At 42.3% G+C, this 62,683-nt stretch overlaps 1 protein-coding gene and 1 long non-coding RNA gene across 27 annotated transcripts; both read right to left on the bottom strand.

Moving 5' to 3' along the window:
* Positions 1-14,930: 14,930 nt before the first annotated feature.
* Positions 14,931-54,191, bottom strand: LOC310723866 (R3H domain-containing protein 1-like). Of its 26 annotated transcripts, none has more exons than XM_083537317.1 (27): positions 53,900-54,066; positions 39,964-40,157; positions 39,085-39,298; positions 35,849-35,884; positions 35,384-35,476; positions 33,441-33,576; positions 33,252-33,330; positions 33,108-33,167; positions 32,712-32,852; positions 31,401-31,509; positions 31,043-31,135; positions 30,896-30,924; positions 30,726-30,779; positions 29,839-30,062; positions 28,951-29,211; positions 27,688-27,851; positions 26,763-26,864; positions 25,244-25,507; positions 24,838-24,973; positions 21,965-22,128; positions 21,355-21,482; positions 20,344-20,447; positions 18,974-19,146; positions 18,584-18,728; positions 18,403-18,500; positions 18,230-18,301; positions 14,931-17,505 (listed from the first exon to the last, which is right to left on the bottom strand). In XM_083537317.1, exons 3-27 carry the CDS (start codon positions 39,256-39,258, stop codon positions 17,503-17,505), a joined length of 3,042 nt encoding a protein of 1,013 aa, XP_083393443.1. In that variant the 5' UTR covers positions 39,259-39,298; positions 39,964-40,157; positions 53,900-54,066; the 3' UTR covers positions 14,931-17,502. The 26 variants fall into 26 exon arrangements, with proteins under 26 accessions (XP_083393443.1, XP_083393433.1, XP_083393442.1 ...); XM_083537307.1 differs by having other exon boundaries at positions 39,085-39,228; XM_083537316.1 differs by lacking the exon at positions 53,900-54,066 and adding an exon at positions 43,187-43,799.
* Positions 54,192-58,387: 4,196 nt separating this feature from the next.
* LOC310723921 lies at positions 58,388-61,769 on the bottom strand. Its single transcript, XR_014532868.1, has 2 exons — positions 60,628-61,769; positions 58,388-60,299 (listed from the first exon to the last, which is right to left on the bottom strand). It is a non-coding gene; the product is annotated as an uncharacterized lncRNA (long non-coding RNA).
* Between the last annotated feature and the right edge of the window lie 914 nt (positions 61,770-62,683).

Here is a 62,683-nt window from a genome sequence, read left to right as displayed (position 1 = left end):
TCCACTATGCAGAGTGAATAAACAGAAATCAATGATCTTCATGAAGCTGGCTTTGTGGTCGAGTTCAAGTGAAGGCATCTTTTTTACTTGGGTCATATTTAAGGAAGAACCACATCTAGCTGGAAAAGCCAATATATTTGTTCATTTATTGCTTATTTGGACTGTATGGTGGTTTAGAAGTACAAGTGCCACAAACAGCTTTGAATGAAGATCATGTTAAAAATGATCAGGTTTTTTTGAGGTTTCCTGAGTCTGAGTTTTATATGTAAAATTTTTATTTTAGTTCTAAAAAGCTGCTTTTAGACAACATCAGTACACAGATATAAAATAAAATGAATTATTAGGGAAGGTGGTGATCACTAGAAATGATCTAGCAGTAGAAAGGAAAAGCAGGTGAAGCACCATGAGGGCAGGAACACACTTTGTGACGCTCCTCCGATTTGTTAAATCATTCACACTATTCAATAGCTATTAAACTTTGCTTTCATTTGGGAGTTGAAAGAGTCAGAAAGCACTTATTGGCGAGCCGAGACAAAATGACCCGCCTGGCTGAAAAGAGCTGAGATTTCTCATCAAAGATGTTTATCCTGCCATAAATCCCTTCATCCCTACTGACAAGTCTTCAACCATCTCTTGTGATGGAAGAAATAAGGAAGGAAATTGTTACTCAGAAGCAAAACTACTGCACTTCTTTCAAATTTCTTTAAAACCTCATTGCTACACGAGCATTTATTCACTACTGCGCTGACTTCAAGTCCTTTCTAATGTCTCCATATATAATACTTCAGATCATCTAAAAAAACATATATACTTTGCAACTCATTCATTCATCCTTTCTCCCTTTTCTTTTCCATTTTTTTTTAGTTCTTTCGTTGACATTTAGCTCTTTTTAATGACTTTTTCTTCTCCACTCTTTAAAACCCGCACTGAACCCAGCAGCACTCTTTAAAAAACCACATCCACCAATAACCATCACATTAACGAGCTCCAATCAGCCTGAGCCTGAGATTCCCTCCAACCTTAATGACCAGCAACTCTACAGTGATCTCACGTGAAATAAAATCAGTTTTAAAATGACTTCACTTTTCCTTCTTTGCATTCATGAAAAAAAAAAAATTGTCTTTTAAATACCTGTTTTTTTTATATTTATATTTTAATATTTAAAATAAAATTTTTAATTATAATCATAAAACACAATCGATCATAGATTATGTAAATCGTCCAAGTCCCCGTGTGGGAGTCATGACTATGGACACCTGAGCATAAGATTGGTGTGTGCTTTTTGAACATCCGTTTAAAACGTTGTCCCCTTTGATGTTCTATTAAATCCCCAATTTTTCTGGAAAGATGTTTTACTAGATTTTGTGGGAATTTGCGCTCATTCAGGGACAAAAGTGTTAATAACTCAACTGATGTAGCTGAAGTGATGAGGCCTGGGGTCGTTCATTTCAATTGGGTTTGGAGCTCGAGATCTTCTACTCCAACCCATGTAAAGCAGATCCTCATGGAGCTGGATTTGTGTACAGGAGCATTGTCATGCTGGAACAGGTCTGGGTTTCCTAGTTCAAGTGAAAAACTTCATGCATCCAGTTTGGGGAAAAACCCGCTATGGTGGAAAAAGTCGGGTGTCCCAATACTTTTATCCATAAAGTTTATATTAAAATTATTATTATTATTTTTTTTTTTAAGAGCTACATCAACCTCAAAGGTTGAGAAGATACAGCTGTTACGGGAGACCAATCTTTTCAGATTTCTTCTCAATGATGAAAAGGGTGAAGTTCTCCTTAATCTTTTTTTAATTCCACAAAGTTGACAGGAAGCTAGCACCCGAGTGAGTCACCTGCAAGAGCAGCGATTGGAACCGCTTCAGAAAATGAGATGCAAACACTCTCTTGCAGATGAACGTGACACGCTTGACTCAGACGTTCTTCAAGAACCATGAGCAAGGAAGCACAAGCGTGAAAGATCCGTGTTCGCACATAACGTGTGACGAGAGAAAGTTCTTTCACACGGTGTTCTTTGGAGACTTTTGAGAAGTTCGGCGAGTTTAAAAATAAAACGGTGGAATAGGAAGTCTGAGATACGTGTTTGCTTCACTCGCGTTAAGATGTAAGGAAGCACACATGAAATATTTCCTTCACTCGAACTAGGAGACCCAAACCGGTTCCTGCATGACAATGCCCTTGTGCACAAAGCCTGCTGCATGAAGATATGCTTTACATGGGTTTGGAGTGAAAGATCTCCTGCTTTAGCGTTCTAACCTCAACCCACCTACATTAGTACCTGCCTTCACTATGGAGAACACGCCAAACTCTAGTGGAACGACTTCCCAGAAAATTGGATGTTCTTATAATAGCAAATGGGACTAGTTATGGAATGGGATGTTCAATCTTCTATCAATCTGATGGTCAGGTGTCCACAAACCTTTGTCTATCGTTGTTACAAATATTCCTTAGATGTTTCCTGAGCAATCTTAAAGATCAGACACTTACAATTCTTCTGCCCTCCTTCGAAAAATCTGTGCTGTAATTTTGGCTTTGACATTACTGAGCAGGAACAGTGAGTGCTGTGTAATATCTCAGCGTGAACCTCAGGAGAACGGTCGGGCATTTACAGGTTGAAATGTTCTAATTGAGAGCAGTAGGTAAAGAATGAGAAGTGAAACATCCATCAAAACCCACCAGCCAACCTGAGATGCCCAGTGAGATGATACAGGAGTAGAAGCAATATTTGTAATAAGCCCTGAACCTCCTGCTTTGTCATGGTATCAATTACTGCCAAGGGAAAAATGGACAAACTGCACTCTGTTTAGCTCGACATATCGGATCATTTCGCCCGGACCACAAGGAGATACTGTCCGGTGGATAGTAAAACTATCCAATTAAAAATGATAAAGGGGTGTAGAATAACAACATAATGCCATTTGGCTGACCAAAGGTCCAGCAGGACCTTTAGAGTTGTCAAACCGCTATATATTTCCCTTTCTTCTTCTCACCTTGCAACAGTAAATGACTACAGCCAGAGCAAATCTCAGATCATAACTGCTGTAAGAGTATTTTTTAATATATCTGTTGGCGACCATCGAGAACCGCTTGCTTGAGATGGTTTTCCTCGTTAGTTCGTTATCATTCATCACTCGTGCCATAAGTGGCTCTGTTGCTCACTTCCTCACCACCATGTACGAGTTGGAACGAAAAAGTTTCAAGACTAATGGTGGTAACTGGTGCTATTCTGACCACGTGCGTTATGGGGTGAAATAGGGGTAAATCTGGCACAATCAATCTTCGAGACGTTTCGAGGCTTAAGAGCGGAAGAACATGAGACGACAAGAGATCGGGGGGACATTCAATGAGCTCAGCCCCCCAAAAATGTTGAAACCCTTTGGCAACTTGTGCATGATGAAACATGTCTGCATTGGTTGTGTTTCAGTTTCAACTAAAACAATTTTTTATTTATTTTGGAAAGCTGGAAGTCATGTCTCTGGCTTGGCATTGTGACGAACCTGTGTTCTTATCAAGTGGTTCCCTGGGCCTCAATTCCAGGGTGGTGTAGTCGTGCATTACATCTGGGCTGCTGGAATATTAACGCACTAAACGCTATATTATATTCCTGCGTAGTTCTGTATCATTTCTAGTGAACTAGCACATTAAATTGGTGACCCAGTCCACACATGGTTGAACGTTCCTCTCTCACCAGACCGCCCATTCACCACTGTGCTTGTGGATTCAATGAACACCAGTGGTGGGCCGTGCATTTGGTACCAGGGCCTTCAGTCCACCTTTTAATACCACCACTATCCCATCGCAAATATAGAAACCCTCAATACTGTACAAAAACGCAATATAACAACACGTGTCTTTACAGAGAGAGAGGAATTTTTCATATGGAGGGTAAAAACCATTTCACTAAAACAAGCTCCAAACCTCCACACTACAACCACAACTGTGCACCTACAACATCTGGAGCAGTTCAGAATCAACATTTGTCTAATAACGTGACAAAAACATAAAAATGTAAATAAAATCCAATCTACTCACCAGAGATGCAGACTCATAATGTGCAGCGCCCCCCAGAGGCTGTAATCCAGTGGTACCGCTCGTATTCACTGGTCTGAAAGTGGAGAACAAACCCTTTCCCGGTGCTGAGACACGCTAGCTAGCTTCAGGGTTGGATCTGCTCTGTAAGGAGAATCTGAAATCTGATTGGTTAAAGAAACAGAGGTAAAAGGCCAGCAGTACTGATTCTGAAGGCTCTGAGCAGATTAGATTGACATTGCAGAACATAGAGGCGGAAATCTGATTGGACAAAAAAATCGAATATCCACATACACGTACTGGAAGCAGTGCAGCCGAGAGGAACGCTACGAAATGAGGAGAATAAACTGTTGGGAATAAATTAATACAATTTCATTGAACAAATATTAGAATTTAGGTTGTAAATGTAGGTCAGTGCTTCTGATAGTGTTTAGGCCAGAAGAGAAGATTTTTGGAGTCAGGTTTTCAGCAGTTCTTTTTTATCGCTTTCCATCCGATTTAGGCGATCTGGATGTGTTGTTCATTCTGGAGTGATCTTAGAGTTTCTGGACAAATTCTACCCAATCAACTGACCTTGCAGCATTTAAAGCGTGTGAACCTGCAGAGTTCTTCTTGCAATGCTCAGCACTCACTGTGTTTCTATATGAACTCGATGACAGCCCTTCAATCATCTGATCAACTGTTCATCCATCATGAAGGAAAGACACAGTAAGCTTCTTTTGTCTAACCAGAGATTCCTCTTTACTGTCGAGGACATTTGTTAGAGAGAGAGAGAGAGAGAGAGCAGAATTCATCTCCAATTACATTTCTAAAATTGTGTCTCCCTGAAATCGTCTCGTCTCTTTAGATCTAAAATTGGAACAAAAATGTCGTGAAATGTGGTGAAGACGATGTGTGTTTCCCGTCTCTCCGAAAAAAAAAACACGTTTCTTTGGCACATATGATTATGAGAAAAGTTCTTTAAGGTGCACACTGTGTGATTTTTAATACTCCTTTGCGATATTTGCTTGTCAGACTGTACGAAAACGATCCCCATGCCACATATCATAATCAATTCGAAACTTTTAGACCTTCGTCTCTCGCTAACGGTAGCTAGCAGCAAACAAAAAAGCGCTAATTTTGTTCATTAAATGCCTCAGTAATAAAGACATCAAACAAACACTCCTTTACCCTCCAGCACTTAATAATTAATGTTGTACTGACCACCTGATTTGCTTTAAGATGGTTTGAAGTTGTCACGCTAATTGCATCATCAGGTTCTTGGTTTAAAGGTCGTCGTCGTAGGAGAAGACACACTGTGTAAAAAAATTTCCGCAACGACTTCTAATCGTCTGTCGGCGAACAAACCAGCGATCAAAGTCTAGACGACATGTCTAGACAAATCATCGCCATGTAGTTCATTTCAGGGTTTAGGAACAGGATCTGTTTTAGACAAGAAGCTGCTTTTTTTTATGTGAGAAATTAAATTAACACAAGACCCATAAAATCTCCAGCTTCATCTGTGGATGTTGCATTATAAATTTGATCGAGAAGGTTTGGTTTGGCTGCAGCCTCCAGGTAATGGCTGCTTACAATACCGGTGAATCTCAGACACAAACCATCAAAAGTGTTTGGTGGATGTCAGGGGAACGTTTCCTTTTGTTTCACGGTTTTATGTTGCTCCATTAGTTACACCCTGGGGAGTGTTGTTCAGGTCAAACTGCAGAGATGTTAAGGAGAAAAGTGAACTATAGGAGTACTTGGGCATAACTTTCTTTTATTGTTATTAAAATCTCTGTTCTGTTTACAAGAAAGTACTTCATTTATCTATGCTTACACACCATCACCTTCAAAACTCCCCTTGAACTGCAATACAGCGCTCGCAGCGTTCCTGCCTCTCCTGGAACGACAAGCATGTCAAGCACCTCCTGTGATTCGCACCGGATCGACCTTCGAGCTGGATCTTCATCTCCGGGAAGAGGGTGAAGTCCGAGGAGCGATATCCGGTGAGTAGGATGGGTGTGGAAGTGAGATCATGTGTACTGGTCTCCGACGTTCATTATGCACAAGTTGCTGAATGATTTTAACATTTTCAGTGATTGAGCTCGTTCAAGGTCTTCCTGATCTTTTGTCGTCTTCCAGCGATGTTTTTCCGCTCTGGAAGTTGTTGTTGCATCGCCGTATGTCAAACGTCTGCCCAGTTTCGAGCAGACTCTCACGTTTGCGCTTTGCTGTCCGTGATGAAATCGTAGACATGGTAGCGAATGTGGTCCGAACCGCACCAGTTACACCGTTAGCCTTGAAACTTTTCGATACCACCTCGTTCATGAGAAATCGTTTAACTCCTCAAACATCATGACTCTTCACACACTGTGCCCCACCACACATTCTACACACATTCAGATCCTTTATATCCGTCTTACCTTTTGCCTCTACCTTTTAGTTCTGCTGCAGTAGCTAATCTTGCTGTCCCTACTTACAATGTGCAGCTGGGGATGGTTCCACCTCAACAGCCTAAAGATCCATGACGTTCCTGAGCAACTCAAGAACTTTGGAGATGGATTTGGACTAGAGTTAATATCAGCTACAATAAGTCAGGACCACAGGTTGCGTGAACAATTCTGCATTTCAGCACCGATCACTGAACACCTCGACAATGCTGGAACTGTAACCGGTGGCTTATTAGGGATCAACTTGTCTGTAATGCTTCTTCGAGACAACGTCCATTGTTAAAAACCCTCTACAAATAAAAATGAATTGATTTGAATCCTTCTTTCCAACTCTGTGTTAAAGAGAGGGCTTCAGTTCCATATAAAACGTAGAGCAGCTTTCTGTTCGACCTCGACCCAATAATATCACTCGTCTACCCGCAAAAGATTTCTCATACCTGGAAAATGCTAAATTGCATGCCACAATCTCCTACTATAGATCTCCAACCCTACATAACTCCTTTGGGATGAAAGAACGCTGATTGCACCCCAGGCCTCCTCACCTTCTCACCTACATCAGTACCTGATTTTTACTAAACACCCTCACGGCTGACGAAGTCCACAAATACACTGGAACATCTTCCCAGAAGAGTGGAGGGAATGTGATGAACAGCATATGAGTGGAAACGTCAGGATTTTTTATATGGACGAAAACACTATGTTTTAAATCTGAAGTTTGTTCCGAATGATAACCAGGAAAAGAAACTCAGCACTTCACGCCATTGTTATTCGAGCAATGTTGTGCTTATGACATTTAAAGCTCTGAGTGGTTTAGCCTCAGCATGTCTCCCTGATCTCCTGAAACAGTAGACAATCTGGAGCTCTTCACTCAGCTGTGACAGGGCCATTATTGCTGAGGATTAACCTCGGCTCAGCCGGTGCAAGATGTTTTTCTTCTTCGAATATCGCCTCTGAACTGGATTTAACAACGTTTTAAAAACAAAACTTAAAAAAACAAAAAAAACCCTAATCTGTTTAACCTGGTCATTTCACATCATCTCAGATTATTACTTATTAATAAAGAATGAGACTTGATTATCAGATTTATAATCGATTCTTTTAGGATTCGCAGATTCCCTCATCGTTCAATAGGTACTAATTCTAACACGTAGCATCTTCACTGCATCAGGACGAGAAATAATCAGGCAACAGCTGCTGGTCTTCTGCAGGTCTTATGATTAGACCTCTCAGCTTGTTTTTTCATCTCAAGGTGATCATTTTGAAACCAGCTTGGATTTCTTTACACTTAATGCATTTTGTGTTTCAGTAAACACGACCTGAGGCACAGTTCAGGCAACACGTTCACCCTGCGCAAGATTGTTACTGAAGAGGAACAAAGCATCTGATCTGCTCTTTATAGCAATGATAAGATTTCAAAAAAGCAGATTCGTCTCAAGTTCCCAATGAAGATCTGCCACCACTTTTCTTTTATTTTACTGAACGGGGAAACAGAAGGATCATCCCCCAAAACAAGAAGTTCTCGATGGCTTCTCAGTTTATTCATTTGTCTCTTTTTTTCTTTTCTTTTCCCTTCTTTCCTCCTATCTTCCTTTCTCTTTTTTTGCCTCAAGTTTCATGCTTGATTTCTCTTTCTAGCTCTTGTCTCCTTTCTTCCACTTTTTTTCCTGCCTTCTTTCTCTCTTGCCTTCTTCCTTTCTTTATTTTTGCCTTTAATTCATGCAATTTACCTTTCTTTCTCTCTTTTCTCTTATTTCCTTTCTTTACAGATCATTTAGACAGTTGCACCTCTCTCTCTCTCTCTCTCTCTCTCTCTCTCTCTCTCTCTCTCATCAGCTGTAAACACTAATCATCTCCAATCACAGCACATACCTCAGATTAGCACCAGCCCCAATGCCTTTGGTTCCTCCTTCAAAAACAAAAGTCTGCAAAAGGACAACATTAAATCACCAACATAATAATAATAAATAATTCTATTTCAATCCAGTAAAATGGCAGAAATAACTTTTTTTTTATATTCATACACACACTTGTGCTTGTCCCCTTTTCCAGTATCAGATGTTTTTTCCGTGAGATCGTCTCCAGAACCACGGCCTTAACAGTATTCGCTGTTATGATCTTTCCGATTTGAGTTTTATTCCATTTGTATGTAAATGTTTGTAAAAAAGTGCAGCATCCTCAGTTGTAGCGGAGCCGAGATGACAAGTATCGCCTTTAATGATGCGATATACCCCCTTACTCAGCACTTTATTAAGAACACTATGCTGGGCTCACCTTTTTTGGTGAGGCGAAAAGAAAAGTGGAGAAGCAGAAGATCCGAGCAGATCCTGAAGAGAAGAAATGACAGGAACACTGGTCACTGGAACCTCAGGGGCATGAGATGCCTTGCTTTCTCCAGCGGTCGACAGAGTTCAGTTGTCTTGGTGTTAGAGTGTGTATTTTTTGGGTTTTTGGTGTCTTAATGCCAATTTTAGCTCTTGTCTGTGTGTTTTTTTTTTTATCTGCTTCATCGGACCGAAACAGAGCATGTCTGGCCTCCTGCCTCGACTCAATGCAACAAACATTATATATATATATACAGTGAGGAAAATAAGTATTTGAACACGCTGCTTTTTTTGCAAGTTCTCCCACTTAGAAATCATGGAGGGGTCTGAAATTGTCATCGTAGGTGCATGTCCACTGTGAGAGACATAATCTAAAAAAAAAAATCCAGAAATCACAGTGTATGATTTTTAAACTATTTATTTGTATGATACAGCTGCAAATAAGTATTTGAACACCTGTCTATCAGCTAGAATTCTGACCCTCAAAGACCTGTTAGTCTGCCTTTAAAATGTCCACCTCCACTACATTTATTATCCTAAATTAGATGCACCTGTTTGAGGTCGTTAGCTGCATTAAGACACCTGTCCACCCCATACAATCAGTAAGAATCCAACTACTAACATGGCCAAGACCAAAGAGCTGTCCAAAGACACTAGAGACAAAATTGTACACCTCCACAAGGCTGGAAAGGGCTACGGGGAAATTGCCAAGCAGCTTGGTGAAAAAAGGTCCACTGTTGGAGCAATCATTAGAAAATGGAAGAAGCTAAACATGACTGTCAATCTCCCTCGGACTGGGGCTCCATGCAAGATCTCACCTCGTGGGGTCTTAATGATCCTTAGGAAAGTGAGAAATCAGCCCAGAACTACATGGGAGGAGCTGGTCAATGACCTGAAAAGAGCTGGGACCACCGTTTCCAAGGTTACTGTTGGTAATACACTAAGACGTCATGGTTTGAAATCATGCATGGCACGGAAGGTTCCCCTGTTAAAACCAGCACATGTCCAGGCACGTCTTAAGTTTGCCAATGACCATTTGGATGATCCAGAGAAGTCATGGGAGAAAGTCATGTGGTCAGATGAGACCAAAATAGAACTTTTGGGTCATAATTCCACTAAACGTGTTTGAAGGAAGAAGACTGATGAGTACCATCCCAAGAACACCATCCCTACTGTGAAGCATGGGGGTGGTAGCATCATGCTTTGGGAGTGTTTTTCTGCACATGGGACAGGGCGACTGCACTGTATTAAGGAGAGGATGACCGGGGCCATGTATTGCGAGATTTTGGGGAACAACCTCCTTCCCTCAGTTAGAGCATTGAAGATGGGTCGAGGCTGGGTCTTCCAACATGACAATGACCCGAAGCACACAGCCAGGATAACCAAGGAGTGGCTCTGTAAGAAGCATATCAAGGTTCTGGCATGGCCTAGCCAGTCTCCAGACCTAAACCCAATAGAGAATCTTTGGAGGGAGCTCAAACTCTGTGTTTCTCAGCGACAGGCCAGAAACCTGACTGATCTAGAGAAGATCTGTGTGGAGGAGTGGGCCAAAATCCCTCCTGCAGTGTGTGCAAACCTGGTGAAAAACTACAGGAAACGTTTGACCTCTGTAATTGCAAACAAACAAATATTAACATTGACTTTCTCAGGTGTTCAAATACTTATTTGCAGCTGTATCATACAAATAAAAAGTAAAAAAATCATACATTGTGATTTCTGGATTTTTTTTTTTAGATTATGTCTCTCACAGTGGACATGCACCTACGATGACAATTTCAGACCCCTCCATGATTTTTAAGTGGGAGAACTTGCAAAATAGCAGGGTGTTCAAATACTTATTTTTCTCACTGTATATATATTTGTATATACACTCTATAGGTTATACTTTATGGAGAAGTAAATTGTTCTGTTTTCCTTAATTATGTATTGTAATGTTTCAAATTATGAACATATTACAGTACATAATCCCATAATGATTAATATCCTTTAAGACTCCTGGGTAGAATACACCACGTCTACACTTACCATGTTTTCAAGTTACGATGGCGTCATCAGAAGCATCTTCATCGTAAGTGGTTGAAAACCTGTTTTTACAATCATTTACACTTATACAGGCAAAAAATTATATGAATTAATACCAATAAGCATCACAATGGTGTCCATCATGGCTAAATGCCTCTGTGCACTCCAACAGATTTTAAATCTTTACTCTCAGGCTTCTTATACGGTGTAGAAACTAGGAACTGGGAGACCCCAAACCTGCTCCAGCATGACAAGTCAAGTTTATTTCTATTGCGCTTTTCACAACAGACATTGTCTCAAAGCAGCTTTACAGAAATCAACAGTGAAGGTGAATGGTGTGTGTTTATCCCTGATGAGCACCATGGAGACTGTGGTGAAGGAAAAACTCCCTTAGATGTTATGAGGAAGAAACCTTGAGAGGAACCAGACTCAAAAGGGAACCCATCCTCATTTGGGTGACATCAAGAGTTTGATCATAAATCTTTCAACAATACAGAACACTGGAGAGTGAGAACTAACATGAGTACTGGAGTATAAGATTATAAGTGATGTTCTTTTAACAGTCTTATACAGTCTTTATGGTTATAAAACTAGGAGCTACTGAGCAACTCAACATTTGTGATCATCACAGATCCAGCATCAACTTCTCCATGCCTTTAAACACTCCAGGAGGTCCAGTGTCAAAACTCCACACATGTAGTAGGATCCAATTGGCACTGGTACGTCTCTAGATGGTTCGGGATGATTGTGAGTTCGGCATCTACTTCTTCAAAGGTCCATAATCTTCATGAGGTGGGACATAACTGGAGCTGGCCAACCTCATGATGTTTGAGATGAACGTGAACGCTGACTGCACTCCCAGGCCTCCTCACCTCGATCAGAACCTGATTTTACTATAGACATTGAATCTAAATGAGCACAAATCTCCACAAAATCTAGCGGAACATCTTCCCAGAAGAGTGAACGTTTATTACGCTCAGAAGTCCACACACATTTTAATGCTCGGAGATGTCTTCCAGACATTTTCAGTACGTTTCTTTCTTCCTGTCAACTTCGCTTTATGGTTTGTATCGGATGCTTGTCAGATTTAATGTAAAATAGTCGTCTCTTGGAATGCGCAGGGGTTCGGCTCGGAAATCTGAGACAGAAATCTTCTCACATTACATCAAGAACAAACGTGTCGACATGATTCCGTGCACCGAAGCTCGCAGTGAGAAGCCCTTTTGCTCGTGGTCATGTTGCTGCAGGTTAGGCAGAGCAGGAATTGGACCCATGCCAGAGTCTGTGTGTGACAAGCCAGCCATCCGGAGCTGAGGAAGTCTGCTGTGGGGGGGAAGTTCCCCTAAGTGAAGAAGTTCCCTTAAGTGAACTTCTCCCTCTCTTTGTTGCCTCGAGCTGCGTTTAAGTGAGCTATTTTTGGTAATGTTGCGAGTTCTTTATAAATTTCTCTACACGGAATGATGTAGCAGCGAGTCAGAGGAATGGAAATACCAGTTATTTATTATCAGATGCCTTTTCTAATAAAAAGATGTTTTTGGAATCTGAAAATTGTTTCAATGATACTTTAGATTTGTTTGGCCCAGATATCAAATCAAATCAAATTTTTAGTTTATGTGCAATTGGAAAATAAAATGTGAACGATGGCTTTAAAAAAAAAAAATTTTATACTGAAAGCAGAAACGGGAGAATTGTTTAAATCACGATATCAAAATATGATCAATACCCTGAAGTGCACAATATTTCCAATCTAGAATCCGATCCTACATTGGAAGCCGATATTACATTTGTACGGCATTTTGGCAGACGCCCTTATCCAGAGCGACATACATTTATCTCATACAGATAACTGAGCAGCTATGAGCTTTAGGGCCTCACTTAGGGGCCCCATTTGGTACGATTGGGATTTGAACTCATGACCTTCGGCTCTAAAGACCGTGACCGCTAAGCTGCTACCCACAAACTAGAGCAACATATTCAGAGATTGCAGACAATCCAGTAGAACATCCAGCGTGTGTGTTGTTCTGTAATGAGTGTGCTGATAACATTGTAAAAAGAGGACGTGTGTCAGACCCATTTCCTGTCATTCTTTTGTTGCTTTTGAAAAGCACATAATGATCCATACAAACCTTTTTTTAGAATGACGCCTGAATGGATTATGAGCTGATCAGATCTTTTCCATCCAGGTTGATTAAGAGAACCATAAAACCACATCATTCGAAGTAAATCAAAAATAATATACGATTTTCAGAACAGAAAACGAACAAATGCAACATACACACACACACACACACACCAAACAGATAAAAGTCTGGAAGAAGAATGTCTTCCTTGTACCCTGGGAGATGGTGGGACCAAAGAAGCAGTGTTTGAGATTTGAAAAGAGCCCGGTGCAGTGAAGGTTGAGATAAGAGATGTGTCCATTTATTTGGTGGGAAAAATCCCAGAAGGTCCATCAATACTTTTGCATTCACTGTGGAAATCCAGCGTGCAGGAAAAAGGACAGTTTGTGGTCATCTTACCTTCGCTGGTACATATAATAAGCATACACCATGGACTTTCCTCCAATGTGACATCAATCTAAAGGGGCTGAAAATGCAGGTCTTGGTTTCACAGTCCTGGGATGCGACTTTCTTGGTCACTAGCGCAGAGCATTAACAGCTGATCCACCACTGTTCCTGCTTCAAGACAAATTGTGAATAATGGGCCAGGACGAGAAAATAAGAAGAAAAAAAAGGGAGAGCAGTCACCTGGGGCTTTGTGAAACAAATGCATTTGTCACAGGATGACAGCGGGGAGAAGAGAAGAGGTCGCACAGTGTACTGCTCTGAGACGCGATCGATTTTTCCTAAATAATTTCTCAAGCCTTCGTGAAATACAGCAAGTCTACGCTTATATTCTGAGACGGCAGGCGATGGGGTTGCAGGAAAACACGCTGGAGTGATCAATAATAACGAAGTCACGTGTACTGGGTTTATCCAGCTAAAGCTGAAACAAATCCAATCACCTCGGGTTCGCCCTTTAGCAACTTCATAGTGATGTGAAGATCGCATTTTGAATCGCTTTCATCCGAATCGATTCTTTGAGTCATTTTGTTGCTTTAATCATAAACCTGCATAATGTCACGCGACAAAAAACCGAACGACTCGGTCTAGAAGAACAGAGAGGTAAACTATTGAAGTTAATACTTCGGAGGTCAAACTAAAAAAAAGGTCACTGCAACAAAATAGACCATATGCACAAAAATACTGGTTTAACTGAATTTCACAGCCACATGTGGTTCTTCTTTAAACCTTCACCACAACGTTGAAGGCACACAATTGTATATGAATGTTATCGGGTGTGGCAGCATTACATTTTCCCTCCACTTGAAGTACGTGTTCCAGCGTGACACAAGAGATGTGTACAAAGCCACAAAGCCAGCTCCGAGAAGAAATGCTTTACATGGGATGGAGTGGAAGATCTTTTGCTATAAAGCTCTAACCCTCAACCCTATTGGATGAGTAGGATTAAGGAAACTCAGGCCTCCTCACCTTACCTTCATCAGAAACACTGCACGATGTAGGACTATCCGGCAGGATCCAGGGTGTTTTATGGTCCAGATAATAGATCTGAGATGTATCATTAGTTGCCTACAGTCTCAAAACAAGTCCTAATGGCTACGAATGGTTGCACAGACGTATAAGAATGAACATGGGGATCAGTCCAGTGCCAACAGGGAGGTACTGCTTGGTACTGTTAGTTGCGCGAGTGTTCCAGTTGGGGGCAGTATAACTCTGCCTCAGTGTAGGAGAACAGCAGGACATGACAATGAGCTTCTAAGTGAATTTAAATTACGACAATGATTCATGAGCTTTAGAGGAACGTCGAGGCAGACCATCCTTTAGAGACGCCATTTCTATATTTATATACAGATATATTTATCAGTTAAAAAAAAAAAAAAAAAATCCCAATTAACACAACACAGTGTTTAATTATTATATACTTGAGTCAATTTAATAATGAGGGAAAATGACTATCAATGTGTTCATCAAACCATGTGCTGTAAACAGCTCATTCGGAGGAGGCTGTGCAAATTGCAATTACAAGCAGATACGTGTGAATGTGTGAACAAGACCAGAGCGTAGAGCGAAATAAAACATGAGATCGGTCTAATCTTACTTCCCTTCATTCACAGGGAAAAGAGCCTTATTAATCGGACTCATACAAGGGCCAGGGTGGTACCACGGGTCATCAGATATTATCGTCAAATAATAGTCACCCATTAGAAAGCGGAGTTCTACGTCACCCGTAGGGTTTAATTGGAAATTCATGGAGACCCTGACAGGAGCGATATGACAGCTGAGGGTGAGGAGTTGACACCGGGGCCTAATTTAATTCCGACTGCGGGAGCGCCGAGTGTCGAGTGTGGTAACGTCTCGTGAAGTGTCCGTGGGAAAATAAGTGTGTAAGCAGGGGGGTGGGGATGACAACATTTGTCTTTTCCGAGCTTTCGCCATACTCCGCTTGACTTGATGGTGCATGGTGTCACATTTGAGAAAGTAACAGGAGTGTGTGGAGAAAAAGGACCTAATTGGGTTGGGCAGAAATACTTTTCCTTTAGGGGAAATTTAAAATCCTGGAATGTTGAGGAGATCAAAATGAGTTCTGCTGCTAATGATCAATAAGTCACACACATACATACATACATACATACATACATACATAAATATATAATGTGTGTGACTTATTGGTGGTAAACACACACACACACACACACACACATATATAATGTGTGTGTGTGTGTGTGTGTGTGTGTGTGTGTGTGTGTGTGTGTGTGTGTGTGTGTGTGTGAATATGCATGTATAAAAGGAGTGACTCTGGGACAGACGCACTCCGTCTGGCTGAAATGAGACACAGCCAGGTGGGCAGGGATTGTTGGTGCGCTAAATTGCTTTGACGTTATTAAAGGAAAGGTGGGGCGAAGAACAGCAGGGAGGAAAGAAAGAGGAGGAGGAGAAAAAATGGAGATAAACTGTAGGGCAGTTCAGAGAGAGACGAGGTTGGAAGGAGGTTAATGTAGCAGACAAATGGGCCAATAAAGCGAATATTGAGATGAATAGCAGAGGGTGGAGGAGCAGATGACGGGGCAGGAGTGCTAACAAAACCACCGAGTGATAAATGTGAACTAATAGACACAGCAAACCTGCTCGGATTAGATCATTTTATATACGGGGGGGAAAAAAGGATAAAAATAATTCGCATGTGAGATAAAGACGTCATTTGGTGTAAACATTTATTGTTGAAACTTAAAAAAAAAATAAAATAAAATAAAAAAAATAATGTACACCAGTAAACATTAAACAACCTTTGAGAATCCACACGTTTTCATTGAGAAATAAAAGAAAAATATATTTATTTATATATATTTATATATTTATATAGCGAATTGTATAAATGTGCAAATTGTTTTTTTTTTTTTCCTTCTCTCAGTGCCCCAGAATATATCTTTTTTTTTTTTTTATTTTTTTTTTTTTTTAAGATTCTGAAAAAAAAAAAAAAAATTCTGAACAGGTTTTTTATCGTGTGAGGAGGAGAATCGGAGACGGGCGAAGCAACATTGTTCGGGGTGAAGATTATGATCTTAAATAAAAGTTAAAATCGAATGTCCCAATAAAAAAAAAAAAAGTGATCATTTAAAAAAAAACAAAAAAACAAACAAAAAAAACCAACCCCCCAGACTGTGCCTATTCTGAACAATCAGAGGAAAGAAAAAAAACAATTGAATTATTTAGCTACTATATAAATTATTTACAAAACAATGCGTGGGTCGTCTTTTTAACTCTAGACACTGAGGCGTCTTCGTTTTTCCTAGGTTTTTTTTTTTTTTTGAAGAAAAAGCGAAGTGGCCTCGGCTCGAAGGCACGACACGAGACCCGCTGAGTAGAGCACACGCTTTCACAGATGACTCCGTGATTCGACCACACCGACGGGGTGATGGCTAGAGGGGCAGATGTGCACCAGGAGGGGGCCTTAGACAGGGGGGTAAATAAGTGACAGATGGCGGTTTGAATGGTTGGTAAAAATTGTGTTAATCTGGTAACATAAAATGTTTTTGTTGATTCTAATAAAAAAACCAAGAAAAAAATAAAAATAAAACGTCGCATTTTGATGAGTTCCAAGTCAAATAAATATAAATGGCGTTATATACGTGACCTGCCTTTTTTTTTCTTCCTTTTCTCAAAATACCCTCTGTGAGTATTTATAACCCAAGACTCAAAACATCACCATAAAAACAGAAAAATAGAAGGAAAAGTGGGTGATAGAAAGAAAGAAAGAAAGAAAGAAAGAAAGAAAGAAAGAAAGAAAGAAAGAAAGAAAGAAAGAAAGAGAGAAAGAGAGAAAGAGAATGTGCTGGTGCTGTAAGGGTCATGGTAGGGGTCAGTTACAGGTAACACTCTAACTGAGAGTTGGCTCGCTCCGCTTGTCTTCTGCTGAGGGGGGCGAGGCCAGGCAGTGTGGCATGTTGCCCCCCTGCGACGCAGTGTCTGGAGGGCACCGTGGACAAGATGGTGTAGGATTGCTCAGAGGACAAGTATGAACAAAAAGAAGAGGAAAAGCAGGCCAGGCACGAACGCCCGCTCAGAGAGCCACAGAGCCCCCCTGCAGGTGCATGGCTGATGCCGTCGAGCAGATCCATCACCACCTGGACTTGCCCACTCACTGCGGGAAAGAGAAAGAGAAATATCACTTGCACACTATGTATTTATTGCACACCTACTGTAAGACATAAATTCTCCATGTACACCATCAGCTTATATATTTTTATAAAAAATATCTCATGCTAATATATATACGTAAATACACACACACACGTAGATAATTATAGCTTTCTTATGCCTCATTAAACAATAAAAAAACAGTAAAGAGATGAAGGCAAAAAAAGGAATAATGTTTAAGATTTGCTATCGTTCCTGCAGGTTTAAACAAAAAATCTAATTCGAGACTTTTTAAGACCCTGTGGAATCTACCAAAGCAGCATTCAGAAGGAAAAATGTTCACGATTATCTTTATTAAAAAAAGTCAAATCTTCGCAGGGGTGTTACGACACGAGGATCGTACCATTTTCGTTACACGGGGGTGCTCAATGTCTGATTTTACATGGAACTACTGGTTTTCTTCCCGATAAGGTAATATACAGCCTATTTTTATGTTTCAAAAATGTGATCTGCACAACAAATCTCGCAGTATCGCAACGTGTCGCCGCAGAGCTTTAAATAAACCCTTATCGTTTTTTTTTTTTTCCCCCCTGGAAAATACGCATTGCTCTTCTATTTTCAAATTAGGTCTAAAGCTTTGGGATGCAGAACAGGGACAGAGGACTGAATATTTAGGCCAATGTCACTGCTCCTGTCCTCTTTCCGCTCGCGTTATTGGCTTCACCTACACTGAGATCTGTCGAGAGAGCCTTCCTGGGCCCCTTCCTGCCTCGACCGCCGTGCCGAATTCCCACAGGGCCCTGTGTGAAGGAAGAGAAAAAAAAATATGGGTGAAGAAAAAAATAAAAAAATTAATAGAAAACATTGTGGGGGGAAAAAAATAAATAAAATTGAGCCTCACTTGGTGATTAGTGACCATGGAGGGAGCGTGGAGCAAAGGAGGACGAATCTGAGGGTTGTACTGAAGAGGCTGGCCAAGGAGAGGGTACCGCGCATCACCTACGCCAAACAATAATCCATCAGGTGGAAGGTTCATACAGAAATAGAACTAGCAAGTGTTTTTCCAGAGAATCTGAACTCACCCTGCCCCTGGACAACGGATCTGGAGAACTGAGGCATGATGGGAAGCGAAGTGAGGCCGGGACGGACGTTCTTGACGTTGGTCAGGTGGGAAGGAGCGGGCGACTGTGCCGGGGATGTGGACGGGCTGCCAAGCTGCGTGTTGCTCTGGAACGCAAGCAGGGTTTCGAAACATTTTTGACACAAATACGCAGACTGTGGAAACGAAGCCCTTCGGAAAACGAGACGTTTCGAAGAGCCTGAAAGAACATTGTTTTAACTAATCCATGATTGTATATTTTATTAAACAGAATAAGGCAATAGTATGGAATCACATTCTTCAATACTCCGTGTTCTCACTGAGTATTATCCAAAGCGCATCAGAAAAAAACCCCAAAATGTTTATAATTTACTTGGGATGCGTCCAGAGTGCAGACGCCGGTGGATTTCTGGCTGCGTTGATGGTCCAGACTGTGGTACTTGCTGTGTTTCCACTGCGGAGGCGAGTGCGGCCGCGGCTGCTGGCCTGGAGGTAACGTTAGCTGCATCATCACCATGCCACTTCCTGGAGGAGGAGGAGGAACGCCTGTACACAACACACAACAAAATGACATGAGCAGATCACAGCATTATTAACTAAGCATCATCTACAACTGAGCTACTGAGCATCCCGTCTTTCTAACAGTTAATAAATCATCCATCCCTTTATTTTCCTCTGACTCAATGCAATGTTCAACTCAAATACAAAAAATTTGTGTTGAAAATTTTTGAGTTGAATTTGGGAAAAGGCAATCTGATTATGTGTTGAAAGGGAATTGGAAAAAACAAGATAATGACTAGAAAACTGACACTGAGATATTTTGTATTTCCTCGCGTTTTTCCGTTCCGAAGAAGGCCCTTGCTTCATTTTTATTTAAGTTTATTTTTTAAAGATTGCCATAACTGGGAACAAAGCAGCACAGGAATGACTTTCTAATTACCACCCCGTCCGTATCTGTTCGATAATTGGATCGTTAGGGCTGGAGAACATCGTTTCAATTAGCACCTTAAAGCTCGATTCGGAAATTAACCTGTGGGTGGGGCGGGAGGATAAAGTCGGGAGCGCCGTCGCCCGCTACGCGACTTCCTTTTCTTGTGCCGAGGCTGAATTTCACGCACGATGATGATGAAAACTCGCCCTTCCTTTTGAAAGCGTTCCCTATTGAATATCGCTCGGATTTAGAGTGCAAAGCCGTTTTCTTCTTCTATCGAGGTGCACCATGTGATTTTGTGGAGTTAGAAGCTCCTCTAGTGTTGAGTAAAGAGGCACTGTAGAGGTGGTATTATGTGTGTGTGTGTGTGTGTGTGTGTGTGTACACTGTGGTGAGGATTAGGAAGATTTAAAAAGGGAGAGCAATAAAAGGGATAAAGAGGATATCGATTTGAAGGGGTAACCTGCGGGAGAGATTTTCGCTTGTGCGTGCGTCGAAGCAATAAAATGCGATGGGTCAGGTGATGATCGAGAATTTTTTTGTGCCACTTCAGCACAGGTTTTTCAAAAAAGCGTCACAAATTCCTGACTGTGCATTATTGGTATTACGCGTCAGGAAAAGCCTACAGATGGTGCCATCGAGTCCTATTTAAAAAAGGTAGATTTCCGAGACATGAAATATTCATTAGGGAGCGTTTCTCCCGTTGCTCTAAACGAATTTTGAATAAAAAAAAAAAAAAAAAGAAAGAATGTTGGTGCCAGAGAAGAGGATGTTGACCGATCCGAGTTATAGGTCATACTGGCCTAAAGTACCTGAGCACTGCTGGGAGGGAATCTGTTGGGAACTGCAGGGGGAGGACGTGCGAGGGAACGGCATCTGCTCCGTGCCCGGAGGGGGTAGGAATCCCACTGTGGAGCTGCAAACACACACACACACACACACATAAGGAATTTGATAAGCAGGTCTTGCTATAATAGAATTCCACCAAATTGGGTCTACAGTTGACTTAATACAGCACAAATTCAGCTGATTGCCTGGAAATTGGACGGAAATGACTAATGTAGGGCGCTAAGGCAGGAGCGGAACGGGCCTGAATATACCCCACGCAAAATCTACCGGGACGTGCCTTCAGCGCACACAAGAAACTCTGCCGAACTCGTTTTCACAATAGAGAAACAGAAGTGGCAGCGCAGACATTCATCATGCACCGCCCGATTCGGGTTTTTTTTCCTTTCCGAGCCGCTGCTCCTCTTCTCCTCTGCTCTAATAAGCATGTAAAGTGCTGGTCTAATGAGCATATAAGCAGCGCAGAGAGCGATGTGCCAGTCGAAGTGCACAAGCAGAACCAGAGTAAACACACACACACACACACACACACACACACACACACACGCCCTGAGGAATAAGCCCCCTGCACAGGCTGCCTCTTATGAAGGATGGTGGATGTGAGAAAGAGCGAGAGCGAGCGATCCTTTCGGGACCGGCTGTGTTCTATTAAGAGCACTCGAGTATCTGGTTGCATAAATCAGTGCCGAGCGTGGCCTAGTAACATCCACGCTGCTTAAAAAAAAAAGGTGACCTTTTCTTTTTCCGTTCGAGCCGACGCGGCCTGACCTCTTTATCTGGAGCCGGAAGCGTGGAAGTGCGAAGATCTGGTTTTGTTTCATCATGCATCCGAAACGAATAAAAGGTCTAACACGAGGAGAAAACAAGACTGGTGTGGTTTAGGTGTGGAGAACGTCTCGTGGTGCTAATTCTTGTGCTTTAGACCCAAGCGTTCATGGTTGTTTAATTGATAAATGAAAATGGTGGAGGAGACGTACCTCATGGCGTTCTGTTGATTTGGTGGAATAACACTGTAGTAGACCTGAATGCTGGACGCATGGCTCGACTGGCTCGGAATAATGACTGGCTGCTGATATGTCTGCTGGGATCCTTGGGGCATGGATACCTGACCAAACAAAAACAACAACAAAATATATATAAGTCACAGTTTGGTTCAATTTACAGTTAGGGGGAAGAAATGCAAAATATAAAACTGCTTGCTGTTTTTTTATTAACGCAGTTTATTATGATTAACATTTCTATGAACATTATTATAAATAATTTTTTTTAGATATTATTCATTGTATAGAAATTTAATCTATAAATATCGAATAAATTAATGCAATACAGTTTTTTATTATATTAATTAAAATTGCGTAATCGATTAAATTGGCACAAATTATAATAAAAACATGTAATCAATTAAATCTAAAAATTTGTATTGCATTTGTGAGCTCCCATTTGAGTAATAAAGGTGTGTATATAAGTGTTTTTTTTTTTACTTTTTATTTTCTAAAGATATGATCGTCTACTTCATTCATTCACTCTCTTAACATGCGAGATTGTCAGGATTTTCTCCTTTTTTGAAGGTGGACGTGACGCACTCACCTGATAAGATGGCATTGAGGGATACTGGACCATCATGCCTTGCATTTGATTTCCCATATTGCTATGTTGGCCACTGACCAGGATTTGACTCGGCGGCTGCTGCTGCTGCTGCTGCACCAAGCTCTGGTAGCTCGGCTGCTGATTTGGCATCACAGTTTGGTAACCTTAAAGAGATACCACAAGGGAAAAAAATTAGGACCAGGACACTACAAATTCAAATCGCATTCAGGTCACGTGATGCTCGAGTTAAAATAAAAAAAAAAGTGAGAGAATTAAAAAAAAAAAAAGTCATGCAATAAAATCTTTAAAAAAATAAAGGAAATCTCTGCGATATTTTGCATAATTGTAACCGAAATCCGTCCAAGAGCAGGCGTTCGTCCTCACCTTGCGTTCCTCACGGTGCGTTGCGAAATCACACTGATATATGGGCTGGATTGGAATAATGCGATTATAAAAACGATAATAATGATAAGTAGATTTAAAAAAAAAAACAAACAAAAAAAACAGACCGACGCACCCAGATAAGACGCAATGATGAATTTCAGCTACGACGCTACGTCCCGAAGGTGCGAGAACGAGACGTTTCTGAATCCTTTCAGTCATTGCAAGTGCTGGAATTAATTATTTATCGGTGGAGAAAATGTCAATTAAACCAAATCCACCTAATTACTCCCTTGTTAGCTGAAATACTTTACGATCGCCCCGGTGGCGGCTCCTGCGAGTCTTTTGCCATTAAATGGCTTTTCATTACCTCAGAGTAGGTCTACATTAAAACGCTTTTCATTATGGCTGCTCAGCACCTTCGCCCGTTACATCTTTTAAAGGGTGTTGGGAAGAAAAAAAAAAGGTTTGCAGAAACAGCCTGGTGAGGTGAGACCTGATAAAAGCAGCCAACACGGTTTTGTTCCGACACCCATTATAGAGAAGGATAATTTGCATTGGTGTCAAGGTTATTGGGAGGAGGACGAGAGAGGAGGAGGAGGAGGAGGAGGGGGAGAAAAGGTGGTGTACGACCAGACGAGGCTTTTGAAAAGCTCTCGCCGGTGGAGGTACCCGATGGGAAGGCGATGGGAGGCCTGTGTGGGAGTGGAAGAAAGTGGGGGGTGTGAAGGATAGGCAATTTTCAATTTCTCTTGGCTTTTGGCCAAAGCGACAGCAATCAATTTAGCCCTGATGAGAAGGAAAAAAAAGTGGGACAAAAGGAATGGATGGCCCACGGCGAGGAGCCCGAAGAGGAGCAGGCTATTTTTAGGTCACTTCCACTTAGAAAGCCGGCATGGGAGGAAATTTAATATTAAACATTCTCTCTGCAGATTGACTGAGCAATGGAGAAAAAAAAAGATGAGAACGAGAGAAGGAAAAACAAGTTATTGCGCTAAACTCCCTCGGAAACGTTTCCGAGACGTTCCCGCAACGCATTGGATGCTCGAGGGCAAAAAAATGCACTGTCAGGTGCTTATGATTAAGATTTAAGACTCTGGGATAGGGTAAAGGCGTGGGGGCGTATGTGTTGTCTTTCTTCTTTCGAGGGCAGATGCTTTGTTTCCTCAGGCTCTCGTATTTTTCATTTCCCCTCCTCGAGCTGACTGCGAAGTTCATTCCCCTCATCCATCACTACTGATCTGATCTGGTGTTTTTCTGCATCAAGGGAAAGGAAAAAGAAAAAAAAAAAAAGAAGGAAAAGAAACCGATGTTCCCTGATGTCTTCACTAAACCGAGTTAGAAAAGGCATTCGTTTTTCTCTTTTTAGATTGTGTTCAAAAACTGAGCTTCTAATGGCGCTGAGTGAGGATACATCTACCTGTTTCCCTTTTTCCAAACCAAATTTAGTCCAAACTTCAATTCACTCCACAATTAATTGACAGCAAACGTGAAAAAAAACAAGGTTGTCAAGCTGAAAAGGGTTCTACTGATTAAGTCTCGGAGTCACTTGATGCTGCACGTCCACATCATCAGATGTGAAACAAACAGAGATGTGCTTCCGTTTGAGGAGGAGTGAGGGGCTGGAAAAGAGACCGGTTCACTGTGAGAATCTTAGCGCCTCTCAGACAGTGTCCCGGCCCCGCATTCAGCCGCTCTGAGTCAGAACCTTTTTACGTCAATCGAGAACCGAGAAGAACGTGGCGTGCATCAGATGCTCTGGGACCTTTAAACCCGTGACGAGGATGATGATCCATATCTCTGCAAACCTCCAACGATTCATATATGGACAGCTCTAAAACGGACAGCTCATGGTGCTGAAATCCAAACGCCTCCAAGAATCTAAATGAGGTTCTTAAAAGGATCGGGTTCAAAGCCGTTAACTCCCCCCCCCCCCCCCCCCCCCCCCCCCCTTTTTTTTGAACAACACTTTTACACTACAGTTAAACAAAACAATCATCAAAGCATGCTGGGGACACAAAGAAACAAATTTACATCAAAGAGAGAGACAAAATGATGGAGGAAAAACAATAATTTTGTATTTGATTGGAAATGCTTATTGTATCTGTTTAAAAAGGGCTTAAAAAGGGTTCTAAAAAAAAAAAAAAAAAAAAAAAAAAAAAAAAAGGGTAATAAAATTCGAGCACAAAGGCGCTCGGCTCGGCTGTGTAATTAGCTTTCGGCGCCGCTCCTCTGCCCCTGGGGTGCTTCCTCATTTCCAAACGTTCGTGTAAAAAAAATAAAAACGACACGCTAGGAGACAAAGACAACAAACGGGGCGGAAGGAAAAAAAAAAAAAACAACCAGAAGGATTACAGGGTGTAACGGAATCTGAAATGTTATCTCCCGGATAAAAAAAAAAAAAGTGTTACAGGTTTATTCGATTGTGAACCAACCTGAGGAAAAGGACGCAAACGTTATGTAGTATAAACTGGGTTTTATGGGTGTGTTACCTGGCTGTTGGGTAGGAGCGGGAGGAGGAGGAGGAGGCATCGGCTGGCTCTGAGGGGTATTGTACTGCACCGTGCCAACTGGCCGATACTGCTGGCCGGAGAGAGGGTACTGGCCTGGTGCACAGTAACACTGCATCTGCAGATGGTCCAAAAAAAAAAAAAAAAAAAAAAGACAAATATTGTAATCAGGAAAATCCAGAAGTGCTTAAAGGGTCAAAACTAATAAAAATTCGATATTGAATGCACAGATGATGCTCCCATATTAAAGTCATATCTCAGTAATTCCAGTTTTTTTAGACGGATTTCCGACAATAAAATACTAAAAATTATTTAATACAAAATAATGAGTTTTTACTATATTGATGGAATCTAACATCCACAATGTTCACGCTGGGCTTGAGTGTACCTGCTGCATAGGCTGCTGCATGTAGCCCTGCTGCTGCATCACCGGCTGGCTGACGGGCACCGAGCCTGGCGCAGGAGTGGAGTAGGATGGGGTTGGCATGTTCTGCCCGGGTGTGGGCACCATGTAGCCGGCCTGCTGAGGGGGAGGAGGAGGAGCCTGGAGCACCACGGAGGACGGAAACATGGCAGTGTGGGCATCGCGGGCATCACCTGCCGCCTGCCGCGCCAGGCTCATGTGGCTGAACTGGGCGCTCAGGTTGTCTTGCTAAACAGGTCACACACACACACACACACACACACACACACACATACTGCTATCAGCATAGAGCACTTATTTTGAGATTTATTCAAATCTAGAAATACGCAGATGACACGTATTTAGTCCAGTCCTATTTTGTGCATGTTCAGCTCTTTATGCATTTAGTAAATTAAACCACGGCGATTTTAATCACCGATCCACATCAATTTATTTTCTCAATTAGACGTGCATAACGGCTGCGCTGCATTTCTATTCATACATTTAAAAAAAATAAATAAATAAAAATCACATCCGACATCTGTTCCTCGATGAATTATTCACAGCAGTCCTTCCTCCCTTATTTAATCATTTTCTTTTTTTTTTTTATTAGTAAATCTGCTACACTTACCGTTCAAGACAGGTCAAAGTAAAGAAATGGAACGTTACCGGAGAATGCGACAGAAAAATAAAAATAAAAATAAACCCCGCAGAAAAACAAGCGACCTTACGGACTTCTGCGGCTCGTATTAATCCACCGTGGGCACAAGAACAATGAGTGTCATTAGGGGCAGCGGTGGCATTCTGCCATCCATTCTACAGGAGAGCTTTTCTATATTTTATTAAGCAGACTCATCGATCACGGGGAGCCCGCTTTAAATTATCATATTATATTCAAATTTCGGGCAAACGAATTCATCACGGAGCAGTAAAAAAAAAAAATAAAAAATCCAACGTGGAATAAGAATGCGTAGGTGACAAATGAAAGGAAGGGGGGGAACAAAAGTGGTAGGTAGCGATAACTTACAATAAGTACACTACAAAACCCAGGTCTAAATTTAAACAGCATGCACAGACAAGTAGAAATCACAGAAAGAAAAGAGGAAAAGAAAAGAGGGAAAGAAGAGAAAAGAAAAGAAGAGAAAAGAAAAGAAGAGAAGAGGGAGGGAAGATGGAGAGAAGAGAAGCAAAGAGAAGAGAAGCGAAGAGAAGAAAAAAAGAGAAGAGGGAGAGAAGAGGGAGAGAAAAGAAGAGAAGAGGAAAAAAGAGAAGAGAAGAGACGAGAAGAGGGAGAGAAGAGACGAGAAGAGGGAGAGAAGAGACGAGAAGAGGGAGAGAAGAGAAGAGAAAAGGGAGAGAAGAGACGAGAAGAGGGAGAGAAAAGAAAAGGGAGAGAAGAGAAGAGACGAGACGAGAAGAGAAAAAAAGAGAAGAGAAGAGAAAAAAAGAGAAGAGAAGAGGGAGAGAAGAGAAGAGACGAGACGAGACGAGAAGAGAAATGTACCACAGTGTACTGTTGGTTAGGGGAGATGGAGAGGAGCTGTGGTGGATAAGACACCGCCGAGTACTGCACAGGCTGAGCGGAGGGCTGGACGGACCAGAGAGGCTGAGGAGACGACCAGAAGATGAAAAGAAGATTTTAGTCAGCAGACAGAGGGAAAAGAAAAAAATGAAGAAGGAAGAGGAGGGGGTGGTGGTTGGGCATATAAAAGAGTGGCGTTCACCCCTCGGGGCATATTAGTTTCAGTGGAGGAAAGGAAGGGAGGAAAAAAACGAGCGAGTCAGTTAATTGAGCCAATTAGGAGGCTCGAAATGACGGGACGATAAAGGTACAGTGATGGGGTTAATTAGGAACGGTTACACCGTGCGTGTGTGTGTGTGTGTGTGTGTGTGTGTGTGTGTGTGTGTGTGTGTGTGTGTGTAATCTCTAAATCCTTGGAATTCTGGAGCTTTGGAGATCGATGGGGGAAAAAAAATGAAAGGGTGTCACATCAGTGCCTGTTTGGTCAAACTTGTTTTGCAATTAATGAAGCGGTTCCCATCGTCCTGTAGGTCAGCGGTTCTGAATTTCCTAAAACGACTTGAGGCTCCTGATAATCTTTAATGTAAGTGTGTATTTGCTACAAAAGACGTTATGGGATTGTAGGGGGTTGGGGTTCTGGCAATGGAAATATCTTCACCAAGCGATTAATGCCCCTCGGGGGTGAAGCACAGGCCGCATTACAGCGCCATCAGCACATTTCCAGCACCATCTATCATATCTAATTGACATCCCGAAGAAATGTGCACACGCGGGCAGTTCGTTAGGGTGAAATCATAGCCACGCGTTAATTTGTTTAGCATGTAGTGTGTGTGTGTGTGTGTGTGTGTGTGTGTGTGTTGGTGGGGTCCTGTTGTTTACGTTTGGTATAGATACGTCACGGTCGTACCTGGGACATGACGTGATTGGTGGATTGATGCTGGTGGGGGCCGGGAGGTAGAGGTGGTGGAGGTGGAGGAGGAGGAGGCAAAGGTTGCTGGAGCCTGGAAGCCTGAGGAGCCACGTTAGGGCTGTAGACTATGGTACTGCCTTCCTGGTTCACAAAGGGTTGACCTGCAGGCAGAGAAGATTGGATCGATCACAAACCTCCGTGTATGTTTATATATATAATGGCTGAAACAATTCCTCGAGTAAATTTGGTGCTTCCCATAGTCCATTTAACAACACATGGAGCACAGTGTTTCCCTACGGACCATTATTAAAGATGCACCACCTGCTAAACCCTGGAGCGCTTTGGACAGGTAACACAAAAGATACTTCAAATTGAAAGATGGAGGAACAGGAAGAAAACAGCGAGGGGCAAGGAGAAGATTCATATGGAATCCCGTTTCAGTCATTTTTTTTTTTTTTTTGCCCGATTCCGACTTCTTGCAATTCTGTTTTATTTTTTCTTGCACAACCGCGACTTTTTGGGCGGCGCCGCCCCTCTGTAGTGCCACAAAGCTTTACACATCAATCACAACACAATCAATAGAATCGCATGGTATCAAACTGAGCCTCTGATCCCTGGAGAGAACTCTGTCCAACAATCAGCTCTGGAGGAGACGGAACAAGACGGATGAAGGAAAGGAGCCTCGTTTGTACACCAACAGCTTCAAACTTCATGTGCACAACATGGTCACCGGTGGACGCAGCAGGAATGTCAGATGTTTACGAGGAATAAAGTCGCAATTGAAAGAAAAGTCAGAATTGCAAAAAAAAAAAGAGTCGGAAATCGACTTCCAGAGATTCAGGCCAACGAAAACAACAGAAAGTGACCAAAGTTTGGTATCATTTCAAACTTAAAAAAAATAAAAAATGTGTACAGTGCATGTACTTTTATTTATTTATTATCATTTTTTTTTTAAGAGTAGTTGATTTTTTTATTTTTATAAATTTTTTTTGCATTTTGATGCAATATGAATAAGTGGTCAATAAGTGATCACACACCTGGGCCACTGGGGGAAAATATATTAGTGGCAGGAATGTAGAATCGTATCGGTCCACATGCAGATTTAAAAGATGAGAGCGGAGCGTGCAAAGGGAGGAGGGAACGTTTAAGGACGGTGGAGTTAATGGGATCGTCTCGTTTTTCCGACAGGACGGATTAGTTTAAGATTCAGTGCAAAAAGAAATTAAACAAACAGCCTTCAAAGCCTACGTGGGTACCAACCTGTGTGTGGGTTGAGCAGGATGCTCCCGGGCGGAATTCCAGCCGCTTCCAGGGGAAGCAAATAGTAGCTAGTGTTAGCCGCGGTTGTCGGCGCCGCGCTCCTGCCCGCTTCGCAGGACACACCGCTACTAGCGCTGACGGTCGGATAGGCCAAGGGCGCAGCGTGGCCCGGCTGGATTAGGGACGGGGCCATAGGAGGGGGAGGCAGAGAGCGAGAGAGCGAGCCTGTAGATGAACCTACGCTACTAGAAGAGTCAGAACCTAGGGAGGGAGGAAAAGGAAGGAAAGGACAGGAAGGCCTTAAACGACAGGTACCAGCCGAAACACACCACGCTAGGAGCTGGAGTCAGGAATAAATTAAACATAGCCTTCAAGCTTGTGGAATTCATTGGGGAGATTTGAGATATTGGAGATCTATTTAAAAAAAGTTGATTCCCTGCAGGAAATTAGAGCGATATTCCAAACAAAAATGGTTTTCTATACTAATTACCTCAGAGACCGAATTGATGAAAAAATGAAAAATCGTTTTTATCAGCAATGAATGACAAGTTCATTAATTTTCTTGATAAATTTAGCATTCTCGTAATTGGAGTGACTCAGGTAACAGGTTTTCGAATCGCTCCCCGCGAGCGCCCTTCAGGTGGAAATGAGCTCCTCAATGAATTCCTCGGATTACGCCAGGCCCTTATTCTAGACGTTAAACGGAGTGTTAGTTTGGCGTGCTCGAGTTTTAAACGTGTTTTGCTAGAGGCATGCTGTGAAAAACAGGAGAGGGAAAGAAAAGGTTGCGTAGTGAGTAATTTCTCCTCGTCTAACGTGGCCTTGTGTAGGCACTTTGAAGTGCTTTGCATGGGCGGATGGTGGTCGACTGGGACGTGAGCCACTCACCGGTTTTGGAGAGGCGCGAGGCGCTCTTGCCGCTGCTGGAGCTGTCTCCTCGGATGAGCAGCGAGATGCCGCTGAAGCTGCTCGCCTTGGTCATGGCCGGCTTCAGGTTGCGGTTAGAGCTGTCCGAGTCGGTGCTGCTCCACGGCCGCGGCTCAGAGGAACGCGCCTCGGTCTCCGAGCTGCTCTGGCGGCTGGTTCCGTTCCCCGAGCGGCCATGTTTCAACCTGGAACGTGGAAGAAGTCAAATGTGTGAATGTGTGTGAAGGGTTAAATATGGGTTGCAAAATTCCAGGAACTTTCAAGACTGGAAACTTTACATGGGAATTAACGGGAATAAACTGGAAATTTACAAAATTGCAGGTGAGCCTCTAACAGGGAACTAAAATGAATTTGAAACATCCACGTTTTAATGCATTTACAGTTTAATTTCATCAATGCACACAGCGCAATTACTGCAGGGATATTTAGGCCACGCCCCCTACATGTACCATCCATTCCTCAGTCACATGACACATATCATTTCTTGAATCCTACACATCAAAAAAGTCCATCCTGGTGAGCATTTATGTAAATTACATAAATATTACATACATTTATGTTTAAAACTTTGCATAGCGACTGTGCAAAAAAATTATACCAAGTCAAAAATTGAATAATAAATAAATAAATAAATAAATCTGTATTAGTTTGCATGCAAGTCAGCGTATGACCAAACAAAAGGTTTAGATACATGTTTGTTTTTCATACAGTTTATATACATTTCTAATTAATTCCCATCAATTCCTGGTAATTTTCCAAAGCGTTTTGGTAAATTTCCTGGCAATTTTCCGCCCCTTTGCAACCGTGTGTGTGACATTATTTCAGCTTGGTAGGAAATAAAACGGCACCTGAAGATCTGCCGCCTCTGCTGAGTGGTGTTGCAAGCGTCGTCCTCGTGGATCCTGTTAAAATTAAAAAAGCGTGTTTTTAATTTCCCCCGAGTGCGACTCCGAGAGACTCATGCTGCGAATCTCACAAACGATTCTCAAGAAATCCATCGCCTTTGGATCGCACTGACCTTTTATCAAGCGGGAACCCGTCCAGACCCTGCAACAGAAAAACGCAGCGGTTTGTACGTTTTCCGCGCAGCAACTCGTGTAAGAGGCTTTTTTGTAGAAAAAAAGCAGAACAATTGACAGGAGGAGAAAGAAATGATGAATCTCACATCAGCGAATATTCTCTCTCTCGCCCGCTGATACTCCTCCTCACGCTCTTCTATTGATTTACTCCTCCTGTCGTCCTTTAACCTCATTCGCATCTGAAACACAAACACCTGCTTTTTAGTGTGTGTGTGTGTGTGTGTGTGTGTGTGTGTGTGTGTGTGTGTGTGTGTGTGTGTGTGTGGTTTATTTTTTTTATCATTATGGATACGGAAAACTTTTATTATCCAATAAACATGCATCATCCATAGACAATATTGCAGCTTTGGAAAAATGTACGTGTGCGTGTGTGTGTGTGTGTGTGTGTGTGTGTGTGTGTGTGTGTGTGTGTGTGTGTGTGTGTTCGAGCTCATTACCACTTACCAAGTTATCTTCTTTGTCCATGCTGGAGTTGTCTCTTTTTAAAATGTACCGCTTCTGAAAATCGTCTGTCTTGTCGTCTTTGATGTGTTCGGAGAACCTCTGATCTGGTCTGAATGCAGAAGTGCAAAAACGTGTTTCATTAATAGTCCCTCGAGTTAGACTCATTTTATTTGCAGTTTCTGTTTACCTCAAATAAACATTTTAGAGACGCTGGGTTCATTTTAAAGACAGCGAGTTGATTTTAGCGACGGTAGATAGATTTTTGAGACAACGGGTTGAGACACTGAGATAATTTTAGAGACACTGGGTTGAGACATTGGGTTGATTTTTAAGACACTGGGATGATTTTAGAGACATAAGGTTGATTTTAGAGATGCTATATTGATTTTAGAGACATTGGGTTGATTTTAGAGGCTGAGTTGAGACATTGGGTTGAATTTAAAGACATTTGGTTGATTTTAGAGACACTGGGTTGGATTTAGAGACACTGGGTTGATTTTAAAAACACTGGGTTGGATTCAGAGATGCTATATTGATTTTAGAGACACTGGATTGATTTTAGAGACACTGGGTTGAGACACTTGGTTGGATTCAGAGATGCTATGTTGATTTTAGAGACACTGGGTTGATTTTAGAGAGACTGAGTTGAAACAATGGGTTGATTTTAGAGACATTGGGTTGAGACACTTGGTTGATTTTGGAGATGCTATATTGATTTTAGAGACACTGGGTTGATTTTAGAGACACTGGGTTGAGACACTTGGTTGATTTCAGAGATGCTATGTTGATTTTAGAGACACTGGGTTGATTTTAGAGACACTGGGTTGAGACACTTGGTTGATTTCAGAGATGCTATGTTGATTTTAGAGACACTGGGTTGATTTTAGAGACACTGGGTTGAGACACTTGGTTGATTTCAGAGATGCTATGTTGATTTTAGAGACACTGGGTTGATTTTAGAGGGACTGAGTTGAAACAATGGGTTGATTTTAGAGACATTGGGTTGAGACACTTGGTTGATTTTGGAGATGCTATATTGATTTGAGAAAAACTGGGTTGATTTTAGAGACACTGGGTTGATTTTAGAGACACTGGGTTGAGACACTTGGTTGATTTCAGAGATGCTATGTTGATTTTAGAGACACTGGGTTGATTTTAGAGGGACTGAGTTGAAACAATGGGTTGATTTTAGAGACATTGGGTTGAGACACTTGGTTGATTTTGGAGATGCTATATTGATTTGAGAAAAACTGGGTTGATTTTAGAGATGCTATATTGATTTTAGAGACACTGGCTTGAGAGATGACTCACATTCTCGTATTGCTGGTTTTATTGATGATCACGCACTTTCCCGTTTGGTCGACGTTGTGGTCTAAGCCAAAGTAAGCAGCTACTCGGTGCAGGAGCATTCTGTGGTAGGAGGTCATGGGAGGAAACTTTCTTCTCTGGCTCCTAGACGAAGTAGTAGTCGAAAAAAAAGACAATAGAAAAAAGGAAGAAAGAAGAAGTGGGGAGGAAAAAAGTAGGATAATGAATGGAGTTCCTGCAGCCATCATTAGCTGTTAAAATGTCTCTTTTCTCTGAGCACAAATAAACAAATATATAAATAACTTGTACAAATTTTGACTTGATGAAAAACAGTCAGCTGGAACACAGTGGGCACCCGGGGGGGGGGGCACCCGGGGGTTTGGGGGACCGTTAACTCACTCGTTGTTACTGATGAAATCGAGGAGGTCCTGTTCCAGCTTCAGCAGCATCATCCTGTCCCTGGATTAAACACAAAAGACATCGTTTTACCGCGCGTCTCTCGTTACGCTCAGGACGAGAAGTAAAACGTGTCTTTAAACAAACCTGGGGTTGTTTTTCAGTGTGTTAACCAAGAACTCGTGCAGATCGATGCCGGTGGAGTCGGTGTATTCCTGACTGGAATCTTTAAAGAGAGAAAGAAAGAAGGAGATGTCTGAAACAGTTTCCTTTAAATTAAATTATTTTTTTATCGAAAGTTCATTCAATACAAAAATTACATCCACATCCACACACCTCTTGACAGCATCTTCCGTTGCATGCTCTCCAATTTCTCCAGCCTGTCTGCACTTTTCTCTCGGTCATCCTCGATTTTCCCGGCTGGAGTGTCCTCTTTGTCGAAGGATTGAGAGAGCTTGATTTGGATCTCATCCTTTGGAGGAAAAGATAAAGGGGGAAAAAAGATAAAGCCTCATTGAGGTGGGGAAAAACTCAAATACATATTCTTTATTTGAATGGATGGAGAAGATTTGTCCAGATCTTGGGTGAAGATGCAATGAGTCCCATGAAAAGACGGAACCTTTTCGGTACGATTGTATGAACTCGGTCAGCTTCAGATGCTGCCTGAACAACTATTTGTGCCTCTTTGCAGGAAACGTTTCTTTAAATGGAATAAAAGATGTTCCATACATAAGTTCTAACGAATATCTACTGGAGACCAGACCTTTGAGCGATTTCACTGGGGAACTCATTGCACTGTGCTTTAAATCTGCAACTTATTGACTCCAAGCTTGTTTTTTAATAAATACATTAAATAGACAAACGTATTGAGACACCCGTCTTTCCAAACGATTGTATGGGATGTATTGTGGAAGTGGTTGCCCAGTGATTAAGGCTCTGGGTTACTGATCAGAAGCTCAGGAGTTCAAGCCACTCTAGGGCCCTTGAGCAAGGCCCTTAACCCTCAGTGCTTCAGGGGCTGAACCATCGTTCTGACCCCAACTTCCTAACATCGCTGGGCTACACGAAGAAAATGATTTCACTGTGCGGTAAAGTAAATACGTCAAAAAAAGGCTCTTCTTTGGATGTGCTAGCATGACATTATGGATCTCCTAGACAACGATGATGATGATGATGTCCCTGTACACAATGTCAGCTCCATGAAGATATGCTTTACATGGTTTGGAGTGGAAGATCTCCTGCTATTAACCCTTCCCAAAAGCACAAGTCTGCATGAAAATCTAGTGGAACATCTTCCAAGAAGAGTGGAGCTTAAATGCGGGGGAAAAAAATTATATTTTGTCCAAACTGTGTAGTTTCAGCAAACGTTTGCTATCGTTTGTCCGTTTAGAAGACCACCATCTACGCACACAGCGAGTGCTGCTGAAATCCACGGTGCCAATATCTAAACTGCTTATATTTTACCCCCTCAGCTTGTTTTTTTTTGTGTATTATGGAACCCTGCCATTTGCAAAGTGGCATAGCCCGAGCACCCTGACGAGAGGCTTTGGGTTCAAGTCTTTTCTTTCCCCTTCAGCTCAATAGCCTCCTGTTTTTTGCCTTCACCTTCTTTTGGAGAGCCTCAGACCGAGCTGCTTCTATTCCGCCCCCCCTAACACCTCCCCACCCCACCACCTCCTTTTTCCCCCTCTTTCCTTTCTAATTTTCTTTGAATAACAGCACGGCGAAAGAAAGGAGTCCGTTTCCCTTTTAAAGAAAATACAAAAAACGGGACCATAGAGAAACAAAAGAGGGCCGACGCGCGACGTGACGCCCAAGGAGCCGTTTATAAGCAGCTTTCGTCGATGGTGGAGTGGATGGTGTTTACACTGGAGTATAAGGAGAGCTTCGCCCTGGTGGGGTAAAAAAAAAAAAAAGCAGCCTGGAGGAACTATAGCGAAAACTAACATCGGCTTCAAGGAGCCGGTGCTTTTAAGTAAGGTTCTGCGATTAATTATTGAACGGGTGCAGCACTTGTGTGACGGGGGAGCTTGCGTTTTTTTTGCCTTTTAAACATTTATGGAAATTTCCGTTGTAGAGATATGCTGCGGAAAACGTTCGGACAGAATGATTACTGTGACGTTCCGAAAAAAAAAACAAAAAACTGGCCTAATTATTATTTCCTCACAGGCCAAATCCCTCACGTGAACATTTTGTAAAATAATTCACACAAAAAGGCCGAGCGTGCAACGTTTTTTTTTCTTTTCTTTTTTCCCCCCGCAGCCCTGCGAGAGGTTTACCTGATGTTCTGGCGGTGGTTCAGAGGTAATTGGGGGAGGAGAGGGTTCTTCACAAATGGCCAGGCTCCGAACTAACTTTAACTTTGCGTTAGACTGGGGGAGAGTAGTGAGGGTTAGAAGAGAAAGAGACACAGGTCAGGATGTACACAAAAAGCACTGCAGGTTTCATTTCCACAAAGAGATGCACAGGAAATAAACCATGCTCATGAACCATGTGTGTTTCTTTACTTTTTTTTTTTTTTTTTTTTGGGTGGAATTTTCAAAGCTCAAGGACGGCATGTATACAGGTCCAATTAGTGGTGCTTGAGCGTTTGAAAATCATGCAATAAAAAAAAAAAAGAAGCCTTTATAACACATACGGTGATAACTGTTGCGAACGCATCATGATGCATGAAAAGAAATGAAAAGCAGCTTGCAGGACAACCGAGCAAACACATTCAGAACTCATGCCTCATGCCACTGTACCTTGGGCCGCTTCGCGCTCTGTCCGGGCAGTTGGCGCTGTACGTTATGCAACGAGACAAAAAAAAAAAAGGAAAGAAAAGAACGGGGCACGTGGATTACACTGCGGAATCATCCATCAGTCACAACAACACAACAGTGAGTGAAGGACGTGTTTACACGGAGACGTCACATCCTGCTCGAAACCATTCTTCGCTAAAAACAGATGTTTTTAGAAGCAATGGTTTGCAAGGACTTTTTTCTTAAAATTACTAACACAATGTACACTATATGGTCAAAAGTTTGTGTTCCCACCACCTCCGCATCACGTTCTAGATTAGTCTGGGAAGAGCATTCCGTGGCCGTGTGGATTTGTGAGCATTATTGAGATCAGGTATTGATTTTGGGGTTCCAGTTCATCGCAAAGGTTGTGTGAAGCTCAATTTGTGCACAAGAATACTAGCATTTTGCCATAATAGTTATAAAACTATAGAATTCAAAGACTGTCTGCTTCCATTTTCTTCAGGGAAAGAACCACCAGATGGGTGTGATAGTCACATGTCCACAAACCTTTAGCCATATACTGACATTATTTCCGTCATGAAATTCAAGTGCTATTAAGAACAATTGTAAAACGGTTAGTCAGGGTGTATTAGCTTAGTTACATCATGAATGATCTGAAAGATTAAATGCATTGCTGGATATTTCTCCATCTGTTCATCCATGTTCAGCTACGAAACTTCATAAATTATACTAGAAGTCGACCGATTCGGTTTTGCGGATTTATTCGCCAACCGATAGTTGATTGATTTGTTGAAAATCCATACCGATAGTTTTTCCGGGTTGCGCCATACTGTACGAGAGCGGCCTCTAGAGGTGCATCATTGACGCCACCTGATGTTTATTTGAAGCGTCTTTTGTTTTCGTTTCAGTTTAAATGAATGCCTTATTTTCCTTAATATTTAATAAAATAATATATACATTAATATATACATATTTATTAAATTTAGCACATTAATCATGATTCAGTACTGTATTTTATTTTTGTAATAAAGTTTCATACTATTTTACATGGAGAGTTATTTTATTAAAAAAAAAAATTTATCCAGTGTCTATTTTTAAGAAGAGATTATTAATCGGTCATCAGCAAGTACAATCTAACTTAGCTATTGGTAAAATCAGTACAATTGACTATCGGTCGACCTCTAAATTATACCCTATAGTGAGTGAAGCAGTGGTGAGAGTGGCAAGGAAAAACTTCCCGAGACTTCATGAGGAAGAAACCTTGAGAATAACCAGGCTCAAAAGGGAACCAGTCCTCATCTGGGTGACACCGAATGTCCAATATTGTTAAGTTTTGCTGTTCACTTGAGTGCAAAATGTTTAGTTATAATCGCAGCCCTAAGTCATTGTAGCAAACTGTACTGATTAATTACAGCCCAAATCCATTTTCTCGACTGGAACCGTTCACGGATCTTTAGTCGGGTCATGTGGAACCGTCCTTAGCTCCAGTCTCCAATTACCTTGTGTATATTGGATATACACCTCTGCTGCCACTCCCGGCATATTTCTTCATATTCAATACGCAGTTATTAAACGCACAGATGAACGTGAAACTATTTTCAGCTGCCACCCATCATGTTTTCTTGTTTTTTTGTTTAGCAGCCACCATGACAACGAGATAACCGAAAACAAGAGCTCGGGAATTTATTCTTTTTTTTACGCCGACATGTGTGAGGAGCACAAAAATTAGAGAGAAATTCTTCAAGCGAACGAAAAAGGGACGTGTAACGGTTATTTTGCAAAGTAGGCGTGAAAAGACCAATTTCCCAACCATTTTGCACGCCCGAGAATTCGTAGAAAAGGCGTGTGAATTGTCTTTCAACTCCCAGGTGAAGCCTGTAGACGGCGTCGAGGGGCGGAGCACGTGTCCGTCTGCCGCGTTGCTTCGTCCCGGCGTTAATAAGCGACAAAGTAGCCTTACAAAACGATGATGGATGCTTATGCAGGTTTAATTTGGTTCCGAACATCTCCAAGTCCCCGAGAGCTGGGAGCTGGCGTCGGGCCACGCGCATGCGATCCGGCAAACACGCAACTCTGTGAAAATTGCCATGGAAACGCAGATGCTGCGCGAATCTGCCGAGAGCGAGGAAGAAGGCGAAATGGGGAAAATGTGTGCATGCCGCAGGGGGAGGAAAAAAAAAAAAAAAAAACAGGAAGAGAACCAGGTAGTGCAGTATGGCGAGGCAGCAAAGAGTTGTTAAAAAAAATTAAAAGGGAGGAGGGAGACAGATGGCCATAAAGCCGCTTGCTGTGCGCCCCCTCCCCAGCTCCGAGGGTAACACTGAGGAAGCGCAGTGAATAAGCCCGGATTGGCTGGTCAGACGCTTGTCTGCTTCTGCTGCCTGAATTCTGGGCGAGTATCTCTTAGAGAGAGCAGGAGGCGAAGACAAATTGTGCAATGAAATGAAAAGACAAGATGCGAGCGAAATGTCAGCACGTCAAAAAAGCAGCAAGGTGTCTCTCAGCTAATAAAAAAAAGAAATCTCTATATTAAAGGCAGCGGTGTAACCTTGAAATGCCTAACCTTCACAAACTACGCTGGGTCGAGGCAGTGTGTATCCATTACAGCCGGTTCTCATAACACAATTACGTTACAATTGATTGCTCGTGTTTGGCGCGATATTCCCCTGGGCCCCCCTCTGCCCCCCCGTGAGCCAAGGGCTGTATCAGAGCGATCGTTCGAACCGATTTGTTTTTCCGACCTCAGAAGATTCATTCCGTAACAAAGCTCGCGGCGCAATCCTTTGTTTTGAGGTATGGCGATAATCGCGGCGGTCGATGCGTGATCGATCGCGGGCCAAACGAACCGAAGAATATTGCACTTTTTTTGGGCGGAATCGAATTGTTCGAGTGTGTGCGCAATCGCTCAACGGGAATTCGATACGATGTCTCATCAGGGAGGAACACGTTTCTCAGGTGAAATTACAGCCGCGATTCCGACAAGTCTAGAGACACAAGGTGATGTGATGATGGGTGGCTTGATATGTCGTTACTCACACTTGGACTGAGGCGGTCTAACTGCGATGATTAGCATGTCAGGAATGTTCAAGAGATTCATTGATTTTCATCTGACCCACTCTTGTATCTAAAACATTCCAGGATGTGGAAGTCAAATAGTCCTCATTCTTTTGCTAGCAGTACAGAAGGACTGAGGAACAGAAGGTATAAAAGAAACCGGTGTTCTCGCCGACTTTTACCTTTGTTTCGCTCTTATCGTCGCAGCAGTTCTCGTCCCCGTCGGGCTCAACATGCTCCCGCCTCTCGGACTTGCTGAGGCCGTCACCCCCTGGCACGGAGTTGCCGTCCTCAGCCTCCAGACCTCTCATGGTTTCGCTCGTCTCCTTTACAGTGACAGTATCAGACATCCTCATTAGAGAAGGCTACGTGGAGCGTTTACCAGGAGCTTGGGACCTGCGGGACATTAAATATTAGATTTCTATAGGTGAGACTCTGCTCTATGCTACGGCTCTGAATAAGATTTGTTTTGGGGCGTAAAATTGACACACGAAGTGCGATATTGTTTGCAATATTACTCCGTTTCTAGAACTCAGGCTGGCATCAAATACTTTAATTCCGCCACAATAAACATTGTATTACATATATTTCATGAGTAATCGCTAACTACAGTAGCTGACAAGATATTAAATATCCTACCCTATCGCTACCCCCTGATCCCCCTGCCACCCCCGCTCGGAACGGTTTCGTAACATTTTGCTGAAGCAAAAGCCTTCATATCCGTGACCTCTACGCCAAGGGCAACTGCAGAGTTTACATGACCCCTTGGGTCACCTTCATTTATTACCCCATAAATCACCTCCTTCAACTTCAAAAAAAAAAACTAATTTGTATTCTGTCAATCCAAGAGTTCCATTAGCACGTTGAAGCACGTGTAAGGTATAAATCACGTGGCGTGCTTCATCCAGCTGAGACTCTTGGAGTTCTCACAGATCCTGAAGCTACGAGCGATTTGTAGCTTTTCAAACATATACATATATGGATATCTATTCACCCCTGTACTCCTGTCTGACCCGAAATTCGAGTATACTTTTATTTCGCTAATTAACCAATTTCTTTACCCAATGTTCCGCTGCGTGCTGGGCCTGTGTTGGCGCCGCCCTGGCGTCCCTTTCAGTGGTGCTGTGGACCAGGTCGTCGCTTGTGCTGAGCGTGCTGGAAGCCCTGAGGAAGAGGCCCATGTCCCTGTCACCAGCACTGGCTCCAGATCAGAACAGCGCTGGCCGCAGACAAGGCGTTCATGCCCTTCAGGAACCTGCGGACGAGAATAAAGCACAACATGAGTCCGTTTTCAGAACAACGGGTTCGCTGTTCTCTCAATCATCTTTTCAAGCATTCAAATAAAGTCCATACGATGTGAATGCGTGGTAGCTGAATTCTGACAAAATATCTCTGACCAAACGCTGCAAATCCAGCAGGTGTACGTGCGCATAATACATTCGCATTATAACCTGTTTTAAGCAGAGGCGCTGCATGGGGAATTAAACACCTGCAAAGTCCGTGTGTAGCGCCGCAGTTGTTGAGCGAGTCAATAGTGTGACAAAATGCCACGCCAAAGGTATCGGTTTAGCCGTTAAACAGTCGCAGATTTTCGAAACAAGGTGGGCCCTTTATTGCTGATGAGGCCAGGGATCAAAGGCACGTGTTAGGAATTGGAGGGCACGGCTAAGCGAGGCCCGACAGAACCGCGCATTTATCACGCTAATGTGGCTTAGGAGGCTGCTGCTGCATTATTTAAGAGGCTGATGGACCCGGCTGATTGGGATTCATGAGATCTGGAGCCTGAGGGTAGGAGAGCAAGGGAGGGAGGGGGGGAGGGGGCCGTCATTGGAAGGGACAGGTGCAAAAGAGCACGGCCACCCACCCACATCTCTATGTTAACCCTATGAAAGTCACGGGGTACAAGGTAGCCGTCAAACCAGCCGCTCTGCAGTGTATTCGCCTCCCCTTCTGCTGCCTTTATCCTCTTTCTAGTTTCTGAGATCGTCAGCGTCTGGACGCACGGAACGTCCGAGTGCCAGCTTGCTCGGCTCTCAGAACTCGTTTTTGAAGGATCCAGGAGACGCATCGTGTAACAAATAAATAAGTGCTGCAAAACCCTGTGGTGTGGGTCAAATCTGGAGAGAAAAACCTCGCGAAAAAAAAAAAGAAAAAAAAAAAAACCTTCTGGGTGCCAGTGCAAGCTGAGCAAGGAAAACTCAGAGCAGAGTTGCGCAAATTTACCCTTACAGCTTGCCATGGAATCACTGGCTTTTAGAGGAGACTCAAAGAGAAACAGTTGATTTCCAAGGCGTACCAGAACTACCATAGGGCTCGTGTTAATACACAGACACGAGTCAATCCTTCTCTTTTATTCCAATTTGACATTAATAAATTCAACGATTATACTTATAACCGAATAACCCCAACTCAATTTCCGGTGCATGTCCAAGACTTTCTCGGGAATAAAATTTTCCACTTCCATTCATGTTTAATGATCACAAAACAAAGCTCTTCTCTTCCTTTCCTTAATAAAGTCCAGCAGGAAAAAAAACGTTTTTTTTAAGTGGACGCTGGAGAGAAAAAGAAAAAAAAAAAAAACAGCTGCAGAGCCGTGTCTACATTTAGAGCTAATTGGGCGGCGCGTGTCATCTGGATCGACACGGCGGCTGCATTCGAGAACAGGCTCGTAGCCCATTTAGGCGCTCGTGAAAGCTTTGGCGCACTGGGAACTGCTGACAAGAGGGGTTGAAAGGAAAAAAGAGAGAAAGAAGCGTGTTGTTTCGGGTGTAAAGGGTCGTGCGCAATCGAGCTGAACTTGCGTCCGGGTCCGACTGAGAGAATGCGTTTGTTCGACTGCGTGCGTGCGTGTGCGTACGCTTGAGAATTTACGTCTGCTAATGTGCCTCTCCCGGGCCGGGAATCAATCTCCAGAGAGTCGAACGGAGCGGAGACGGCACGTGTATCGATTTCGTCAGCGCAGACAAATAAGCGCAACCTGCCATGTGTACAGCGAGACGAGCGTCGCGTCGTTAACTACGCTCGTTATGAATCTGAGATGGAGCAGGCAACGGTAGGCCAAGAATAAAAGTATGGAACAGAAAAGCCTGAATATAAAACGTATACGTGGATGCTTTTATTCTTTGCATTCACATGGAAATGCACGAACTTGTGCGATCCCTACCGTGCCTTTTAGCGCCTGCTCTGTCGCAGGCTTTTATGAATATGAACCCCGTCCGTGCTGTCAAACGATTATTATTTCACAGCCAATTATGTTGCGGATGATTGGCAGGAGCCGCTATTGGAACGGATTACCCACTGCGGTGGATACTCGCTCTGTGGGCCAGAATACAAAGAAAGAATGAAAGAAAGAGCTCGGGAATATTTCAACGGCCACGGACGAGAGGTTTTTTTTTTAAAGTGCGAGAGAAATAAAGATCTGGACCAATCTGCGTGAATTTTGAACAGCAGGTCGTTCCCGAGCACCGATTAGAGAGGAGCGATTAATTACAAGTGCCGATCTGGTGAGATTCCGGAAAGGAAAAGGAAGGCGTTCGCTTGGAAGTGTTTCTGAAGATGCAACTCGCTGCCACCTTCTGTGAACAGACGCCGCCATCTGTCTACTGACTCCCCAAGAGTCAAGCGTACAAACAGCCCAGAATGTGACGCTCGAAAAAACAAAGAACAGAATGCCCAGGGTGGCTCGGTTAGGTTTTTTTTTTTTAAACAAGGTTAGCAAATCATTTTACTAGAGTACATCAACCTGGGCTTCTTTTATTCCTACTTTTATTATTTCCTCTCTCACACATGCACACCTTAAAAATCAGGGACGATCCAACTTACAAGAACTTACTGCTCAGTCACCTTGACTCGTCAACAAAGCACCAATCAAAAGCCTCAAGCTCCCGTGTCCCAATCACACCGTTGTGTATCCACACCCCTGCTGCGAAAGCGGCCGCGTGCTCTTTAAATATCTTGGACGACTCCTGGCGAAACGTACATCTATTGCGCAATACGTTAACGGGAAAAAGAAATCTCGGCATGGGTGCGCATGAAGCGCTCTGAAACTCCGAACAACAGACAAATAACAGACAAAGAAGAGTGCAGGCGGCAAAATTTATTCGAGGCTTAAAACATTTTCTTGATGGACATTGACGTCTACATTGAATCGAACACCGCGGATGGGCGCATATTTAGGAACAAAATTGAAACAAGTTTTCGTCTGACATACCTGTAATCTCCAGCGTCTACACACACACACACACACACACACACACACACACACACACACACACTTGCACCCACCTGCCACATTGTAGCCTTCATTATTTCCATTGGTCAGAGGTTTAGTTTCCATAGTACCATAGGCTGCATTGGCTGTGCCGGCTGCTGCGTCGAGCGAGCTCCCAAAAGCAGCCCCCCTTCGCCCACTCTGTCTACTCGCTCTCGTTCTTTCTCTTGCTCTCTCTCTCTGCGGCGCTAGCTCCGTCTGTGGCTAAGTGCAGGAGCCCATGGTCGAGCCTCTCGCCCCGGAGCCTCAGAGACAGCGGCAAATCAACGGCCGGACGACGTGATGTCAGCGGCGCGCTCAGCCAGTCAGAGCGCACGGTTCGGCTCGAAGGCACGTCACTGGCTAAATTGAGCTCTTCATTAGCGATACAGCCGCAGCCTCAGGACGTCGGGAGGAGCGGTGGGTGGTTTACCTTCCCCCCGCCCCTCCCCTTGAAAAAAAAAAAAAAAAAACATCCTGACTTGGTGTGTGTCAAGAAAAAAAAAAAAGTGCACCTCAGCAGAGGTTGGGTCATACTCGATCACATGGGTGGGGGAGAAATTCACGTGTTCGTTCAGGATTCTGGAGAAACGCACACTGAGGTCCACTCTGAGCTCAGAGGTTCATTACAACAAGAAAAAGGAGATCATCCTAGAGCCTAAATTTCCATCTCAACATAAATAAATACAATCAGAATGGGGCATGCACATGGTCTTCCAAAGCACACAACCCATTCAGAAATAAATTCAAGGTTGTTTTTGTGTAACGTATGTAGGGAAAAAAGCAGCACAACCCTGATGCAATTGGAACCTTAGCGAGAAATACACCCCGCGCCTTTCCCTTTACAGACCGAAGCCATTTCGACTGTAGACAAGCTCAAGGCACCCCGCGGGAGGTCGCGAGGGCATCAAGGCGATCCCCGAGACAATTACGAGAGGTGCGGTGACAAACCCGTGCGCTCCCTGCGCCTCTGCTGATGACATCCGTCCGCAATAAAAAAAAAAAATATACAAAAAAAACCCTGACACGGAGGCATGAGGAAGGAGACGGAGAGAGAACGAGAGAAAACAGCGAGAGCGCGTTCGGAGTGTTCATTAAATTTGTTTACGTTATCCTGAGACGGCAGCAGAAACTCGAGGATGCACAGAGATTACGTCTAGCAATAAGACGTACGCTGGTAATAAGGAGATGATGAGAAAGTTCTGGGACTTGATTGAATGACGGGGAGAGAAATGGAACAGGGTGGAAGAGAAGTGGGGGTAGATGGGTATTTGTTCTGCCCCCCCTCCGATGTCATTTTATTGTTGAATTAGTCCTGGCAGTCCTGAGCTCTTGATTAAATCCCACCTGAAGACGCTCGAGCACGAGAACGCTTGCAATTACCAGACGCTCAACTAACCTGCCCCCCCAAAAAAAAAACTAATTGTTGAGGCAAACTGACGCAGGACAGGCCTGTCAGGATTATTACTCGAGTTCAGCTGGCACACTCGGAGGCATGAAAGATACACGAGTGGGCAAAGAGGCGTCGATGCATCCGGGTGCTGACAACGACTGTGGCATAACCTCCGCGGGGAAGAAAAGTGCGAGTCGGACGCGTTCTTCTTCAGCATGGTTTCACACTTACATTAGGTTACTCATGAGTGGCTGATTAAATGCGAAACTCTTGTGGGCACTTAAAATACTTGCTGACCAATTAAAGACACTCGGGCGACGTTCGCAGACAGGCAACGGGTTTTTAATGCGACCTGCTCGGTGATGCAAGACTGCGATTCCCTTACGCTTACCTGGAAAAAGACAGCAGACTCAGGCTGTCCTTAATTACCGTAAGAAGATTCTCCTCGTCGGCTGTTCGGGTCGAAAGTCTGCTGCTACATTACGTTACTTTTCCGTTCATGTCAAGGGGTCACGTGTGCCCGTTAGTATCATCCTTTAAAAAACCTGACCATTGGATTGGTATGTGCATCTTTTTGGACAACTCATTTGCATAATAACCTCCACTCCACTGGGAAGATGTTCAACTAGATTTTGTGCAGATATGTTTGGAGGATTTGTAAGGAGAAGGCCTAGTGCTGGCTTTGTGCACAGGGCACTGTCATGCTGGAACAGGTTTAGGTCTCCTAGTTCAAGTGAAGAGAAAATATCCTGCTACCGCATCCCATCCAGTTGTGTGACTCCAGTTGTGTGTGGGGGGGGAAGACAACAAAAAGCACACTTTGTTCAGGAGACAAGTCATAACACAAATCGCTCATTCTTTGTCTGAAAGCTCTGACATTTTGCCCAGACCCAATACTGTCAGTCTGCTTGGCCTGGCTACAAAGTACAAATTGATGTACATTGTGTGGTTGAGTGAACATGTTGCGGTTTTCTTTCCCCCATGACACATGGAAGCAGGAGAGTGATTAGTGCTGCAGACTAGATCTTGTTTCTAGAATTTAATTTATTAGAACATGGTGGATTACTCCTCAGGGGTTTAATGATCTGACAATTTGGTTTAAACAAGCAATCACTGAAATTTTATTCAACAATCTTAAACTGAAATGTTGATGTGCTTGCTAAAAAAGGTACTACTCCTAGACCTGCCCCAAGTCCTGAGCAAATCTCCAAAATCTAGTAGAACATCATCTCAGAAGACTGAAGGTTATTATAACTAAAAATGGGGACTGCATGTGGAATGGGATGTTCAAAAGAAGGACATACTAATCCTATGATCAGGGGTCCATCTCCACTTGGCGAACATCACCAGCTAGTGGACCCGCAGCTCCCAGAGTTTCACTGATCACAGAAAGGATAAAAATATCCTAGATATTGCTAACGATGCCAGTCGTCACTAGGTTTCCTCATGTTTGACAGAATGTGTTCAGTTTTGCGTGAAATGTTCAATAAAAAGAAACATCGTCCGAGTCACAACTATATTTTGTAGCACAGGATTTGTGTTAGCTCTATGTGCTCTATGTCGAGCAAAACAATGGGGGGGGGGGGGGTGAAAAAAGCAAAAGGGGAAGGTCTACATCAGCAGGTGGGTTCAGCAGGTTGATTAAGGACCCTGGCTTCACTAATAAAACCGACATGACCTGTTCACCCACCGCCAATCAAATAGAACGCACACCTCCCCAGCTGCCACCCCACAGGGGACCCAATCCAGTCCCATCAACATAGCTCTAGCAAAGCAGTCATGTTCTTTGTCTTTTGCCCCCTGAAGACGGTTCCCTAAGAGAAAGGATAAGCGGTGCGGGTCCTCGCGCTTGACAAGGAACTCGGTTCTGAAAACCGTCAGCCGTTTTTTTTCTCGTGCTAAGCCGCAACAAAGGAAATCAATGAGGTCCCGTCACTCACGTCAGTCCGACATGAACGCTGCGGATCGGAGGGGAGGAGGGGTGAGAAAAACAAAAATCATCTGTCAAATAATTATAGCTTGTCCTGCAATTTCACAGTACAGTTGTCTTTTTCTTTAGTGTCGACAGAGAAAAGGGGTGGGGGTGTTGGGGGGGGGGGGGTGGTTAAAAAAAAAAAAAAAAAAAAAAGCCCTCACCCAGCATTCAGTCAGGAAACACCTGGCACAAAGCTTGTGAGACGACACTTCCAAGTAGTCGACCGATTCATTTACATAATAAAGAAAGCATAATGGCAGTGCCTACTAATTAAGCCTCGCAATGCAATTTTTCGCACAGAAAGCCGGTAAAAAAAAAAAATACGAAAAAAATAAGGAAACGGGGTGGGGTGAGGATGGCGGAGGATGTAAGTGACAAATGCGTTTATTTACATTTTTCCCTAAGGATGTGCTGATTCCTACACTGCCTGGGAAAGAAGAATCCTAATGAGGTCCCTTGGGGGGTTTGGTGGTGGCTTTGTTGGGGGGGGGGGGGGGGGCCTTCTTCAGCGTGCGGTGAGGAACGTGACAGAGCTCCTGTGGACACTGTTCCATCCTCATTAGAGCTGGGAAAGGATGCTGTTCTGCAGAGCCGGATCTGGTTCAAGATGTCAGTGTGCAGCAAAACCGTTACTCTTCATCGTGTGACACTCCTGCGGTGGTGAAGGACAGGCGGGAATGTGTGAGAGGAGGAAAAATTAAATCGCTGGCAACGTGGCTGGTTAATGATTTAATGCATTCCGCTGGACAGGATGATTTTGGTTTTTGCATTATAAGCTGGTTCAACAGAAGTGTTTTTCTGATTAGACCATAAAATCAAACTTTAACCAAAAATCACCACATCTTCCCTTTGCTTCATCGTTAATGCAGTTTGTTTTCACCAGACCGTGGGTTTGTAAAGGGCCAGGCCTTGCCGCTAGCATTACGTCATATGCGGCTTGTCGGAAAAAAAAGCTGTGAAACGGTGCGTTTAACAAAACGCCTTGGTTCTCGGCTGCAAACAAGTAGGGGCTAATTGTCTGAATCGACCGTGAGCCTTTTGATCAAAAGAAAGGACGTGACATTTTCCGTACCGAGCCCCGTCGTTCTTCCGCTCGTCATAAAGGGCTGCGTAAATCCCTCGGACTTAACACGGCGAGCTGGTCTAATAGGTCGCTTTTAGCGTCTCGTGGACAGCATTGCGGATGCCAGGGACCTTAGCGTACCTACGTCCTGAGCTTATTATGTGCTTCTGAGCAGCGAGTGCTTTCGTGGGGGCCTATTTTCCTCCCCCACCTGAATGGAAAATAAATATGCCTCTCGGCCTCCCCTGACGCCGAGAACAAACACGGAACATACGAGGACTCGGCTCAGGGCTCATCTTGAGGAATTCAAGGCAACCGCGAGATTGATACTTTGGGCCATAGTCCTAATACCTGCTCCTGACTGTGTGTAAAATACCCCCCAAATCAATGACCTTTCCTTGGTGGGATATAAAAAGCTGAGTGTTTCCACTCGCAGAGAGAAAGGGCAACGGTGTTTGAAGTGTGTTATTGAACCGCGTTTGCTTTTACCTCGATACGTAAATCTGCGCGCACACACACACACACACACACACGCAAGTTCAATGGAGGATCGCTGCAATCGCTTTAGAGAGAGCGATCTCTGGCAATAAAAGAAGGGTTTGAAATTCATCAGCTGCACACCAATATCTGAAACGTTGCAATACCGCGGGGCGCTCTCTCCGCCACACACTGCGTAATGTATGCTAATGAAGCACCGGGGCGCTTAACGTGCAGGAGTGTGGGAAACGGATCGGAGATTCTTGCTGCCGCTTATTCTAATTAGGTCAACTCGTGTCCTAGCTGTCGACCTCTACCTTGATTTGACAGAAGCTCGGCAGACCCCCCCTACCCTCTACGGCATCGCACCGGGTGAGCAATTCCTGAACGCAAGCAAGCAAGGATTCGGATTAGCTCGCCAGGGGTCTCGGCATGTGCTGCTAAACACTCTCTCTCACACACACACACACACACACACACACACACACACAAGCAATTTCAAAGAAGTGAATTCCACTTGTGGTTCGAAGTTGTAAAGCCTCGGAGGCAAACCGCTGTGCTGGGAGGAAATCAGATCGACACCGTGACCTGCTCGAGTAACGGATGGCGTGAGCGTTCCGAAAGACATGGAAGATGGATGGGGCCGAGGTGCTAATGCTTTTAAACCTGCAGTATGATCTGGAAGCTGCGAATGGTCAAAGCATCGAAGGAAGCGCTGGACAAATCTCAGGTGTCAGATATTTCATCAAGATGGCAGAGAAGCTGCTCTAACAGATGAAGAAAGTGTTCGGTGAAGAGAAGGAGGAAGATGAATCCTTCAGTTCATGGACAGCGAGGGAAGTTTGTGGTAGAGCTTGGGAGTAAGGAAACACCAAGTAAAGCAAATCTAGTGATCGAGGGTAGTGATCTACATGTACCAGCCTTGAAAGGCCTGACTTTCACAATGTATATCGCAACAGTCGACATGCACTACTGATGCTGATCCTAGTGATACCACGATGGACTTGGAGTTGATATGGCTTGATCACATATGACATATCAACACCGATAGTCGATTGCCAAAACTATTCGCAAAAATACAAACCGATAGTTTTTCCGGGTCGTATCTGTTGCTGGATCGGCTGAGGAAATCGGTCGTTACGAGATCGGTCTCTATAAGCGAATTTTTCTCTAGAGCCATTTTTTTCCTGTGTGAGACTGCACAGGAAGAGCAATATAATAGTTTATTTATAATTTCATTATATAATTATATTTATAATTTAATATTAAATTTTATTTAATTTTCATGACTTTTTTTTTCCCGTAAAAAAATGAAAAACAGGGTTATTCAAAAAGAATGAACCGATATCATGACGCATTTCTTCAGTTCTCAAGCATCGTCATTGAATGAGTCAGTGATCAAATGAAATGTGTAAGGAATCTCAAGCACTCTGTTCATTAGAATAATTACATGGAGTTTTGTATTCATTTTCCTTAATAAAATATTGCGTAATCAAATCGCTTCATTCTTTCTGAATAACCCTGTGTTTTACGGAGTGTCTGTTTTTTTTTTTTTTTATCAAGTATTCATTCTAAAAAATATCAGTTGATTAATTGGTTATCGGCGAGTACGATCCATCCGAGAGGAGTGGCAGCTCAGTGGTTAAAACATCGGACTTGAGACATTGGAGTCCGGGGGATTTGAGCGAGGCCCTTAACCCTCAATTGCTCAGTTGTAAGTCGCTCTGGATACCGGCGTCTGCCAAATGCCATAAATGTAAATGTAACTCAATGTAGTTCTAACAACATTCGCTCTTATTGAGGGATGCTAAACTAGATTGTGAAGATCTGTACTCATTTAGCCAGAAGGTCCCAGCCGTGGCAACTTGATGGTGCTGAAATATTATCTCACAACCTTCCGAATTAGATGTTTTAATTACTAAGCCACCGTTTCCAATAAGCTCCAATGAGACAAATCAAGTTCAGGGTTATGAATAAACATTAAGCTGAATTGTCACCATTACGTCGCTACGATTAAGCAACGTGCTCATGTACCAACCCTCTACGTGGAAAAGAGCACCACGCGTGACGTGGCTCGACCAGAAACCGCCTCTGTGTCGTAGCGCTGAACAGGCGCGGGACTAAAATTGGCCGAAAAATGAAAACAGGTGGCATGGCGTTTTAAACACGAGGCCTCCTGGGGCTTGTTACTCTCAGGTGAGAACATCCTAGGGGGCGACGTACACCTACTCTTCAGCAGAGCTCGTACATCACCTCGGGGCTATTAATATTCGCCGTGACAGATACAGGGCAGGAAAAAGCAAAGCCTGCAGAATGATATTGTGCACTAGATCAGTTAGAATGCCATCACAATGCAACAAACCTGACAGGAGATGGGGTCGGCACAACAGGGTGGTTTAAATGAGTTTACTTTCTCTTCCAGTCGGGTTCCTGCTCGGATGTAAAAACTAAGCACTTGAGATTTGTTTTGGTTTATTTTGTAGTGAAACTACAGGTTTAACACTTTTTTGTTGTTGGTGGAACGAGTCACGAATTGGCTTTAAGTCCTCGAGTAGACGGATGTCGTGAAGAATTAGCGTTTACTTCCTTGGTGCGAGAGGCAAAATGCGGTAACACAAGCGGCTCTCATCATTAGAGGGACCTGACAGTAATAGCGTCTCATCTTTCTAGTAAGCCTTATCCTGAACAAGTGCACATTCACACATCAATCAGACGTGTACGTCTCCAAGAGAGACAAAAAAAAATGTATGCTCTAGTTACATCCAGCTGTAACTGGACACAGTGATGGGGTGGTAGATTAGTGGTCAAGGCGCAGGACTTTGGATCTGAAGGTCATGAGTTTAAATCCAATCCACACCAAACTACCACTCCTGGGTCCCTGAGAAAGGCCCTTAACCCCATAGCTGCTTGATAAGTGCATCTGCCAAATGGCATAAATGTGGGACATTTCTAAGACCTAAGACAACCGGAGACCACTCTAAATGAGGATGGTTCTAGCTTCAAGATCCATGAAATTATTGAGCCACAAGAACTTTGTTGGATTTGGACTGGAATTAATATCAACAGTCCACTACAATAGTCAGGATCCCAGGTTGCATCAACAGTGTCTACACCTCAACTATGATGGAACTGGGCATTGAGGACGAGTCTGGTTCCTCTCAAGGTTTCATCCTCATGCCATCTCGGGGGTTTTTTTTTTTACTACAAACTACGAGACCCAAACCTGCTTCTGACACTGAAGATCCTATTTTCTCACAATTCTGACGTTTGATGTGATTCCTGACGTTTGATGTGATTCCTGCCACTTCGCTGGATGTGACTGAAAGAGAACTGCGCAGGTGTTTCTAATAAAGTGGCCGATGAGTCACATGAAAACTATTGTACTCATCACTAATAATAACAACAATAATTATTATTATTAAGTCTGCCACAGCAACACACACCTACACCAGCGTAATTACCAGTGCAGTGACATCTCCAATAGCATTCACGCTGCTGTGTAGCACAAAAACATCCAATCATTCAGATTAGAATCCGTTTAATCATTTAGCATCTGATTATTATAGATTATAATAGATTTTAATAATTTAGATAACTTCAGATCACTAATCATTTAGATTATTTCATAAAGTGGATTTGAAATAATTATAGGTCACTTTAATAATTTGAGACACTTTCAGATTAGAGCAGATTTTGAATAATCCGGATTAGAATGTGTTTGAATCGTTCAGATTATTTCAGATGATAACGGGTTATAAATAATTCTAATTATTTTGGTTATAGCAAACTCTCAGATTATGATTCTTTTTTTTAATAATTCGGATTAACAGACTAATTTATTTTTTGAATTGTATTAATTTAGACATCAAATTATAATAAACTTAATGTTTTGGATTATTTCAGGTTCTAATGGATTTTATTCGTTCTGATTATTTTAGATTACAACGGAAGTTAAATAAATTATAAAAGACTTTAATAATTTAGTTTATTCCAGATGGTAATTTCAAATTATTTTGTATTTTAATAGATTATTATTATTTAACAGATTATTTAAAATTATAGTTGACTTAATTTAAACTATTTCATAGAGTGGATTTCAATATAATTGAAAATATTTCAGACCCATTAGGGGGCGCCACCGCGGATCATCCGTCTCCATACCCCCCTGTCCTCTACATCTTCCTCTTTCACACCAACTACCTGCATGTCTTCCCTAATCACATCCATAAACCTCCTCCTTGTTCTTCCTCTCTTTCTCCTTCCTGATGTCTCCATCCTCAGCATTCTCCTACTGATGTACCCCATGTCCCTCCTCTGCACATGTCCAAACCATCTCAATCTCAAATCCCTCACTTTGTCTCCAAAACGTCCTACATGCGCTGTCCCTCTAATAAACTCATTTCTAATCCAGTCCATCGTCGTCACTCCCAATGAACATCTCAACATCTTCAGCTCTGCTACCTCCAGCTCCACCTCCTGTCTTTTACTCAATACCACTGTCTCTAATCCATACAACATCGCAGGTCTCACCACAGTCCTATAAACTTTCCCTCTCACAGATACTCTTCTATCACAAATCACTCCTGCTATCACTCTTCTCCACCCACTCCACCCTGCCTGCACTCTTTTCTTCACTTCTCTAACACACTCCATTACTTTGCACTGTTGACCCCAGGTACCTGAACTCCTCCACCTTCTCCACCTCTTCTCCCTGCAACCGCCCCCCTCCACTGCCCTCCCTCTCATTCACACACATGTACTCTGTCTTACTCCTACTGTCTTTCAATCCTCTTCTCTCCAGCGTGTACCTCCACCTCTCCAGGCTCTTCTCCACCTGCTCCCTACTCTCACCACAAATCACAATATCATCCACAAACCACATAGTCCATGGGGACACCTGTCTGACCTCGTCCTTCAACCTGTCCATCACCACTGCAAACAGGAAAGGGCTCAGAGCCGATCCTTGATGCAGTCTAACCTTCACCTTGAACCAGTCTGTCGTTCCTACTGCACACTTCACTGCTGTCACACTGTCCTCATACATGTCCTGCACCACCCTCACATACTTCTCTTCCACACCAGACGTCCTCATACAACACCACAACTCCTCTCTCCACCCTGTCGTACGCTTTCTCTAAATCCACAAATACACAATGCAGCTCCTCCTGATCTTCTCTATACTTCTCCATCAACATCCTCAAAGTAAATAATCGAGATAATAATGACTTGAAAGCATTTAGATGATAATGACCTTCAGATTATTTTTTTATTATAGAATACTTAAATAATTCAGATTATTTCAGATGATATTAGACTCTGAATAATTCGGATCTTTTAAGTTATAGTGGTAGATTTTAATAATTAAAGGGTCTGTCAGTAATCAGATTTGGGTGAGGGAGTGAATGAGAGAGAGACACACACACACCTGTATTATTATCTAAATATAATTATTTGCTAAAAAATTTTTTTAAATAAAAGATAAAATCAAAACACTTCTGGGGCAACTGCTCATTAGCCGCAGCGCTAACAGATCCGGTGACGCTAACCGGGTTGAGTTCAAGTGGAAACTGTTCCGGTGTGTGAAGCGGATTAATTGAGGATTAAACCCAGGTGTGAACACCGGCTCCGGATCAATACCAGTTTATTTTTTAGGGACGTGAAGCGTTTACAGACTCGGGCCTGCTACATGAAGCTAGGCAGCGGTCTCTATGCTAGCTGCCGGTCAGTGTGAATGATACCGAGTGCTAAGCTAACAGAGCTAACATGCTAACGCTAACGTCCAGCTGTCTGCCTTCGCACACACTGGAGCAAAGCGAACCATCCCGGACTCGGCACCTTACCTGCTCCGTCAAGCTGAATCTCTCAATCTCCTTCTCTTCCTTTTCTCTCTAGCGTGCCAGATTTATTTCTCATTTATTTCTCTCCAATCTGAAACATGAGAAGGATCAATAACATGCATAAGGCAGACCCACAATTCCTCCGGGGCCGCACCCGCATTCGACATGTCCCGCCTCCTATCCTTTGATTGGCTCGTTTACCCATATTACTGCATTCAAATACATTTGGTTGGTTAATACGAGAAGTAACGACGAAAAATAAACCAATTACAACCCAAGAGGCGGGATTTGTCTCAATACGGGTGGGGAAAGGATGAAGCAATAGCAGGTGTGAGAAGACTTGATTGACCGTGAATGTGCCCAATCACAGAGGTCATTTCGGTGACGTATTGGTGATCAATGGCTTTATTAAAACAATACTAAAACGTGTTTTTGCTTCCCCATGAATGCAGGACAAAACATTTTGAGATAATGTACACAATTTGTAATGACGTAATAATACTTAATTAACGTCAAATATTAATAATTTGTTGGGTCATAAATAATATTATGGGGTTAACAAGAAATTAAAAGTATTTTGGGATCATCTGCACAAATTCTGATCAATTATCAATTCAATATAAAGAAATTTAGGAAGAAAAAACATACACATGAAAAAAATCAATATTTAAAAATGATATAAATATTGATATAACATTTTTAAATGTAAATATAAATATATTAAATATCAAATATTTATAAATTATTTGTAATTCTATTTATTCAATTTATTATATTATTAAAAAAAATGCAACCAACATTTTTTATATAAATTACTTTATAAAAGAAATAAAAAAATTATATATATATATATATATATATATATATATATATATATATATATATATAAATACATCAGTTACAGCTTTAAAATTAATTCCATGTCTTTTTATTTCTATCTTGATTCTAGATATTCATTCATTTCTTTCATTAATTTTTATTTATGGACCTTTTTTTATTTTTAAATAATTATTACTATTATTTTTTTTTTTTTTTCGTTCTTCTGATTAACCAGAAAAAAAAGAATCCAAATAAAAGTAAGAATAAAAATGTGAGTCTATACCCTAGATACCTGCCATATTTTGATTAAATAAAGGTGATGATTAAATAAAGGTTTTTCTGTATTGAGAGTGAAAGTCTGGAAGGCAAATATTCGTGGTTTAAGAGTTTATTGTCGCATGTAAAGGACACTGTCTGTTACACCAGACAATGAAATTCTGTCTTGGTGAATCATCAAAGCGGTCTATAACGAATTAAAAGGACATAATAGACATGTATAAATTTTTTATTGTGCAATAAATATGCGGCATATAACGTAAACGAGGTATATAACAGATATTCATTCGGTTCCAATTTTCTCACAAGAATGAATGCAAATCGTGTGCACCTGTGCCGCATCTCTGCTAACGATCCAGCTGTGGGAGTTAACTCCTGGTGCTGTTTTTTCATCTTCTCCAGTTCGTCTTGTGCTTCGAGGCATTTCTCAAAATAGCCGTCTTCATGCAATAAGTTCCACCACATGCAGAAATCCTCCATGGAGCACAGTAAGGTCATTAGGAAAGTTTACAGTAGCTTTGTAACTAACTTAATACCGGTTTGTGTTACTATGGTTACAGGTGTTTATAAGCAGTGTCTTTATTTAGAATGTTAATTAAAATGTGAAATTGTGAGAAAATACACCTTCCGGTCCACATCCCACAGGTACACAAATAGCACAAATCCGGTGCACGCCAAAGCCCCTTTCCCATGGTGCACTGCACATGTTTATGAAGTGATCTGCTCTTTACAGGGTAACGATTATAACAGATTTTTTTCATTTTTTTAGAAGCCTCTGATCCTCAGATGGTGTAGCTGTGCTTGTGTTGTTGGTGAGCTTCAGAACATCTACCAGTCTTTGAGGCCGAATTTTGACATGCAGTTCGCAGTCATATCTGGCTTCCTTCAAACATCTGAGACGTGAGGATCTAACGAAGGAAACAAGAAGGGGGGTTGCCGTGTGTAGGAAATGAAACCTTTCCATTTCTGTCTAGATCTTCTTGAGAGACAATGTGTGCCAGCCTAGGAAAACCCTTCACCTGGTGAAATTCTGTTTTGTAAAATCTTGGATATATATATATATATATATATATATATATATATATATATATATATATATATATATATATATATATATATATATATATAAAATGAGCATTAAATGAGAAGCTGTGGCAAGAGCACAAGCAGAACCCCACAGCGTGAGAGTGTGTGTAACTATAGAAACTCTCTCTATTTAAAGGTCTTCTCTACAGAAGAATGGAACTGCATTCATTATTCACATAACATTCTCATACATCACTACTTCAACTCTTCATACTCATTCACATTCAGAAGTATTTTGGTACTTTCTTCTCATCCTACACACTGACAATCTGTTCATCTTGCAGTCATTCCAAATCTATATATCATCATCAGCTTCCTATACAAAAAACCTGACCATAAGATTGCTATGTGTTTGTTTTTGAACATCGAATTCCACATTTATAGTCCAGAATGTGCTGTTATAATAAGCTCCACTCTTCTAGCAGGAGATCTTCCACTCCAACCCATGCAAAAAATATCTTCATGCTGGAACAGGATTGGGTCTCTTAGTTCAAGTGAAGGGGAAATTTCACTCTACCGCATCCAAAAACATGCCTCCAACTTTGTGGTAACAGTTTCAGATAATCTGTATGTATATATGAGATGGAGGTCAACAATGTCAATGCTGCTGAATCAATCGCATCCTCACATAGAAATCGTTCAACAGATTTCAGCTCACAAACGATGATTAAAAATTCTGAATACTCCTACACAAATCTTTATTTTTATTTTCCATGAATACAAATAAACCACAGTGTGTTGTAAAGTCGGAAATAGTTTTCACGGAAAACAACTCAAATATTTGAGGATGAAATATGCTTTGGTGTGTTTTGCCAAGTTGTGGCTGCGTCAAAGTTTTGATGATTCTTTCCCCATAATAGCCTCCTAATTCCTGATTCCAGGAGAGGAACCCAATATAGATATCTGCTGTTGTAAAGAGTAATTATTTAATTAAAAATAGACTTTCTATCAACTCAACACAGTCTCACATCATAAGGCCCTACAGATACTCGACACCTATGAGATTTTTTTTTGTTTTTCACAAACCTTTTCCAGCCTGACAATGTTCACAAAGCCATCACCATGAATATATATACTTTCTATGGAATGGAGTGAAAGATCTCCTGCTATAGAGGCTCTAAACACCTTTGGGATGAATAGAAACACAGACTGGACTCCAGACCTCAAAAACAGACGCATGAGTGTTGCAGCATTGGTTTTAGAACAGAACAGGAAGGTCATACGACACACGATGCAACAAGTCGATTTGCTGAAGACGGGCTGTGGTCTGATGTGACTAAGATACCTCCAGACATCACCTACATCAGACCTGGACTTTACTGGCTGAGCGAGCACAACTCTCCATAAAATCTAGAGGAACATCTTCCAAGTAGAGTGGAAGTTATTATAACAGCAAACGGGCACTAAACGTGGAATACGATGTTCAAAAAAGAAACACATACCAATCGTATGTTAAGGTGTACACAGACTTTTGTCCCTCTAGTGAAATCGTATGCTAGCATAGTAATTGAGTTTGTTTTTTTAAAGTAACCGCGCTGAGCTTTAGTAAGTAGAAAGTTAGCATGACATTGATCGCTGATAAATACCCAGAGTACCCAGAGTAATACCCACAGTAACACCCCACTGCATGTCTGTAGACTGTTTATTTTTAAGCTCTGCTTCTAGGTTTGCTAATCAGCAACTCCCAAAGCTGAAGAAAGTGAGTCACACTGTGGAAATACAAGTCCTTTATATTTCAACCACGGACTGACTCAGAGATGTTTGTGCACTGAAATCAAAGAGTTGGTGATGAATCAAAACACTGACTGTAGTGATTGACCTTAAATCAGTCGTTGCGCTTGTACGGCTCTGTTGTACCGTCTGCATCATTAGCATAGTAAAATAGCCTGCATTTTTAGCTGGAAAGCCTGTCTGAGACATCATACCAGTGTTTGTTACTAACACTAGCAAGCTAGTCAGCTTAGCACATGGTTCCTGTAAATACAACCAGTTTCTTTAAGTCTTTCATTGCTAGAAGTTACGATATTTGTTTCTTTAATCGCTAGTGACTAATATATTTCCTGGTTTCCTTGTTTTTAATCAGTTAAAGTTAATATATTTCCTGTTTTCTTGCATCTTTAATAGCTAGTCACTTCTGTATTTCCTGATCTTTAATCATTAGTAATTACTATTTACTATTTAATTGCTAGTGGTTACCGTTATTGTCTGGTTTCCATGCCTTTAAACTGGTGGAACGAATTCCTGTTACAAAACACTGACACTGGAGATTCCTTCCTTCCATGTAAATATTCTCCTACATAATCAGAAAGATGTACGATGTGCTTAAAATGTGAATATTTTTGCTCCTAAAATAAACCAGTCTCTCAAAGTCTCTGTAAAAGAGAACTGCTTTATAGAAACCACAATGTATTACTAAGAGTGCTTTAATATTTTACCTGTGATTTGAATTATTATTAGTCGCTCGATGTTTACAAGAAATTCCCAGATAACACTGCTGTAGTAATTCCCAGATGCTTTAGTAATTCTCTCTCTGTCTTGTGAATATTTCAGAAGGCTCTGCTCTCAAACATTATTATATTGATTATCAGTATAAACACTCACTGGACCAATAACACCACGCCAGAGACGGTTTCTCGGGTATAGGGCCGACTCTTGAATCGATGCTGAGGGACACAACAATTGCTGCCCTGCTGAGATGGGGTCAGCCGGTCAATTGAGAGTAGAGGTAAAAGAGCATCCGCAACAAGGAACCGAGCGACCAAGGACATAAAGCTCCTCCAATCAGACGTCAGCACACATTAAGCAAGCTGGAATCTCAACAAAAGCTATTGATCAGAGAAGTAACACTGGTAGCAAGCCAAACCGCGCTTTTCAGTCAACTGTCTCGCCGTATTCAGGTTCGTTTTTTATTTTTTATTATTATTTCCTTGAAAGCTGTATTTCATCCATTTATTTGTTGATCTGCAGGTTTATGAAAAGTGCAAATTGCCCTCGATTTCTGGACAGGCCACTAAAAGCAACACAATCATCAGCGACCTGGATCACCTAGCGTTACCACAATTCCATTAGCCTTTCACAGCTCAAAATGCCCATCATTTAAGAGCGTGAACCCGTGGCACATTGGTTTCCCTGGGAAAAAAAAAAAAAAGAGCTCACACTGTGGCTCACGTTGCCCTCTCAGATGCCCTCACTTATCTACGTGCCACAGAATCTAGGGCAAAGTTTTGGTTCAGGCTGGGCTCTTTTCTTTCTCTCACCTCTCCCTAAATTGATTGATACCTTCGAGAAGCCGCTTGCTGAAGCGCGTTCTGTGTGTAGAGATGGCTGATCTGCCGCCCTGGTGGTTTTATATAATGTCTGTGTGGGAGGCCGGTGACGATCAAGAAGGGGGCTACAGCCCATCCACTGGATACGGCTCTGAGATGCGTGGGCAGCCGCTTTTAACAAATGGATACTGGCTCGCACTCAGGATTATGGGGGTGTGCAGAAATGAAATTATGTAAATACCGATCAGAGGAGCCACGTACACTGGATACGGCTGCACGTTCCAAGAGAAGTAGCTATTGATTGAAAAATATGGCAGATATTCATGTGCTGATCTTGCTCTAAATTTGGAAAAAAAAAAAACAGACCATAGCCTAAACATCCGTTGAGATAAAAGCTAATCTTCGTAAGAACACATCAAGAATCAAGAAGAATTGCTACATCAATCTGTACTGGAAAATCGTAACATACCTTCAACAATAGAGATGAAATTAGACCATATTAAGTTAGGTGTTTGGGTTGGGACTGCAACTACGAATTATACAAAGCCACACATGCTATTCATCATGTTCATGTTTTTGTCTGCTCAAACAGAAATTTGTTTTTGTTTAAATTTGGTGTTTTAAGTACAATTCTCTCATACTCAACACTGAATGTTCAACATTGAATCTCATGACAAAGACTCTCTGAGGATTTGAGAATTAGAATTGTTGCTCTCCACAAAGATGGTCAAGGCTGTAAGAAGATCAGTAAAACTGAAACTGAGTTACAGTACAGTGGTCAGTGTCATACAGAGGTTTTCCAAGACGGATTCCACTCGGAACAGGTTTCGCAACGGTCCATTAAACAAGTTGAGTCCTCGTGCTGTGTGTCAGGTACAGAATCTGCTTCAAAAAAACAGACGCATGAGTGCTGCAGCATTGCTTTAGAGGTTGCAGAACAGAACAGGAAGGTCAATCTGTCCAGGAGCACGAGTTACTGGAATCATGTCCTGTGGTCTGATGTGACGAAGATAAACTTGTTTGGCTCAGATGATGTCCAGCATGTTCGGTGACGCTCTGGCGAGGGGTACCGATAAAATTGTGTCTTTCCTACAGTCAAGCATGGTGGTGGCAGCATCATGGTCTGGGGCTGCATGAGTGCTGCTGGTACTGGGGGGTACGGTTTATTGAGGGAAACATGGATTCCAACATGTACTGTGGCATTCTGAAGCAGAACATGATGCCCTCCCTTCAGAAACTGGGCCGAACGGCAGTTTTCCAAAATAATAATGACTCCAAATACACCACGAAGATGACAACTGCCTTGCTGAAGATGGAGGTGATGTAGTGGTCAAGTATTTCTTCAGACCTGAACCCTATCGAGCACCTCTGGGGATCCTCAAGCGGAAGGTGGAGAAGCTCCATGTGTCTAATATCCAGCAGCTCTGTGATGTCATTATGGAGGACTGGAAGAGGATCCCAGCAACAACCGGTGCAGCTCTGGTGAATTTAATGCCCAGGAGAATTAAGGCTGTGCTGGATAACAATGGTGCTCACACAAAATATTCACACTTTGGAAACAGTTTTGACATTTAACTTTAGTTTTGACTTAAAGTGGACTCACTTTTGTTGCCAGTTATTTAGACAAAAATAGCTGTATGTTAAGTTGTTATTAAAGGACAGTAAATCTGTACTGATATACAAGCTGCAGATTGACTACTCTAAAATATATCCAAGTTTCATTTCTATACTATTGTCCCTTAAGAAGACATACATTAGTTGCTGAAATGTGGGAGGTGTACTCATTTTTTATGAAATACGGTATGTAGTATGAGATAAACCAAGCAAACACTAGACAAAATCATAGATCTCTTTCTGCTCAACATGGTCGCGTTTCTTTATTTCCACACTGAGCCCGAGGATATTGCACGCAGGAAATGTTCAGGTGACCGTTCCCTTGTGACTACTCGTGTGTAGCCTAGCCTTGGAGGTGCTACTCGGATACTGCATTTCTACTCCCTCCACTTATTTTGGAAAGCTAAAAATAACCAGAGGGTTCAGAATTGTAAAAAAGGGCACAGGAAATAGAAGGCAAAAGAACTTATCAGAGCTTATCTTGAGTAAAGACTGTAGAGCTGGACTAAAGTAGAAACAGAACAAGCACTGATGTACATTAGCTCTAACGATCTAATCTACCATTATTAATAAAGCATTTATTAGCGAGAGAATAGAGACTAACTGCTTACATAATAGCAAATTAGTCTGAGGGATCATAAGGTCGTGAGTTTGCATCCCAGCATGACCAAGCTACCACTGCTGGGTCCTTGAGCAAAGCCCTTTAACATCAACAGCTCTGTTGAAAGTCGCTTTAAATAATGGCGTCTTCCAAATGCCCTAAATGTAAATGATGAATTGGAATTTTAAACAGACAAACGAAGATCACAAGACAGTTGAAAGATGGGGGTTGAGGAATTTAGGGTATAGAACTTAGAAATTTGTTAAAAAATTGTTACATAAGGGAAGAAACTTAATGAACATCTGCACGATTGCAGATATTGGGACAATCAGAAACAGTGCTAATCTTGAGTTATGTAGCTGTGTAGCGGCCTGGATTTACAGGCCATGCTAACAGTCAGGGTCCAACTGCAAATTTGATTATGGTTGGCCCCATCCTGGAGGGGTAAATACAAGCATAAATACACTGCTTTAATTTACCTGTGGAGCCACAATTATGCCTTCTTGGAGATAAGCCAGTGGTACCCAACACAGCAAAAAAAAAAAAACCCTTCTTAAGATTAGTTCTATCACAGCTGCTCGGATGATCTTACAGAAATGAAATGCCCAAAAACCCCTGATCTGAAAGATTGGATTGATGGGAATGATTGAAACTGCATCATATGAGAGCTTGTTGGGGAGACTGCAAAGTGATGGAGAAATAATAATAAAAAATACCAGGGGTCATTTTTTTGCAGGATATAAAAATTAAATGATGAGCAGGACTGCTTAATTATCGTTTCATTTCCATGTGCTCTTTTGGGAATTGATTGGGAAGGTGAATATTTGGGTTGATGTACAATTAAAAAATTTTTAAACAAAAAATAGTTTTTTATAAAGCATATCTTCATGGAGCTGGCTTTGTGAACTGGGGGCATTGCTTTGCTGGAACAGGTTTGTGTCTGCTAATGTGTCTGTATGAAATATGTCCTACCACCACATCCAAAGACGTCGTTTACAATTGTGTACCTCCAACTTTGAGCTGGGGAAGAACCGCTTATGGCTGGAAAAATCAGGTGTCCCGATACTTTTTGTCCATATAATCTATAATAAAATGCTTGAAATGGTTGATTAGGGTGCTAAATTA

The sequence above is a fragment of the Silurus aristotelis genome (assembly GCF_946808225.1).
Source record: "Silurus aristotelis genome assembly, chromosome: 3".
NCBI lineage: Eukaryota > Metazoa > Chordata > Actinopteri > Siluriformes > Siluridae > Silurus > Silurus aristotelis.
The sequence above is the reverse complement of the archived record's forward strand: the minus strand, read 5'-3'. Positions and strand labels throughout refer to the sequence as shown.

What these genes read in the sequence shown, in the direction of transcription:
- LOC310723866 (XM_083537307.1), bottom strand. Translation starts at nt 40,083, where the DNA reads ATGGGCCTCTTCCTCAGGGCTTCCAGCACGCTCAGCACAAGCGACGAC. An exon ending in TGCAGCAGCCTATGCAGCAG is followed by an intron (nt 24,974 to 25,243) that starts GTACACTCAAGC and finishes GACCATCTGCAG; the next exon opens with ATGCAGTGTTACTGTGCACC. An exon ending in AATCAACAGAACGCCATGAG is followed by an intron (nt 20,448 to 21,354) that starts GTACGTCTCCTC and finishes GTGTGTTTGCAG; the next exon opens with CTCCACAGTGGGATTCCTAC.